Below are 60,948 nucleotides of genomic sequence, written 5' to 3' on the forward strand. Positions count from 1 at the left end.
ACCTATGTGGGGAAGGAAGTTGCCTAGACATCCAGCTTGGCAGAGAAGGGGAACAAGACAGAGCATGCTCAGTCACACAATTTTCAGCATGTATGTACATTTCTGGTGTCTCCAGTGCTGTCCACACATGTTCTAACCAGTGCTTTAAAGAAAATAGTTTTCTGCCTGAAGCAGCTTAATCTTACAGCACTGGTGCTACAACAAATCATTCCTGGGTGGGCAGCTCCTTTGGCTTTACTAGGGATGTGCAGGGGCAGATTGAGATTGCCGTCAATCTGCTAACTAGTGACAGCAAAGGTTCTTGTTACACCAGAAGGATGGATGTGAGGAGGTATACAGATGTGTAATTAAGTGAGTAGTAAGTTAGGATTGTACATCATTGGTCAAGATGGTTTTGTATAAAAATAAAAAAAACAACATTAGACAAAAATAGGTCCAGCTTGATGGAAACTCCTGGAACAGACACAGAATTTACCACAATATTTAACCTAACGCAAAAAAATCGCCTGCTTTTATGAAAACACCTTTCAACCTGACTTTCAAATATCCTGGGATTATACTCTTTATTAGAGTTAGACTTTCTGTTTATGTACAAATACAGACCTTTTATTAGCCTGCAAGAAAACTGTTGTTAACCAGAGGGACTGAGACATACCAAATAATAATATATCTAAAGTCAGGCCCAGAAAGGATAAAGTTGCTTCTGATAAATAGATTTTGTCATTGTGTCCTCCAAGGCCACACCTTAAGGTATCTTATTTAATAATGCACTGTGTTAAGCAGTAGTGAAACCCACATACAAAAAAAGACACTGAAAAGGCTGACGGGAGGAATGCCATGAACCATGTAAATATAGAACTTCATATGCTCCTGAAAAGCACTTGTTATGTATCTCCACCTCCTCTCTGGCTGAGCTGTCTTTGCCTCGCTACTTTTATGCTGATGCATAGAAGGTTGGTTCCAAGCAGTGAATGAGCTTACAGCTCAGCCCAAGGACAGCATGGGAGAAGGCATATTTCTTTCACTGGATATGATTCAGGGGGGAGAGGGTGTTTCTGCCTATAAAATTTGTGCAGGGAGTACTTTGAAAATTCTAGCTACTTATTCAGTATTCACTGAAGCTGTCAGCTCAGCTGAGTTACATGAATTCCGGTGAAATGACGCTGGGTTGCATCAAAAAGGGCATCACCAGCAGAGAGAAAGAAGTCATCATCCCACTCTACTCAGTACTTGTCAGGCCACACCTGGAGTACTGTGTACAGTTCTGGTCCCCGCTATACAAAAAGGATGTGGACAGGCTGGAAGGGGTCCAGAGAAGGGCCACCAAGATGATCAAAGGACTGGGAAGCTGCCATATGAGGATAGGCTGGGAGAGCTGGGTTTGTTCAGCCTTGAGAAAAGGAGGCTCAGAGGGGATCTCATCACCGTGTACCAGTACTTAAGGGGTAGCTACAAAGAAGATGGAGAGTCCCTTTTTACACGGAGTCCCACAGAGAGGACAAGGGGGAATGGACACAAGTTGCTCTTGGGGAGATTCCGATTGGACACCAGAGGGAAATTTTTCACAGTGAGAACAGTCAACCATTGGAATAATCTCCCCAGGGAACTGGTTGCCTCGGCCACGTTGGACATCTTTAAGATTTGGCTGGACAGGGTGCTGGGCCATTTTGTCTAGACTGTGCTCTTCCTAGAAAGGTTGGGCTAGACGATCCCTGAGGTCCCTTCCAACCTGGGATTCTGTGATTCTGGAATTCTGTGATTCAGCTGATGTAAAGATCAGGTCTGTAGTGCATGTAAATTTCATAACAGCTTAGGGTGCTTCATATTCATCCAACATTCATCTGACATGTTCAGGCCATGGACTGAAACACAGGAAATCTGAAGCATCAACTTACTAAGCTTTGTAGTACAGGGGACATTTCTTTGTGAGATTTCATAGAAATAGAGAAAGCATGGCAATATCTAGCTGATAAACTGGTGAGCAGAAAGGTACAACTGATGGGAATGGCACTGCATGGGAAACAGCCAACACCACAGTGACAAGAATTGCTAAATAAGGAGCATTTTTGAAAGTTGCACAGAGCAAGGCAGTATGTTTGAATTCGATACACTGATGTTGGGGAATCAGAGGAGGGCCTTGCAATATTAAGAATATATGAATGTCCTAGATGTTCTCAGTATCTTTTATTTGCAGGTTTCCTTGCTTCTCTGGCTATTACAAATCTAAATTAGCTTCTTACTGTCATAAATCCTCTTTTCATGATGTAATTAGGCCCTTCTGCTACTGTGCAAAGTAGGCTTCTTCAATTTCATATTCATAAATCAGACTTAGTTCTAAGATTGGTTCAACCAGCCCTTCCACAGTTAGTAAAATGCTTACCATTTGTTGGTGTTTCTTTAGAAATTTGTATTTAGCTTTGTTTCTTTCCAAGAACTATGTTGTTCTTATTTCACTGACCTGAATACTGACCTCTCATGTTACTCTATGGGACTTAGCAATGGGATGCATCCACCATGATGATTAAGCATGTGCTGAACTTTACGCTGCCAGTATAATCAACTTCAGGATGGCACAAATGCTTCGATCAGGAAGCAGACCTACAACTGTTACTCAGTTTACAGCGTGTAGGTTGTTTTAGCAGAGGGACTTCAGCAGTAGGTCCTTCTCAGGCATTAGTTCACTCTAACCACTGTAATCATTTGTAACTGAAGTATTAAGACTCATCTGAATGAAGTACAAATGGAAATGTACAAATGCCTGCATGTGGAAGCATCAGAAGATGCACTAGGGGAAGGGTGGAAAGAATGAATATTAATGGGCATGATGGACGTGAATGACAGCAGTCAAATCAAGAAATGGTGAGGCACAAGTTGTTTACATCAAGACCACAACACAAAACCAGAATTCCAGTCCCCTTGCTCTGATAATGCCATAGCGTAGGCAACTCGTCACTCCTAAAACCATGCCCTGATAACTTGGGCTCAGATAACATCTTCCCAAGAGGAAGACATACAGTAGTTGTAAAGATGGCAAAATGAGAGAATCAGACAATGTGCAGAAACTTTTGCAAAGGTTCCTGGAGGATAAGACAAGCAAGGGTCTGAGGCAAAATCATTGCATAACAACTGCTTGATTCAGGAAGATATAAAAGGCCTGTTCAAAAAAATTTTTTGTTGTTGCCAGTCAAGACAGACCCAACATACTTAGTGAAGACTCAGCAGTAGGTGCCCCTTGTCCTCTGTTCTACGCACAAATTACCGTAGTTGACCACTTGGACACAAAGATCTTGATGTTTGGCAGTGTGTGGCCATGAGATCCACCTGCTAGTATCTCTGTACCGCGTGGGAGAAGCTTTACCTTCACTGCTGACCATAAGGGTCTTATTACTGGTAGTGAATCCAGTACTTCCATACACCATGCGTATTTAAGGCATCTGAGGAAGAATTTTTTCCAGTGAAAGGAATGCAAGTATTTAATTGTTTTTGGCAAGTAATGTTTTTCTTTCTATTTCTTTTTACATTCATGGCACTACCTAAGTTAGTGCAGGTCAGTAGATCAAAGTCCCCCATTGCTTCTCCCTGCAAACACAAACACCACAATAGAGCATATGGTTTCCCTGCAGATGGGGAAGACCAGGGAATTGTTTGAAGCCCTTTAGCAATATGTTGCCAACATGTCACTAGATTAACAAGCATAGGTCCCTAATGATAAAGAAAATTCTCTGTATTTGAAAAATATTAATTACTAAGAGTTTATTTCTCTGGGGTCAGTGTACGCATTTCCAAGAATAGCTCTGCGCCAGCATGACAACTCAGGGATGCTTCCACTGAGACCTCATAGGAAAGAGCTGTTGCTTTGTGAGCGCACCAAAACACATGCACTATCCACAGTACTTGAGGTTATTCTTGGCATGAACAGGGGCTACTCCTGCTCTTATCACAGCCAGTGTGAGTTTTGTTATTGGCTTTCCTGAATACATTCAGTCAGACCCAACTTTGCCTTCTTGGTTGTATTATATAATCCTCTTTTTTGTTTGTTTTAAAGAAAACTGGAATAGATAGTCAATAAAAAGAATAATTGGCAGACCTTTGCTGGCAATATTATATATTTACAATCTCTGGTGTTTGTAAGTGCTGGTAGAAGTACTACCTGTCACATTTCTGGTTAAACTGTACAGTTTGTAAAATGTGCACACAACTTCTCAGCAAAGGAAGTTCTTTAATATTCTTTATTGGCTGGAGTAAAGTGGGTGCCAAATACAACTGTGAAATGGGAAACAATGCACAAAGGAAAAGTTCCAGAACATCAACACATCCGTTCTTTTTCTCTGCCATAAATAACCAACACACCCTTAAATACAAGACTAAATGGCTCCAGGAAACTCTAATTAATGAAAAAGTCCTAGCTGGGCTTCTCACTTTCATCCGGAATTTACATGCCCCAAGAAGTTTTTTCTGACCTAGGCAGCAGATATGTTGTTCTCTAAGTAATACTAAGCACTGAGATAAACCGAGATAAAATAAAACTACCCTACTATCTGGAGAGACTCAAACCTTCCTCTCTCACTGTCCAAAATATTAATGCTGAAAGCACAGCCCTGCTGCTGTTAAAATCAATGACAAAATCCTACACTGCCTATATAAAGACACAGTGTGCGTTCCAGCATCTGTCCTTCAGTTTTCTGGAAACCAGAGATAAGGCAGGAAACAAAGTAAATGGCCTGCATATATGTATTATATGCAAATAAGTTTCATTATAAAATATAGCAGCTATGATATTTCACAGCGAACATCTCAAGAGGAGATGAGATGCATAGATAGAATATTTTTCTGCAGATCAGAACAGTATGGTAATTAGACCAGTCACTTGTATAGGGGATATTTATATTACAATTAGCATATTTCACTGTATAAAAGAGATAACTGATATGAACCATCTGTAGCTTTATCACCTTGAAACTTTTACTATACAGACTTGTCTTAAATAGCATCAGATCTAGAAAGTTTCTTAACTTCCAACAGAGTCATTAAAAATCAAGTAATTAATAAAATATCAAAACCTTAAAATAACTTCAGGAACTACCCCTAGCTCTGATTTCTCCTGGCATCTTCTTCTAATTTCACAATCACATTTTTCAGCTTAAAAAAGAAAATGCCACACATCTTTCCCCTGTTCTTTTATGGAATGTCTGTGAATAACAGGGAAGTTGCCTTGCTAATTCAAAAGCAAAAATAGTAAAAATTACTATTGCTTGATTTCATCATGTAGAAAATGAGCCAGATCTCCAATTACTCATGGTACACATGGTACCACGTACATGGTACAAGGCTTCCTGACAAGTAAGATGCCTGTGAGTCTCTACTAAAGGTGAAATAACATGAGCTGCAGAAAAGAAAGGTAGTACAATTTCATTTAGCTTTTTCAATGCCTTTGAAAGAAAGTTCTTGTGTCACTTTTGTGCATGGAAACTTGCATACGTATGTCTGTCACCCATGGCACAGGAGCAAGCTGCATCCTTCTGAGCCTTGGATGCAGACTCCAGAGAGGGCACCAGGCTCCAATGAATGAGAGCTGGATCAGAGAAAGGCTGAGGCAGTCCTCCCTTGGATGGGTCATGTTCATTGAAATGACCACCTTCTCCCAAAGCCTTCTGGTGCTATGGAATTTCCCGGTTTCATTGTGATTTGGCTGCTCTTGCATGGGAAGAGGGCAGGAGGGCTTCTGGGCTAGAATGGAAACAGGATGCTCAACACAAAAACGGCCTTAGGCAGCTGACATACTAAACCTCTTGGTACCTGAAGTGAAGTCTAGATCACAGAATTAGCCATCCAGCAGACCTTCCCAGTGGGCAGAGATCTGGGACTGCGAACAGCCGACTGATGTACTGGAAATGTGACTGCCTAGACCTACTAGATAGAAGACCCCTAAGAGAACTCTTAAAGTCTGTCCATCCTTGGTTACGAATGTTTTAATGTGCATCAGGAGAAGACATCATCTTCTGCTTGGGATTCACAGCCCAGGGCTTCTCTGCAAATGCTGTTCAAAAATACCTCCTTCTTTTCCAAGAATGGTATGTGTATAAGGAGAGTCAATTATAACTTATATATTATAAGGAGACTCACCTTGAGAAGGTGACACAGGTCAACAGATAGACAGCTGTCTCAGGATACAAGGCCTGAAGTCAAGTATGCTGTTGATTCAGAAGAGATCTGAACTCATATTCAGCTGTATGACCTAACCATGAGGTTTATGTGTCTCTTGCCGGCCTGCTGAAGCTTCAGTTCTCTTTCCACAAGTAAATACACTGGAAAGGGGAGGAAACTGTGGAAGATTTCTTCTCTACAAAATAGCCTGTGTTCACTTAGCCTGAGCGAGGAATGTGCAGGATGGCAGGAGACCCTGTCTCCGGGGATCTGAAATCATCTTCTTAGCCAAGATGGGACACAAGTCTGGCCTAGGACATCCATAGAAGTATTTGTAGTTCTTTATCATCTAGGTTCTGAGAAAAGCATTCTACAACAACTTGGAAAACCTCTGTAGGAAGATGTGGGCAGAAAAACGCAAGGAAAACCAAGCAGTTACTTTTTCTCCCCCTTCTGCTGTGGTTTACTGGGGAACAAGAGAGGAGCCACAGGCTTGCCAACTCTTCTGACTTTATAGGCCTTGTTGTATATATTTTTTAAATTGCCTGACTCTTGAGACTGTGGGATTGTGAGGATTTCAAGTTTAATCTAAAAGAGAGGCTGGCACGTAGCTGTTCTGGCTTCAAGGAAATGTTGGAGGTCAAGTCCCAGACCTCAGAAACTAGAGGCAAATACAGAGATAAAATGAATCAAGAATCTTCTGGGTTTGGAGGGCCAGGCCCACCGCTTCAGAACCTGGAGGGCTGGCAGCATTGGAGGTATTCAAGATACTTTTCTAAGAAGGATATTTGACCGTGTCACGGAGAAAACCTGAAAGGATCCGACCGGACCCGTGACTTATCCACCCCCGCGGCACGCTCGCAGCAGCCCGCTGGGGACCCAGCGAAACCACCGGCCACGGCAGTGTAACAGCTTAGTCCGGACTATAGCCCGGCCACACGACTAAAGGCGGGTGTCAGCCGGAAAGCCTGGACAGCTTCTGCCCGAGAAAGCCAGGACTACCGGCAGCGGCCCTCCGACCGAGCCCTGCCCCCGCTGCGGTGCCGGGGCGGGCGGCGGTGGGCGGTGGGGGAAGGCGGTGCCCCGGAGGCAGGGCCGGGGGAGGTGGTGGCGCCGGGCGGTGCGCGGCGGAGGCTCCTCCCGCAGGCAGCCCGCCAGCCCCTCTCTTCCATCCTTCCCTCCCTCCCTCCCGCCCCGGCTCCATCCCTCCTTCCTGTCGGCGCTGCGCAGTGCAGCCGCCGGAGCTGGGCCGCCGGGAGCGCGCCGCGGGCAGCCCCCCGCACCCCCCGCGGCATGAGGCTGCCCCAGGGCACGGCGAGGCGGCGGCGGGTGAGTGCCGGGCCCCGGGACGGCCGGCTTCTCCCGGCGGCGGCTGCGGCCCCGCGGCGGGGGGCTCCGCTCGTACCTGGGAGGGGGCGGCCAGAGGGGCGCGGTGGCAGATGTCCCCCCGTCCCTCCCTCCGTCCCTCCGCCCGCCCCGGGGAGGCGCCGGCGAGAGGGGCCGAGGCGGGGGTTGGCAGCCCGGGCGGGACCCGGCGGGGCGGCGGGGGCTTTCCGAGCCCCGCGCCTGCCTCCCGACATTGCTGCTGGCGCGGGGCTGGGCCGGGGGCGGCGGACAGGTGGCGGCGGGGGCGGCGGGCGGTGCGGGCGCAGACCGCAGCAGCCTCCCCCGGGGCGCGGGGGGAGAGATCGGCGGCTCCGCTCTGCCGCTGCCCGGAGACTGCGGCTTAAATAGAGGCTGTGTTTTGTCAACAGCTCATTTTGCTGGCCGGCAGGTTGGTTGGTTCAAGGACTAAACAGCGGGTAAATAATATTTATGCCTCTTTTTGTGCCTTTTTTGTTTGCTTGTTTGTTTCTTTTTAGCTAAGTAGCACCCTTCCAAAGCGGGGGAGCTCGGGAGGGGAATCCAGAGCCCTTTCTGCGGTTGGGGAGCATCCAGCCATGCTGCGCGCCTCGCCGCACGCTGGCTGTGCAGGCACACCGGCGCAGTGGCAGCTCGCTGTGTCTGTTCTCAGTGATTGAATTTATAATGTGTTCAGAGATTGTGTTTAAAAAAGATCTTTCTAAGCCCCTGAGGTAGTTCTGGAAGGAACGTCATCCCCTTGTTAAAATTCAGTGTGTGTAGGTAAATTTGAACTGGGCATATTGTGCCGGCATGCCGTGTGTTGCTTTGGTAGGAATTGGTGATATACGTGGTGTATTTGGTTTTTAATTGTCATCGGTGGTGGATGCCTGGGAGCTTTGGTATAATTTTTGCTGGGAAATTTGCTGTAATTGGAGGAAATGTTATAGTCATCTAGTGCTAGGGAGACTTAAACTGTGAGCTGTTATGTAGGAATTGTCACTTTGATTCTTTTCCACAGACTTTCACACTTAAGATCTCCGTTGCAAAAATAGCCAAATATTCATATTCCATAATCAAGCTGTTCATGTTGTCAAATTCCCTTCAGGGAAGCACAGGCATTGGGTAGCTTTCTGCTGTATACGAACCCAGCTTGTTACCTACGTAAGCCAATGTGACTTGCCTTTGACATATTACCTGGAAGTCCATTCTGCCTTTTTTCCTTACTGTTAAAGAATTCTTTAAATTCTTAAACCCATATGTTGATTCCAGAGCATGAAACCAGACTGTTAATCAGACTTAGCAGGTTTAGTAGCTGTGGGGAAGATTAAAGTCCATGTCATTCCATGTTCCCTCTTAAATCAGCATGTGGCAATGCCAGCTGAGACACTATATCGTCATATTCAGTTTAACGTAGATCCATCAGTGCACATGTGCTTTATATATAAAGCTTTGCACATCCTGTAGGGAAGAATGCATGAATGCCTAGATCTGCAAAAGGTCTGTGATTGTCCTTAACTTCTCAACCATTGTATGCTGTATGGTTTTGGTGATAAGGATAAGCTTTGATTTCTGTATGTTTTTCATGATAAAGGTAAGCATGTGCATAGAAGTCTCCTGGATTTGGCCCCAATATGAATCAAGATCAAAACAAAAATTATGTTTGATGAGGGGAAGGATTAGGATGTGGAAGAGACAGAAGCAAATGCGGGGAGTGGATCCACATAATGAGTAGTGCCCTATCTGCAGTTGGTTGGTATTTCTTGGCATGGGTTGCCTGTCATTAGATGGATGGGGGTCTGCCGGTTACTTCTGAGAGGTCTGCTGAGGCTACTAAGAAAAGACAGTCTAGTGTTGGTAGGCTACAGGGCTATGCATCTAAACGGGAAAATCTTGCAGAAGTCAACAACTGGAAAGCTTAAAAATAACTGACTTGTACTTGGTTTGAAGTATAGATAGCTTTTAGGCAGTCAGTAGGTCACCTGATTTTGTTTGATTTTGCTTTCTGTTTACTTAGTCTTGGCATCCTTTCATCTTATCACTGTTTCACCTATTCAAACTTTTATCAGTGTTATTAAGTGATAACAGTTTCCATTGTGCACTCTCCAGACATACCACTTCAGTCACTTACAGCAACCAGTGGCAACCACTATCTATGAGTTAGATTGTGCTAAACCCCTTTACAGGTGTGCTGAGGAAAGGGAGAGACTTAACCTTTAGGTGAGGGCATTCTTGCAGACTTACCGAAGGCAAGTCAGGAATATGTGGGAATAGCCATATGGGTGGAGATGTTTCCAAGAAAGAGAGAGAAACTTATTTTCACAGGTGGCAAAGCTGCTGCTGCTAGTTTAGCAGGGAAATCATGGGGCTTTAATTTTCAAGTGCTGGATGAGTTACAATCTATGGCTATATGGTCACATCTGTTTCAACATTGTGCAGCTCAGGGCGTTAGGAAACATTCAAAAATATAATATCCATAGGTAATGCTAGAACAGAGTCTGTAAATCTATTAGAAATAGCTCTCTTAGTGCATGAGCATTAAATTGTTTAATCCAGTGGGTGACTGACAGCAAGTTTTGTGCCTCATGAAAAGATGTATTTAAACTCGGTGTGTTAGTGAGAATTCCACCTGAAAGATGGAACGGTACTTCAGGAAGAAAGTGTCCAGCAGTCTTAAACAATCTGTATGTTTATAACTACTGACTGTCTTGCAGAGTGCAGTCCATCACAAGGCTGATGCAGGTGGATTATGTTTTTCTCAAATGACCCAAGAGATGATGTGACCAGGTAAATGAGATTCTGTATCACTTAGGCTGTGTGCTAGTGTTCAGAGGAATGAGGAGGATGCTAAATTCAGCAGTTCCTGTTGCGTTGATACATTTGTTGGATGAAAGCAAAAATGATCTGATGCAGTTTTAAATTATAGTTTATATTATCTTGTAATTAGCTTATTTGAGTTGTTGAAAGGCAGTTTCTGGATAATGGAAGGGAAAACAGAAAAAAAGAAATCAGGAAACTTCTTGGAGTTAGTTTTGTTCCATTTTCAATAACACATATTGATCTAGGACACAGTTAGAAAGACTGGGATCTTGGATTCAGACTGATGTTGAAATGCAGAGATGGTTCAAGTGAAGGGATGTAATTAGCAGTAGAAGAAAAGGTCTGATATGGGAGGTTTAAAGATACTCGCATAGGTGGAAGGATTGAGAACTCAGATGAGATACTGGTGGCTTTTTGAGAGGGGATGCTGCTGCTCTGAGTTAGATTTGCAGGGAGACACGGAAAACAGGTACGAAAGTCAGTTTTACTCCTGTTACCATAACTACCTAGAATTAGTTGAAATTATTTGTGTTTTGGTGCGTCTTTTCCCCTGAGGTTTAGTTATGACTCTTTTTTGACTGTTAGGCATCCAATTTCTGTCTAAAACAAGAAAAATAAATTACTTCTGGATAAAGCTTGAGAGGTGATTTTGCTCTATGCCCCAAAACTGGTTGATGTATTTCATTCCATAAACTGTTTAATGTAAAAGATTTAAATAATCCTTGGGAGTGGGACCTGGAGCCCGTAGTCCCTTGCTTCCAGTGAGTGCCCACTCACAAGGACAGGGAGTCCTGCTCCGAGTTGGTGGTTATGTAAGCTGCGGAGAGAAATGCCACCTACAGAAAGGCTGAAGTCTCCATCCTGACTCATCTGTTACTTCAAGTAGTCTCTGGGTGGTCGGAGGTGTTGCACTTGCCCCATTGAGTGCTGCAGTGGCTGGGCTGGCTGCCTGAGAAAAGGGAGCACCACTGCTGCTTTCTTATTCTGACTATGTCTTTAAACAAAAGTGGTGACTTCGGCTTTTTCTGGGGAACCTGATCCTGTGGTTCTCCGCACATTTCATCAGCAGACCCAGGCAAGGAATAATTACTTTTGGAACAAGTTTCTTTTAGGTTTAAGCATCAAAAGTTCAGTTTTTATAGGTGCTTAAATGTCTCCAGGGATCATTTTCCAGAAGCTTATGGATCTCTTCCAGAGTCATTAGGACAGCAATGATGGGGGCCATATAAATTCCTAGATGGCCAGAGCTGTTTTCTTACCTGCTTTTGGGGGTGAAGGGGTAGCTAGGATGCCGATCACCAGGAAACGCAGAGGTTCCTGTGCCTTTACCTGCCTTTCTTACGGGCTTATAAACTAGCAGATAGTAACTGGAATGAATGATATCTGGGGGTTCTGATCTGACACTGAGAAGCATATTCAGGGATTGTTTTTCATAAGCACCATCAGGTTTTTGCTGATCGTTGCTGTCCGCCCTCCCCTGGCAACTTGCAATCCCTAAATTTGCGGACTGTGGGAGCCCTCCTGCTGCACATCTGTAAGGTCCATGCACTTCCTGCAAGACCAGAAATTCTGGGGCTTTTGCCACTTTGCTGCTGTCTGCCTTTCCCTGCTGCCGTCTCTTGGAATCACTCCTAGAAGCAGGTTTCACTGCAAGCAGGAAGTGCTTAAACTAAAAATAACTCCTAACCCATTGGTATGAATGTTGGTCAGGGTGTAAGGTTTTGAAGGGCATATGTCTCCCCTCCTTTCCATGCATGGTCTGGAGCTGGCACTGGAGTGAGGTCAAAGACTGTTGCTATAACAGAAGCAGCTTTCCCTTATCCCATAGGCAGAGAACTGCTGAGTTGTCAGCTGTTGAGTCCAAATTATGCCTTTTACCTCAGGGAGCACAAGTTACAAAAGCATGTGTCATGGAAACAAGGACAGCACTGTAGCAATTCCCTGCTCCTTCTGCCTCACGTCCTACCCTGCCAAAAATCAGACCCGCAGCACAGCCCACCTCAGAGGATGGACAGCCTGTGTTGCTGGCATGGCGTTACAGGAGCACCCGGGAGCGGGATGGCTTCCACCTTTCTTGGGCTGTGTGTTGGCAGGGAGCAGAGTCTCCTTTCTCACCTCTAAACCCAGCATTTTAGGGTCAGCTTCCTGCAAAATCAAAAAGCACAGCCTTTCAGCCAGCCTTGGCCTCCTGAAATTTCCTGAAGTCTTAAGCAGATAAAGTAGTGCTTTCTTTGGGTTGCTTTTATGCTGCAGCATTTTCCTTGCCAGCCAAATAGTTTCACTGATACAGTACACTGGTTACAGCATAACTGTAGGGTTTTGATTGTTTGGAAAGGGCATGCTTATATATTGATGAGCAACATTATACTGGTGTTCTCTGCCAGTGTAGCTTATTGCATTTTGGTCATCAGTCAAAAGCACTTTCTTTTGGAATATACATATATTTCTAAAATAGAGGTATATATTTGTGCTTGCTGTGTACCTATAGCTGCACTGGTAATAGCTTTGCCGTGTTGAATGAACCTAGATAGCTTTGTATCAAGGTGGCCTGGTAGTTTGTAGTGCATAATCATGAAATTTAAATAAAGCAATGTATTTGTATTATTTCCTTAGGTGACGAACACTGTCTGAAAAGTATGCTGGAATGCTTCTTAGGCTTGCATAATTTTGTCATTATTGCACAAGTTGCTTAAAGGTATAATGAAAGTACAAGTAACGGGGTAGTTGAAGGTGGTTTACACTGTCAGTTTGGCTCAGAAATGGTCCATGTTTACTTCCGGGCCTCGGGCTTCAGCCATCCATCTAAACTATTTTTGCTCCCTGAATAAATCAAATACTTCCCTTCAAGAGGAAGTGCAGACTCAGTTGACTAGCTAGCATGGTTAAACAATTATTGTGGATAGTATGGATATGGCCTATGGCAAGCTTAGCTAGCATGGTGAGCAGAGCAAGCCAGCACTACCCCAGCTGGCTTTATGCCCTCGAATGGCCCCCAGGTTGTGCCCTTGTGCATGTCACATGTTTCAGCCTAAAGTTTTAAAAACTACTCTGTCTTCATTTCAAGCACTTTGAACACAAAAGCACAGAAGAAGCTGTTTTGGAGCTAGATGGTGACCTGGTAGCTTGGTGCAAAGTGGCCTGGTCCAGACTTGGACACATTGGTCCCAAGCAGTGTGAAGGCGAGCCTGTCTGCAGCATTTAGGCTGGACATAAAAATTGCACGCTGCAGTCTGCCGGAGTGGTTTGAGCATCTCTGATATTCCTACTTTCTGTAACTTTACAAACTGCATTTCGAATTACCTGCGTGTTTGAGAGTTGCACAGCAGATCCCACATATCTTGGAAAGCCCAGATGAGAGGGAGAGTTGGACAAGTGGGAGGCGAGGCATACATCTGCTCATCATGGAGCTAGATTGGGCAGCCAGTTGCCTTTTGTGACTGTCTGATGGTATGTCCCTTAATCTGGCAGCCCTTCTCCCTTCCAAAAAGGACTTTACGTGGTCACCCAGAAGCTCTTGTGCCAAGACAGCAATGCTGCTCATCATGTGATGTAACCCTGTTTGTATGGCTGACCACGGATTTGCCCTTCTTGAACTGGGTGATCTAATGGCCTCTCTTAACTATAAAATCAGTGAGGATAGAGCTTCAAAATATTTTTCTCAAATAATTGGTCTTAATATTACTGCAGGGCAGAAATGCTGCTTAAATCAAATGAACTTCAGAAGAAAATTATAGTGGTCAGTATTAGAGGTGGGGCTTCTGCAGATTTTGAAGCCCAAAGGTGAATATAGGTTATAAGTGTTCTAACTACAACTGATTTTCACAGTATTTCATGTTTTGGATCAAGTTTAGTACTTGTGGCAAAAGAGGTGTTTGACCTCTGAGGTTTTACAGCTGCTCTGGAGCTAAAACCGAGGAGAAAAGCTTTTAATGTTTAATCCTAGGCGCAGAGAGAGAGAGGAGGAGAGAGAGGGGAAGAAAAACTGAAAATGTGATTTATTTAGATTGTAGACTTCAGTGTTGTCTTATTTACTTACTGAAGTACTGTGTGTGTGAGGTGGACATAACGTCAAACTCTTTTACTTCTGCTAGGGTTTCTGCTGGTCCTGAGGACAATATCTGTTCCCTAGAGTTTACCTGTTCCCCTTCCTTTTCCCCTGCTTCCCCCTGCTCCATACTCTTTCAAAGGTCATGGCTATGAGAAGACTTTAGTGTACAGGTCTCCAGACACGTAACTTATAATTCATCTTCTAGAACAGCGTTGTCACGATTCCTAATATAGAACAGCCTTCTCCTCCAAATTAAATGTGATTGGCCTGTTGCTTTTTCAAAATATTAGGAAATTTTTGAAAGAAGGTATTTTTGACCAAATATTCCCTAATGTTTCAAATGACAGGATCAGTCTGGATGACATTCAGCAAGCTATCAGGTGACCCTTATTTTTAAATCTTACCCCAAAAACTGTAGCTTGTCCCTGTGTATTGTTTTCCTTCATCACTCAAACGCTTATTAATGTGAGATCTAAGCAAGATTTATGCTAATCTGGTCTGACGTTGGTGTAATGTGAACTGAAGACTTTAAACTGGGAAGACTTGTATTGAGACCATATTTAGATTTTTTTTTTTTTTTAGGAGTGCATCCAATCTTATTTTTTATTTCAGTCAGTTCGCCCCATCCTTGAAGAGCTTTGCCAATAAATACTTAATTAGCTTTACTTTTCACAATGTGCACTTTTCAGTGGAGTTCTACTACATGGCATTGACTCTCATACTGTGGGTTATGTTTAAATCCCTTCTCTGTGTAGGTAATTGAGAACTGTGATCAAGTAACCTCATTGAACTAAATAGTTGCATTGTTTTAGGCTTTGCATCAACAGAAAATCTCTCAGACCCAAACTTCTCTAAGTGATCATTTGGTACAGTGTATAAATGAACTTTGTACTGGATTAAACCATTTCCACTGCTAATGAACAGCTAGCTTTTCTCTTGTGCTGTTTGATCAAGTGCTTTTGTAAGGTAGCCTCATCCATACGGAATAAGTTGCAAGGACTTTTATTTTCAGCAATTTTTATGTATTTATTTGCTTGGCCTGTGATAACTGATACTTAGAAAATTGAATGTTTTCTGGTTGCTTCCCCGTATTTCAACTAATAAGTGCTGTGGCTGGTGTTAATATGCAAAGAATATATCCTGAAAATGTTAGATTCTTGTCTGTTATCCTTTTGCCATGCTGTATTCATGCTTGCTAATCAGTAGGTAACTCTGAGTTGGAGTTTGGACAGTGATTACTGCAGACAGAAATGGGAGCAAGCACTCATTGTCACAATAGCTGCCTGTAGAATTAGGTCACTAACAGGCTTTCAGCAAAATAGTGTTAATTTTCCTCTCTACACACTTAAACACAGAGGGTATGTTTATAATTCCACATCTTTTCTGAGTGATTCTGTAGTGTAGCATTCCTCCTGATGGATTATATATGAATCTTTTAACTTCAGGTACCTAATGTGACAGCCCAGTTCAGCATTCGGCTCCCCCATACTGAATGAAGACTAAGGAGCCAAGCCTGTCACAGGTTCCTGCAGCTGGGCTCCTGCCGACAGTGCCAATGTAAGTTTATGCATACCTTTATTCATAAGGCAGAATTAGTCATATACTTATGTGTTTTCAAATTCAGGAGCAATATGTGTATATATGTGGTTAATGAGGCTTATTATCTTGCATAAATCAGCAGTTAGTCACGATCAGCACTCCATGGCTTTCACATACTTTCTCGTCAGAGGGCACAGGTGATCTCTGATAGCATTTAGTTGCTTGTTTCATGGGACTTGAGAATTAAGATGAATAAGATGCTGCAATCTAAACCCAGATATTTGATGAACTTATCTCTTTAATTAGAGAATTTAATAAATGTTGGTAATAATTGCCTCTTGATCTCTTGATCTCATCTTTTCAAGTAATGTGCGTTAATTTTTACCATCTTTAATGATAGTTGAGTGTTTGGGGTTTTTAAAAATCTTCTTATTTGATAAAAAAACATACTTGTCATTTGCATTCCTAACACCTATATGTACCTCTGATCTTTTTAATCTTTTCTACGGTAGCTCACAAAAAGTTTCTGTATATATTATCCTAAAGTAAAATATTTGTCCGTGAAGCATATGTATTGTCATCTAAACATGTTTTGCAAATACGATCCTTGTACAGATCCAGTGTATAGGTCTTCAATATGAAAAATTGCAGAAATGGGAAAAGCATAGCACTCTACAAAAATGTTTGAGATGGTGTTGTTTTTAAATGCTATATGGGTTCTAATGGCTTGCTTTGTGGTGAGATTGGCACAAGCTCTTGTAGAAGAGGATTTTGCAAAAGGAAGAAAAAGTAAGGCCTTGGCATTTCATACCATGAAATTTACTTTAGGGGTTTTGCCAGTCTCTGGATTTAGACAGGTGATCTTATAGGAATGTGCTTGGCCTTGTGAGTCGTGCACTGTGTATCTGGATGGACCTCATTAGATGCATAAAGAGCAGACATTTTCCTAAGGAATGAAATACTGGAATAGAAACTAAAAATAAGCAGAAGTAGAACATGTCATTTATAAAACTACACCAAAAGGTTAGTTGTCCAATTATGTCTCTCTTCTCTGCAGTTAGGTTTCCCCTCAGCCCTGCCTTCTCCCCCCACCCTGCTCCCCCCCCATGCCTGGGCACCTTAATCTGCAGCCACTAGAGAGACCATTGAGAATTGTTGCACATGTCTCGCTCCCACAGTCAGACTTGCTCAGCAGTTTGGAAACAATAGCTGCTTCATTTCTGAGTTGTGAAACAAAAAAGTTAAACATATCAGCAACAATGCATGAAAAATGTGATGAACAGCTTTTCACAGGAAGAGGTTTTTCCATTCCAATGTGTAGGTATACAAGATTTATTGGTGACAGAAGCTAATAAGTAAGAAATCCTTCTTCTTTTGTATATCACCTGCCAGCTCAATACTGAGAGAAGTAAACCATGAGATTTGCTAATAATAGCAGGAAGGAAGAACCCTGTTAAACCGAGATAGCAAAGTTGGAATGACTTGTGTGTGTAAAACCCAGGGTTGTTTTTCCGTCTTCACAGCCCTTTTTTACAGTCACCCGTGAGAAGCGAAAGAGTAAAAAAAAAAGAAAAAGATCTTCAGGAGGAGAATCTTGCTTTCAAGGGAGGAGTGAGGGAAGAGAGGCAGATGTAAGTTACAGATGATGTAGTGATGGTCATGTGAAAAGGATGTGAAGATGTGAGATGAACTGCAGTTGTGGCTTTGAAGCCTTCTGGTTTGTATTCTTATTCTAAAGTGTGAATCAGGTCAGGAGAGACTTGTGGAACTGACCCACTCTATGTCCTAGTAGAAGCAGTCTCAATTTTCTATGAGCTGCTTTCAGTTTTAAATGAGGTGTGGCATCATTAGCCTTACAGACACTGCTGTCTCAGCACTTGCTGGTGGTTTATATACAGGAACTCAATTCGTTGCTTTTGCTAAGTTCTAAATTGAATGACAGAAAAGCATTGCTTTATTTTAAAGCAGTAAAAATGATACATATGGGTCCCAGCCACCTTGCATGTTATTTTACAACATTCAGCTCTTCATTGCTTTGTTCTTTTTGGTGAGCATTATTTTAATGGTGCAGACTTTGCTCAAGTGTTTTATCCTCCTGCAGAGTACTTCATAGCAGTATTTTCCATTCTGAGATCCCCCGTGAAACAGCTAAAGGGTTTATTAGATTATTTACATCAAGCAAAATCAATAAACTTTCTAAGACAGATAAATCCAACCACCAGACAAGATGTAAACTTCTCGTTTGGATTATTCTGAATGAACATAGGAAAGTTTTAGCATCTTTATCGCTCTTGTGGACTGAGATATCTTGGTCTATGTTTGAATCAGATTTGAAATAATTTAACAGAAATTGGAAACAAAATTTGAACTTTTTAGTATATTTTGTTTTAAAACAATGATCTGCCTAAACTGAATATTCAGCCTATACTATTCAAAATGGAAATCCAGGTGTTAATTTAATAGTAAAATAACGACATCTTGTGCCTTTGACATTGCAGTAGGTGATTTATTTCAGTTAGGGCAATACAGTTAAGGAAGTGCCGCTTGTTTGTAGACCTGGGAGTAATGTGGAGGAGCACACTAAAACTGAGGTGAGGCTGTCTGTATTTTGCAGGTGTCAAAGTCTACTAGAGGGGTAGGAAGGATAGCATGAATGAATCAGTTTATGCTGAGGCACTAGGCTGCTAGCTGTGCTGCTACGAGAGCTGATCCACAAATGGTCCGTAAGTCCATTGCAGGGACCTGGAGACCTTTGTGAGAGGAGCAGAGCGGGCAAGGAGGAGTAGTATTAACTTCAGATAGCTGGATTTGTGTGCCTGCATGCCTTTTGGGTCCATGGCTCCAATGAAGGCTGTGAACAGCAAGAGAATAAGAGGGTACTAGTATAATGAGCAGGTGTGTGTGTGTAAGAGTGAGTGAATCTCTGTTTCCAGTAGCTGTGTTCTTATACATGCATGCATAAGTGCCTAAGTTCATATGTATTCTTTATAGCCTGGCAGTGGTCTCTCCTGGGTCTGGGTGTCCAGAGACGGGCAACAAGACTGGTGAAGGGTCTAGAGCACAGGTGTTACGAGGAGCTGCTGAGGGACCTGGGGTTGTTCAGTCTGGAGAAAAGGAGGCCAAGGGAGACCTTATCACTCTCTACAACCACCTGAAAGGATGTTGTAGTGAGGTGGGTGTTGGTTTCTTCTCCCAGATTACTAGTGATAGGACGAGAGGAAATGGCCTCAAGTTGTACCAGGGGAGGTTTAGATTAGATATTAGAAAGAATTTCTTCACTGAGAGAGTGGTCAGACGTTGGAACAGGCTGCCCAGAGAGGTGGTAGAGTCGCCATCCCTGGAGGTATCTAAAAGATGTGTAGATGTGGCACTTCAGGGCATGGTTTAGGAGACATGGTAGTGTTGGTTGATGGTTGGACTTGATGATCCTAGAGGTCTTTTCCAACCTTGGTGATTTTGTGATTCTATGAAAGCTAATTAAGAAAGAGACCGCTCTGATGCATACCAATTGTAGAGTCAATATTTGTAGTTCTTCTGAGTACGTAAGGTTAATTCCTACGCTTTGCCTCCCTAAAAGAAGGTTATACATGTATATGAATAAATGGAAAGCTAGAGGGGAATAAGGCACAACTAAAGCAGTAAGGTTAAGAAGTAAATGCCAGCTTCTATATAATTATGCAGGGAAAGACTTGTTCTGATAGTATCATACTATATTGTAGACCTTCCTTCCTTGGAGAAGTCGAAAGGGGAATGGCAGCACTTGAGTGCCCACTTGGGAGTGGAGCAGAGAGGAAAGCATTTGCTCTCCCCAGTAGAAGGGTAGCCTACACATGATAACATGCTACAGTATGTCATCATGTGACATGTCTGGTACTTACTAAAAGTGGAAATTCAGCAGGGCATGAAAGCTTTTAAAGTCTCAAGAAAGATTAATAGAGTGGGAATTTATCAGAAAATATAGATCTATAGTTTCAGGAATTGTCCATTCCCTCGATTACTAAAAAATCAATTTATTTCTCGTAAGTGACTCTCATTCCTTACATTCACTCTAGGATATTGCATAACTGTTGCTTGTTATTCTCAATATATTATTTAATGTGAAAGCTGCATTTTAGCATTTGATCTATTTATATGTTGTTTGTACACATGAAGACAGACCTTCTGTGGATTTGGTTCATTGTACCTTAAAAACAATTTGAATACCACAGGTTTCATTGCAGACAATGAAGGATTCCAACCCTCAGGTCATTGCCGGTTGTTTAAAAAAAACACACTTGGAATTGCTTCAGTAATTACCAGTGTTCTCTTATAAAACTAAATAGGCTTTTCCTGCAATGGAAAGAAGATTAAAGGTCATATAGTTCAAAATAAGTTTTTTGGACATTGCCAGATTAAGGAAAATAAACTCTTTCATTAATAAGGTCAACTTCTTTAATGTTTATTAATTCATAAGGACAGATGAGCTGAAGAGAACTGGCAGGGACAGAATTATGTAGATAACATGACTCTTCTGAGGAACAGCAATTTTTTTTCTGCAGATCTCTCTGTGAAGTGTGAGAGACATGGTCTGGCCCTTGAACCTCACATTGAGTAAAGCGCAATTGACAATGTGGGCAAGTGACGTTTTCCTCTGAACATATGCTGTCTTGAGAACTACACAGAGACTAACAGTACCCACAAAAAGTGAAACATGCTTTGGAATATTTGGTTTGTGTTTTATTTCAGTTATGTATCAGTAAAATGCAGCAAGTACTGGAGAAGTAGGAAACCTTCTCTGCATATTTTCATTTGATTCTAGGTTTATGCACTGCAAAAAATGTGGGTACATTTGTTTCTATGGTTTGTACCTGTATTAAGTATTGAAAAGGCATAGTATTCATGCCATAATAGCATTCGTGCTAAGAGGTATTTTTTGTATATGCAAAGTAATCAGACTTGTGTGTCTTTGCTCAGCGTACTTGTTCCTTGCTGTGTGGCGAAGCTCAAGAATTCAAGGAAGTGTGTCAACCATGAGGTCACCAAATTAAAGCATATCAGGAAGTGTGTGTAGCTGTATCAGATTTATGCAAATACATAAGTTTATTCCTTCACTTTAATGAAGTATTAATTTTCCAGTTGTAGTAAGTATCAAAATTTTTTTTGAATGGGTTAAAATGCTAGTGTGTAAATGACTCTGAGCTGTTTCCTTCTTCTGCACAGCACAATAGCCTAGAAGATCAAAATTTCTCTTTTGGCCTTAACCTTTACCCCTTTGCTTTGTTCTTTGTTCAGATGATTAGGTGTTTTCCATCTGCACCACTATGGGAGAAGAATCTGTGCTTGTTAATTTGAACTGACTTCCTAAGGAAGTCAGGCTTATCTGATAATGCTTTGCCTGTCCTCTTACCCCCACAGTAACCTTTGAACACCCTGCCCAGGTTCAGTTCACTCAGAACAAGGAGGTGATGTATTAGCATACTGTGTCCTTACAAGCTTGATGAAACTCTTCAGCTGGATGGAGAGACCATACTGGGAGAATAGCTGCAGAGTGAAGTCAACCTTTACTTGAATGCAATCCCTGTCTCTCTGGTGTGCCTTCTCTGATGTCTAATAAGGCTTAGGGGGTAATCTATAACAACATTTGCCTAATATGTAACAACAATAAATTGTGAACAAGCTTGCAGATATCCCAAAACATATTTAGTCTATTTTTGGTAGTATTAGGATCCACTGTGTTTGTCAGAAGTTTGTTTTCCGTTGTTACCATCTGGAGAGCAGTGCTGTGTGGTGAAGGATATGCTTGTATTTAACCACATGCCCAATGGCTAATTGATATGGGGAAGGACTTCCAAACTCAGCAGTTGGACACCCAATTTTCTTTTTAAAGTGTCTTTGTTCTTCTGAAAATCTCACACTCAGAGCATCAAATGCAATGTCTGGCTTGGGGACCACTCTTGCATGGTGTATGCTGGGCAAGGCATGGCAAACGACTTCTGTAGGACTAACAGTTTCTGAATTAGCGTACAGTTTAATTTAAAACAGACATAATTCAGCAGAATGTATATTTAGCTTGAAAAACCAAAAAAAAGTAATCTAACAAGTTCAGTTTTAATTGTGGTAAAATAAATTATCTATTCCTACAGCATCTCTTTACTTTATTCTGTGATTTCCATCCACTGCTCTGCCTGACTAGTCTGTATCTTCAATATCACTGCTCTTCTTTTTTCTCTCCAGCCCAGCAGGGGTATTCTTCACAATTCTCTCTGTAAGCCACCTGGCTTGTTCTTGTTTGGTGTTTTTATTTGGTTGACTAAGTAACCTGAAGGAGTCTTCCGATGTACTTTCCAAATCCTTCTCAAAGTTGTATCCATTGCTATGACTAAACTATTTGACACCTGCTTCTTCTGTATATTTTCCTTTCTTTCTAAAGACAAGTCCTAAGGGTCTCAGTTTCTGTATGTGTATTTCTGTGTTGTGCTGTCCAGTGAGTACTAAATGCTTTCAGAAAATCACCTTTGAATTGTGGTCCTTTTTCATGGATTTCTTAAGCAAATGACTTCAAACATTTCTGATCCAGGTCCTGTATGTAATCTTCATGCATCACCCTTCCCAAGTCAGAAGACCTCTTGCAAAGAGTTTTCTCTTGTCTTCTTGCCAGGTGAGAGTGCTTGTCATGCTAATTGCTACCTGGAGGTATCCACGAGCTCTCCCAGACTGCAGCATGCTTATTTGTATTTCCATAGTGCTTAACAGTCCTGGGATCCGAAGAAAGGAAGAACTGGAAATACTGGAAAGCAGGTGCAGCTGCGTATTGGCCTTAAACTCTGAGCCAGGTGAAATATTGACTCCAACTGGGTTGCATCTCTACTCTTGTTGGTAAAATTTCTTGCCAAAAATTGTCTTTGTAGGTGGTGCTTATGACCAGGAGCATTGCAAATGAATTTGTGTCCGTGTGTTGAGCTTGTGTGTTGCATCTCGACATCTCACTTCAGTTTGCAGAGCAGAAGCAGCCTGGGGTGGCCATGAGGTAACTGCAGTGGCTTTCCAGCATTTCAGAGGTGATGCTGCTGTTTGGTAGCTAGAGAAGACTGGGAGGAGGGAGTTTTTCTCCTCGTGCTTGACAGGGAAAAAAACAGCAAAACAAAGTTTGTCTCAAAGGACTGAAAATGTGCCTATGTGCACTCCTGCACATTTACTGTATAACATCTTAGCACCCTGTCTTTGTTTTCTTTTCCTCTGCTGCAGATCAGGAGGGTGCACTTGGTGCAGATAGGCAACTTGAATTATTTTATCATCTTTTGGAAAGAGAAATAGCAGATTCTTAAATTAATTCCTCAGAACTGGGGAAAGCCAGATTCCCAAATGGGATTCGGCCCTTCCTTTATAAACAAGTTTTAGTGATTCATGTCCTGTGGATCTTTTATAATGTGGAATGCTGCCATGTTATAAAACAGAGAGGGAAAGCCTGCATTTAGATTACTAAAGAGAGATTTTGGTCTCAACTTTGGGAATTTTTTTAAGGAGGTGGAAGAATGTACTCTATTGAAAAACAGCCAAACCCCCTCAAATAAATCCTACTGATTCTACTTCCATTTTTTTTTATTACTCAGCTAGCTTTAAAGTCAAAGACTGAAGGCTGTGGGATCAGCAAAGCTGTTCTAAAGAAAGCCAGTTCATCTTCTGTTTCTGTATTCATTGTCTTTACTGTCAGCTGTATTGGCAATTTGCTTGGTTTCCCAGAAATGTGTACTTCTGGCATGGCTTTTCAGATAGGGGAATTTTTTTGGAAGCTTTCTGTTGGCAATAGTAGGATGGGTAATTTGATATATGCATTTTTATCTAGATATAGGTGTGGTTTTTTTCACTTTGAAGGTTAAATTAGTATCTTTGGGCAGAGACAAGTAAAATGAGCATTCTCCACCTGCTAAGCAGAATAATTTTTCTTCTAGCAATAAGGTTTTAATTTAGGCACGTACTTAGCACCTGCATTTCTGCCTGGCTGTAGCTGGGATGACTGCTCTTCAGTATTGCCAAAAACGCAGCCTGCCATCAGTCCTTACAATTTTTTGGTGGTGCGGTATATAATAATTTTCCTTGAGAGCCTTTAAAGTTCCATTTGGTGGTAAATTATTATGATGATACCTTTAACTGTGAAGAAAAAACAAATTATTTGTAACTTGAGAGAATTTATTGACAACAGATTTTTTTCTGTTAATATGTATGTTTTTACTGGTTTCAGGGTTTCACCTACTACTGTCCACTTACAGTTTCCCTAAACCTTTGGTATAAGCTGACTTTTTAACCATTTCTTTTTAGGTGTGTGCTTGTGGAGCACAAAAATAGTCATAAAAAGTATGGCAACTGATCCTCAATTCATAGTTTTTTTTTTTTTAAAACCAAATCTGGAGGGTTGTGACTGGCAGATCAGACTGCAGGCAGAAAGCAATCCAGAAAGATTTTTTATTTTTTTATCTGTTTTGTTTGGTTGGTTTCAGAGTGGTTTCTAAGCACTTGACAATGAAATACGTTCAGAGACCAGAAAACTCAGAAGTAGAACAGAGCTTTGGAGAACTTCTGTACTTGGAGAATTGAGCTGTTGCAACTGACCAAGAAAATACCTTTTTTTCCTTTAAAGAGAATTGAGCACTTGGTCAGCTGTTCTTTAAAAAAAAGGTACACAGAACAGTTAAGCCAGGAAATACATAATATGAAACACAGTTGTAGGAGAGATACCAGTTATCTTCTGGTTTTCCCTTTGAGAGGTTAAGTCTAAAGAGGCTGGCAATGTCTTTGGCGTGGCACTGTCAAACAGCTGGTGCTGCCCTCATTTTCTCAGCTTGTCACAGAACCTTTAACCTTCTTTACAGCTGACAAGGTTTTGAAGGAAAGCTGTCCTCAGGTATTTTCCCAGGCACACATTATTGACTTGCAGTACTTTTCCTTTCTTATCTATCTGATCACCAGTAGGTGCACTGTATGCATCAGAACATCTTTAAGAGTCATTTAAAAGTCCACAGTTGGTATTGAGGTGTTTTAAATAAGGGCCACCATCCGTTGGCTTCAGTGATTAAGAATCTGAGACTAATTGTTCCTTTTCTAGCTTATCTGCATAAAAAGCAATTTAAAATTACTTCTTTCTGACCACAGGCACAAGAGCAGTTCCTCCGCACAACACAAAGCCCTGAGCAGAAGTCAGGACGTCTCCATGTACTGTAGCTTCCAGCAGTTATTGTGGAATCCTGCTTTTAGCAGCTGCACTTAAATATGGGCAATTATATACTCAAGCCTGACATGCCTTTGCAGTTGATATGGCATGAATCTTCACGTGAATACTTTTTGGATACACACACCATGTTGTTTCTTAGCATAGATTTATGGGAGGCTTTTTGCTTATTTTAAAATTTCAAAAGTGAAAGACTTTTTCAGGTAAGGCCTTTAAGATTAATTTGCTGTGCAAATATACTCATGCTAAGTCAGGAGGTTTGCAGTCCATTTAAGGATGAGATTGGAGCCTGAAGTACTAGATAAATAGCTATGTGGCAGCTTTATACAGTAGTATCTGGGGCTGGATCATACACTGAAACTGAGTCAACAAGGTCTGAATGTTGGGAGAAAAGTAAATACAGCATGGGCAGTGTAAACACATACTATGCGTAGGTTTACCTTAGAAAAGTTCCTTCATTGTGCTTGATAATGCTCGTGCCTCATGGGGAAGAAATATTTCAAAGCTGAGGATACCGAACATTTGGGCCACAGAGAAATATTTGTTCCAGGAATGATCAGAAAACTAGAAACTGAGACTGGGAAATGGTGAGAAAAATTGGAGTTTTTAAGGGATGATCTATCAGAGACCTGGTGTCAGTCATCCCTGGGAGTGCTGGTGGACAAGCACCTGACCATGAGTCAAGAATGTGCCCTTGTGGCCAAGAAGGCCAATGGTGTCCTGGGGTGTGTTAAAAGGAGCGTGGCCAGCAGGCTGAGGGAAGTTATCCTCCCGCTCTACTCTGCCCTAGCGAGGCCACATTTGGAGGACTGTGTCCAGTTCTGGGCCCGCCAGTTTAAGAAGGACAGGGAACTGCTTAAGCAAGTCCAGCAGAGAGCTGCCAAGATGATCAGGGACTGGAGCATCTCCCATATGAAGAAAGGCTGAGAGGCTTGGGTTTGTTCAGCATGGAGAAGAGAAGACTATGGGGGGATTTCATCAATACCTATAAATAGCTGAAGAGGGGGTGTCAGGACGATGGGACTAGGCTCTTTTCATTAGTGCCCAACGACAGGCCAAGGGGCAACGGGCACCAGTTGGAACACAGGAAGTTCCAGCTAAACATGAGAAAAAAACTTCTTTCCTGTGCGAGTGCCAGAGCAGTGGCACAGGCTGCCCAGGGAGGCTGTGGAGTCCCTTCCCTGGAGACATTCAAAATCCACCTGGTCGCTGTCCTGTGCCCCCTGGTCTGGGTGTGCCTGCTCAAGCAGGGGGTTGGACAAGATTATCTCCAGGGGTTCCTTCCAACCCCTGCCATTCTGTGATTCTGTGATCTTGTATGTAAAAGTTTGCTGCAAGGCAGACAATAAACTGTTCTTTGTCTGCTGGAGATAGGACAAAGTTATGTGCTTAATATGGAGCAAGGGATAGTTGTGCTATCACACATATTGGGACCACTAATGATGGTGCCAGTGAAGTGACATGAATAGATTGCCTAAGGAAATAAGATTGCAGATGTTTTTTAAGATGGGTGTCTGTTAAAAATGGTTTAGTTGCAGTTGCTCTTTCTGGGGGGAATGGGCTGACACCCCTTCATCTCATTTTTTTAAATTAAAGATTTACAATGTAAAGACATTTTGCACTTAGTAGCAACTGCTCCTGTTGCGCTCCAGCCAGCCATGGTCAGTGTTTTGCTTTCTTCTGACAATGTTGAGCTCCTTGTCCTAAATAAATACCTCTTTCTCTTATGTTGTTCTATCCATTTTAAGAGTGCATAGTAACCTCCATGCCTTGTTGGAATTAGTCTTGAACTGATGGAAGGCAGCTTTCATCCAAAGAAAGGGACCTCCTTATTTTTAAATTACTTCAATTATTTTGTAACTTTATAATTAAAACAAGCCTATAAATGGGAATCTTTTCTCCTGACTAATGGCATTTAATTATGTGACATCAGCCTTTGAATTGCCAACTTTTCAGCAAGCTGTAAAATGTGTATGAGAAGACAAAAGCCAGGGAGTATACGCTTCTTATGAAAGACTGTGGTTTACAAGACACTCATCGTGCTCTGCATGGAAGTACACAGGTTCCCTTTGGTGCCTGACTCTGAAACAGAAATTAAAACTGTGCTTGAGTTAGGAGAATTTGGTATGACTCAAATTTCTTGTAATTCACTGCTATGATGTCACTCTTTAAAATTCTGCAGTAGGGGGGTACTCAGTAAGCTATGTATTGAAAGTGCGTGCAGAAACCCAGAAGATTTTCTTGAACCACACACACACACGTGTAGTTGCTGAATCTGCCTTGTAAAACTGGCATGACCAAACAGGTTTTGCACAATCCTGTATGTATGTGTTTAGAAAGTGAGAGGCTTGGGATTTAATTAACTTCACAATGCAGTTTTCTCTCCTTCAGGTGGCATCAGTGCTTTCCCTTTTTGTTTTTGTTCTTTCCTTGGCTTCTGCTAGCTGATAGGGCACTGTCAACTTTACATCAAAATTAGCTTGAAATTTTGACTTTGGTCTTTTCTGCAAACCAGAAATGGCTTTTGAAGTACTTACGAACAAGCAGGTATAATTTACATGTACATCGCAAATAGAAGTCAGTCATTTTATTCCTGTAACTGCCAGGTCTGTCTGAGTGGTCGTCACATTTTTGATTAAGTTAGAGGTTTGTGAGCAAAGAATAAACCTGGAGATAACATCCTATATTTTCATTAGTAACATGGACAAATATGATATGAAGACCGTGAGAGACACCAAAATGCAATGGGGGTCTTCTGGCAAAGAGATGATTACATTTTATTTGCTGGCAGGTTCTTAATTCATCTTTGCCTGAACATGGATTTGTCAAATTTCACTCTTGATTTGGCCTTTAACAAGTTACACAGCATGGATGTTACAGTTTAGGAATATATAAAAAGAACTGAATGAGTGTGTGAGTAGTAAAGCTTAAATTAGTATGTTTTTAGCGAGGTCTTCTGGTGGCTTGAGAACATAGTGAAAATAAAATAATTGTTAAGTTTTAAGGGTGTTTTTTCCCTCCAGCTGTAACACTAACCTTTACCATAGCATCTCTCATCTCCTGTGCTGCCTGGGCCTTTCCCCCAGTCTGGTTATTGCAGGTCAAGAGAAAGAGGTGGTCCCTTGGGAACAACTCTGGATTATTTGACGTAGTGCTGATAGGTTTCTCCTCACACAGTGCTGCTTGGTGAGGGACAGAAGAGCATTTTGGGCATTCCCAGCTGTCCCCTGAGGGAGAATTCCTTTTAAAAACAGTAACAAAATATACATGCTTGTATTGCAGGGATGAGGGAGCGCACTCCTGGTGGTGCAGAGGACTTCAGTGAAAAGAAGTCTCTTTAAAAATCACAGAGGCTTTTAGGCAAAAATGAATGTTTTAAGGGTGTCATTCTGACAATGATGTACATCTAGCTTTGGAAGAGACTTCTAGTACAAGGTCAGGAGCCGTTCCACTTGAGTCTTAAAAAGAAGCAGCCTGGACAAAATAAGAGGTTTACAAAACTGCTCTGTAGGAAAGGCTGGGTCAGCGACATTCTTACATGAAAATGTCCCTCCTGCTGTTGGTCAGTGGGAGAAGGCCCCTTGCTACATGGAAGTTATGGTCTGTGGGAGGATGCTCAAGTCTTCAGAGCTCTCAGGTGGCAGGGAGACAATGCACCAGGGATTTGCTGGGCTTTAGGATAACCTCTCCTGCAGTTTTCTTTTTGAGAACAAACACTGATGGTGACCAATGTGTGGGTGGAACTGCCTGTGTTCCCCAGATCCTGCTGAATAGTTGAACTTATCTTTGGAAAACATGCAACCCATTAATCTTCAAAGAACACATTAAACATAATATTCTAGATAATTTTTACCTTAAGATCAATATTTATACTAATAAGTATTGTGCAGTAGAGAAATGGCTCTCACTTTTTTTCCTTTTTTCCCTCCAGAAATTATTACTTAACACTGGATTGAACCAGTGATCCTGGGTGATCAGATCAGGTCTTGGGCATCCCATAGCTTTGAGTAGCAGCAATATGAAAAGTGAGCAGAGGGGAGAGGAAAACAGATGGACTGTCCAGCCTCCTTAAACCCGTATCTAAAGCAGGGGACATTTCCATTCACAGGATACAGGGCCCTTTGTGAATGTGACATTTCATCTAAGTTGAAGAGACCTGTTCTAGGGGAATATCCTGCCATATCTATTCTGTTCTGGCCTCAGGTAGTCCTGAAAGAGGCCTGTGGACAGTTGAGTTTTACCTGTCTGTGATTGTTGAGGTTATCTTTGAAATGTCTCGCTGAAAACATGTTCATCGAGTTGTGAATGGGACAGTGAAAATGTTTGCTTGCCAGAAGGGTAAGGAGTTGCTATGCCTGGGAGCAGCACTGAAGAAGAAAAGTAGATGGAACAAGAACTGGTGTTTGCTGGTATCAGACTGGTATCAGGTCTGGAATTTCAAAACTATTTTTTGTTTTGTTTTTAATTTTAGAACTGACCACCTTGTTGGAAGATGACGTTTATTTCTGCTTGAAGCTGCTGTTCTGAAAACAAACAGTAGAATAATGTGGAAGTATTCAAGCCTCCGCTGCCTTTTAGCACTAGCTATTTTATGTTTAAGAAGCTTAATAAATAGCCAAGAGATAGGTGAGTTTATTGCAATGTAATTCACTAATTACTTTTTCTTTATAGCTTCCGTACTGACACCATTCAATTACATTGCTTTTTTACCATGTGTATGTTCGAAAACTGTCACCTTTGCAGTTCCACACCATCCTAGCGACAGACGTACTACCAGGCCTGATCTCTGCTTTCCAGCAACCAGTGGCATCTTGTAAACCAGTGCAAAATTGGATGTTAAATTCTCCATAATGCAAGTGTGATAGTCTGCATATATAGTTGGTGTAAATGTCCACACTGAGACCTCTTGCTGTGTATGTCAGCTGTCTGCAGCAATTTCACAAATTATCATTAATTACCTTTCTGTCATTAATTGCCCTCCATGTGGGACAATGGAGGAGAGCAAAAACCTCATTAAGTTTATCATCAAAGCTTGTGGTTTTGCCATTGGCCCAAAGCCTACTTATTAGGCTAGGCTAGGAATGGGTATTGTGGAAAGAGACAGCTGCCTGTCTCATTGCATACAAGTATAAATCCAGATTTTAAGTTCTTCTAGAAATCTGGCAGTCTGTGGCTGTCTGTAATCAGGCACACATATCATTCAACAGTTCTAAAATACTGGCCAGGCATGCACACAATAAAAATGTAAAAAGAATGGCTATAGAAGTGAACAAGAGCAGTTGTTTTACAGTTGGTCATTTTTGACCTGCAGTGTGTGACTGTATTTCTTATATGATTTCAGGTTCTCTGGGGCACCCCCAGAATTTGAAATGCATAACACATAATTTACACAAAATGATCTGTACTTGGGATCTCTCTTCTAAAGGAAGACATGGACAAACTGACTTTTGCTACGCTACCAAGTAAGTCTCTTGTATACCTGTTCAAAAACTACCAAATTAGTATAGTTATTCCTTAGTCACTGCCCATGGAATTTGTGATGCTCTTATTTCCCAGCATCTCCCCATCAGTTTTCTTTGGGTGGTTCTCCCTCCAGGCACTGTTAACTCAGGCAATGGTGGGGTTTCTGGCAAAGTCTTGTCTCATGCTAACAATTCTCCTGCCAAAATCTCCTGCTTGCTCTCTTCAAAGGGCTGGAAGATGCTCTCTTTTACTCAGATTCCTCTATGTGTCTGCCTAGCCCTTGCTCAGAGTTTTCATGAGGGACATCTTTATATCAGGTTCAATCCAAAAGGAAATGATAGTTGGAAGAAGTGAATCCTGATGTTATGGGCCAAAGCAGTAGAATATATGACATAAGTGTTGAGATTCACATGTGGAAAAACATAAAAAAATCACTTGGTGGCTGTGTTATAACCTTTATAAATTTTAAGCTGTCTGGGGAACATCACGTTAGAGGAAATATAAAATTATTCCACAATTACAATAGCTTTTCTGAAGTGAATGCATGTTGAAAATTTTGAGAAATGTTAAAAATGTTTTAAAAATTTAAGCCTTCAGTGTGTTTTTCACTAATGAGAGCTACATGTGCAATTCCCCATGCTGTGGGTCTGCCAAATACTTATCATATGCTAGGGATGAGTTAAAATCCTTTTTGCATCTTGATCCTGCCCCCAGTCCAGATATTTGTACTGTCTTTTTTCCTGTAAATTCTGCAGGCAGCCCAGACTTGTCCTTGGGGTCCCAGGGCTTGGCTGCATTTCTTCCACCTACATGTTTGATTTTCTGTGTCTAGTTACTCCTCCTGCATTACCAGCTATTGTTTCTATACAAAAAAGACACACATATGTGACACTGTGGCCAGAGTTCAGGAGTGTAGAGTTCATGAGGTACTGAACTCCCTATAAACAAGAACAGTCATATAGCTGTTGCTCTTTCTCCTTAGCAAAGCAAAACAGGCTTGGGTTCCTGAAGCAGAGAAGCTGAGGGCTGATCTTAGTACAGACCTCACTGAGGGAAGTAGATTTTGTTTTTAACTTGCCCATACAACCTCTAATAATATCTCAGTACAGAGGAGGAATAGCCTTTCTGAGCACTCAAGTCTCAGGTGGCTTTCACTAGCCCAGAGTCTTGCGTGAATCTTAAAAGTTCAACCCAAGCTCTTGACTCTGGCTGATGGGAGCTCCAGGCTTCTGTTCCAGTTCATAAGTGAGTAACGGTCCCTCGGCAGGAAGTCTGGCATTGTTCTCTTTGCTTTCCTTCCTCCCATCATTCCCCCAAGAGGAAGGTCTGGATTTTTCTGAACTTTTTGCCTTTCTAGTTGCATATCAATGATAATGAGCAAAGGGACTTGACCCATCCTCTGTTGTTTCCCGTATGTATCTACGACCTCCAGACAAAAGGCCAGATCATGTGTTGCTGAGCACTGCACAAACATTGTGAGCAGACTGTATCTCCGTCTGAGATCTTAGCACTTCTCTCCCCTGCCCTCTGCTCTTGCCCTACTAGCTGAGCAGCAGAAGGGAGCTAAAAGATTTGTTCTGAGATGGGGACACAGATGGGTGAACCTGCTCTTTGCACCCATGTGCCATCACTTTGAGAAGAAATGGAGGGAGAGGGAGTCAGGGAGCATAGAAGCAGGGGAGGTACTGTTGAGTTTTGGGGGGTTTTATTTTGCTTATTTTGAAGTATTGACTTATGGTGCCTATATATTTCAGAAGTGTGTCATTTGCTTAAAAAGTCAGTTTTTCACTTTGAAGTGTTCTCTTAACAACTAGGTAGCTGCATTATACAACTAGTGCACACGGAATGCCTGTCAATCTGATGTTAACCAAAGCACTTGCAAGTCTTACTCCTTCCCAGACTTGATATGGAGCTCTCTGTTATATTACAGTGAATTTGTAGTTTATTAGTGTCCTAGGAATAGGACTTAACTTGCCTTAGCTTCCTATCAGTTGAAATACCTGCTTAATCCTCTCTGTCTTTTTCAGTGACCTCTCCTCTCCAGTGTGTTTTAAAACTAAGGAGAAAAAGGTTGAGATTCCAGTCCCAGGGAGCTCCACCACAGTGACAATAACCACAAACAGTTCTTCTGGAACTGCTTTTGCTACCAAAGAATTTGAAATTCACAAGAAAGACATCTGTAAGTATCGGGTTTTATGTGTGTACATACAATGATTAATAATGCTCCAGAAAACTGATAGTTTTCTTTGGCAGTGTTCATGTATATACAATGTTGATGTGCTGAGTCCATATGAATCTACCATACATAACAGGTTGTTTTCTCTCTCCCTTCAGGGGAAAGAAAACCCCTTTTACCCATAGATCATAGCACAGAAGTGAAAGGCAGAATGTGAGCAGGAAAATGAAGTACAGCACTGTTACATGTCCCTAATGACTCTTTGATTCCCCCCCCCCCCCCCCCCCCCCGACTATAAATTAGGAAGGATTTGTAAATAAGTTCCTAATCTACATACTGAAGTACCTGCATGCAGCATAAAGTGCATTTGCTCAGATTTGAATTGGGAAAGGGAGAATAAACAGCCTAGTGCCTCTTCTCCCATTTAAATGCTGAACTGCTACAGAATTAAGTAGTTTGTTCACGCAATTTCACAACATTTTTATTATATCGCATCTCACTCTTGACAGGATTATATTTTCTCAATATATGCCTAATTTACCCATTCTGTTCAAATGTATATAAAACTAGGCAAATACATTTATGCGTGTGTGAGAGACTGTATCATACTGGAGTCATAGATAAATGAGGCTTTTTTCCACCTCCTTTCTCTCAAAGGAGAATCACAGAATCACAGGCTGGAAGGGACCTCAGGGATCGTCTAGTCCAACCTTTCTAGGAAGAGCACAGTCTAGACAAGATGGCCCAGCACCCTGTCCAGACGAATCTTGAAGGTGTCCAACGTGGCCGAGTCAACCACTTCCCTGGGGAGATTATTCCAGTGGTGACTGTCCTCACTGTGAAAAATTTTCCTCTCGTGTCCTATTGGAATCTCCCCAAGAGCAACTTGTGTCCATTCCCCCTTGTGACTCCCTCTCCATCTTCTTTGTAGCTACCCCTTAAGTACTGGTACACGGTGATGAGGTCCCCTCTAAGCCTCCTTTTCTCAAGGCTGAACAAACCCAGCTCTCCCAGCCTATCCTCATATGGCAGCTTCCCAGTCCTTTGATCATCTTGGTGGCCCTTCTCTGGACCCCTTCCAGCCTGTCCACATCCTTTTTGTATAGGGGGACCAGAACTGTACACAGTACTCCAGGTGTGGCCTGACAAGCGCTGAGTAGAGTGGGATAATGACTTCTTTCTCTCTGCTGGTGATGCCCTTTTTGATGCAACCCAGCATCCTGTTGGCCGCCTTGGCTGCAGCAGCACACTGTTCGCTCATGTTGAGCTTTCTGTCCACCAGGACAGCAGGATCCCGAACTCCACAATATTATGATCACTGTAGCCAAGGCTATCACTGACCGAGATATTACAAAGCAGGTTTTCTCAGTTTGTGAATAGCAAGTACAACAGTGCCTCATTCCTGGTTGGCACATCTAACATTTGTATCAGGAAGCAGTCCTCTATATATTCCAGGAACTTGGTGGATGATATGCGAGCTGCCGTATTGTTCTTCCAGAAGATGTCTATATAGTTGAAGTCCCCCATCAGGACCAGGTTCTGTTGGCCAGAAGCTTGCTCGAGTGCCCCAAGTATCGCTTCGTCAGCATTGTCATCATGATTAGGAGGTCGGTAGCAGATGCCCACTGTGAGGTCCTGCTTGGAGACGACCCCTTTGACTTTAACCCAGAGGCATTCGATAGAGCAGTTGCAATCACCATAGTTGACTTTGATACATTCAAGGTTTTCCTTAATGTAGAGTGCGACTGCTCCACCTCTTCTACCTTGCCTGTCTTTACGAAAGAGCCTATAACCGTCCATTGCGATCCCCCAGTCATTTGAGGTGTCCCACCATGTTTCAGTTACTCCTATGATGTCTTACCCTTCTGAATGGGCACAGAGCTCCAGGTCTTCCTGTTTGTTACCTAGACTGCGTGCATTCTAGGTAATACACTTGAGGTGATTGCTCTTCTGTTTCACCTCTTGGGAGACAGATAAGGAAGGACAGCTAAGGAGGAAGTTGTAAGCTGAAGATGGCATTGACACCATCTGCCACACTTGCTCATAATTTTGTCTCTAGTTTAGGCTTGCCTGCTTATTTGTTTAGTGCAGTCAAAATCTAAAGTCAGTAGCATTTCTAATGCCTAGCTGAGTTTTCTCTTCAGTTGAGAGCAGTTCAAGAATTTAAGAAAACACAACTCCAGAATATGTGGGCACCATGCTGGGTTCTCCAGCATCTTGCTGAACCCAGGCAGGATAGGTCTGTCAGGTTCACAGAACCTGGAAATCATCTCATAAAACTCCCCTGCTTGAGCAAGCACACCTAGAGCAGGGGACACAGGACCATGCCCAGGCATGTTTTGAATGTCTCCAGGAAAGGGACTCCACAGCCTCCCTGGGCAGCCTGTTCCACTGCTCTGGCACCCTCACAGAGAATTTTTTTCTTGTGTTTAAGTGGAACTTCCTGTGTTCCAACTTGTGCCCGTTGCCCCTTGGCCTGTCATTGGGCACTAATGAAAAGAGTCCAGTCCCATCTTCTTGTCACCCACCCTTCAGATATTTATAGGTTTTGATGAAATCCCCCCATAGTCTTCTCTTCTCCATGCTGAACAAACCCAAGCCTCTCAGCCTTTCTTCATATGGGAGATGCTTCAGTCCCTGATCATCTTGGCAGCTCTCTGCTAGACTTGCTTAAGCAGTTCCCTGTCCTTCTTAAACTGGCGGGCCCAGAACTGGACACAGTCCTCCAAATGTTGCCTCACTAGGGCAGAGTAGAGCGGGAGGATAACTTCCCTCGGCCTGCTGGCCACACTCCTTTTAATGCCGCCTAGTTCATCACAGGTTATCCAAGGTAGCACGTTGACTGCGTTGAACACTTTGCAGGCTCTCAGAGCCTTTGCCAAGACTGAAGTTGGATAAATTACACATTTTAAAAACAGGATTTATCATATACCAGGCCCAGTGAGCAGCCGTAATGCTTGAACAGCCATAACCCTTGCATGCTTCTCAGCCTCTTGCTTCACCACCACTCATTCATAGAAGAGATGCTTCTGTTTAATCTCCTTGTCCTGCCCCATTACTATGTTATGCCTTCAATACCTCTTGTAGCTTAAAGTCACACTGCCCATGATCCTCTTCAGAGCCTCATGTGAGCTTCTTGCACCCTGTGCTTCTGCTCTCCTTTCTCCCTACTCTAGCTTTTGTTGCAAGTCCCCTTTTCCCTGCTGATCTCCAAAACCCAGTTCTTTCTTTGGGGAATTTTCCATCAGCCTCCCTAGATGCGTTCTCATGTACACTTCAAGTCTGTTGCCATGTTTGCTTTATTTCTACAGCATTGAATGAAGGTTGTGAAAGATACAATGTCTTCTCACTATACATTATGAAGAGTCACATTCATGATCAGTTACTCACACATCTGCATGTTGAGATGTTAGAAGAAAATGCTACCTGGTGACTCATTAGCACCTGTGCTTTTCTGGGAACTTTCATGCTCAAGTAATGACAGAGCCCATCTTGTTCTAATTACAGAGGTTGAGTTATATGTTTGTATGGCTACTAGCCAGTTGAGAGCAGAGACCATGGCTGTTAAACACCTGTAGGGCTGGTATTGCTGACTAATGACTTGAATATGGCTTTTTCTCCCTCTCTCTTTTTCAAGCATTTGTTCCTCTCACTCCACGCATTTTTAGTTTAACACCTGACTTTTCAACTTCCACATTAAATCTGAAGTGGAGTGATAATGGATCAGTCTTTCCATATGGATTGGATGCCTTATGGCAGATTCAGATACTCCGTAAAGAAGCAATGGAAAAAGTCACACAGGTAAGTCCTTTACTTCCTTTATGAAAAACATAGGTACAGTTTTTGCTGTCGGTAATGTTCTGGGAGGTCATCTGAAGAACGCTGAGGATACTGACAGTTGCAGAGCTTTGCAGAATCTGAGTGTAGTCATGCTTCTGGTAGGTAACTTCTTGTTAAGTTTCGAAGTTATGAGACACTGACTACTATACTGTCAGTACTTACAGTCACAGCTTTTTTTTTTATTCTAATACAATTTTTTTGATTAGAACTTATGAATTTGGCAAATATTTTACACCCTTTTCTCTGCTTTACTTCTCCAACAGTGTCTCAAGTCTTGGTGGTCTTTGAATGTTCAGTTTGCCTTTTTTTTTCCAACCACAGTTATTCCAGGCCAATTTATAGCTCTGTTCTGTAAGTTTTAGGAATGGAGAAAAGATACAATGTGCAGCCTGGGAATAGTATTAGAAGAGTTTCATTTTGGAAAAGTTGGAACCTTTCCCTGCCTGGGAGAAGCCCAGGATATTGGGATGCAATATATACCTTTTGAAATGCTTGGCAAGCTTCCTGCTGTCTCTCAAATGTCTGCCCTCTGATATTTCTGGCTGGCAGTCTACCTGGCTGGTGGGCTGTTTAGCATCTTAGGCTTTTGTCCAAGTATATTCACAAGACAACTGAAAGTTAGATGGCGCACTCAAACCATTTTGTGATTTACTTCACTTCATTTGCCATTCTGTTGACACCTTGGAGATTATAGGTCATTGCTAGAAGGTGTTCATAAACTCTCTCTTGGTTGTTTTTTGTGGGGGAAAACTTTGTAGGTAACTTACTATTCAAAACTGACTCATGAAGACATCATTCTTTCTTGGAACTGGACATCAGATATGCCTTTGGAGTGTACATCGCATTATGTGAAGATTCGCTGTTATATTAATGTAACACAGTTTGCTGGCCCCAAGGATTGGAGTGACTGGAGCCCAGTACAAGTCATCCCTGGTAGGTTTGTTGTATCGTCACTGCGTGGACTTTGGTTGTTTTCTGAAAAACAAGCCAGAATCAGAGGAAAAGCCTTAGGCAGTGATGGGCTGTTGCTTTTAGGGGTGTTCTGGTGAGAGAAATAATGCTTCCATTAGTTAATGAAACCTGGTAAACATTGATTTTGTATGCATTTAGAGGGCTTCTGGGTCATTTCAGCTGATTGGCACCATGTTTACAGTAAATTCTACATGTAAGGTTTTTTGTGTTTTTGTTTTCTGTTCTTCCTTCTCTGCCAGGAAAAGATAGCGAGCCAAACGGGCGTGGAGTGTTTCCTCAGGACACCGTGGTGGCAGTAGGTTCAGATGTGACAATTTGTTGTGTCCATGAAGAAGGACGGCAGATACAACGGATGACTTATGGACCAGAAATATACCCAATGATACATCTGAGCCGTCGGAGCAGTGCAATCAGAGTGCTAAATGCCAGTGCTTCAGTTACCAGTGGAACAAATGCAGTGTGCATACTGTCCGAAGATGATATGGAGGGAACTGTCTTGTTTGTAGGATGTATGTATCATTATGTTTACTGACTTTAGGAAAATCAAAATAATTTTGAGACCCTTAGAGTTCTGCTAGGAAACAAATACTATTGTGGCTTTTTTAACCTGGCCTTTGGTTTCTGAGGATGAACTGGGATTGTATGTGTTTGATTTCACTGTGGAAACTCCAGCCCGTGGAGAAGACACCAAGACTGGGAGGATGAGGAGGTACTCATGTAAACCATCTCTTAGAACCTGGCCCAGTGCTTCTCTCCTTGATCTCTTTTTTAAGGCTTTTCTTCATGATCTGGAATACTTAGTAGTTTATTACCATATGAAGATTCTTCCTCAGTCTCTATCACTTTAGGCTTACATCTGTTCTAGTTTGGTCTTTGACAAGGCAAAGATAAGGAAGAATTTTAAGTGAAAACATTCATTTACCAACCAGTCAAATGAAGGCAATAAAACAGACTTTGCAACAACAACAGGTGCTCATCCAGGGCAGTAGCTCCCTGGAGCTAATTACAGCAAAGGAACCCACCTGACAGTTCCTCTTTCCTGGAAAATCTCTTAAACATTCTCTTAGTATTCTCTTTAAAGATACCAAATGACTATGTATCTTCCCTTTGTAACCATGCCAGCCTCAGGAATCTCTTCCAGATACAGATACCTCTTAAACTACTGAAAGTATCAGGTTCTTCTTTCCCATTACTGGTCACTTCAGAGCTTTCTGTGTCTTCCTTACAGGTGTTTTGAGAGTTATCATCTTCCAATAGCTGCCCATTAGAGTCCTGTTTCCCATTACAAATGCCTGCCTTTGAACTTAGGGTCCTTGGGGTTGAGGGTAAGGAGAGGAGAGACTGGGCTTATTTTGAAAGCGTGTTCCCAGCTCCAGCCTGTGCCTCCTGTCATTGACTTTGTGTGCTAAGTATCTGACAGCAAATGGAAAACGGAATTCAACTTCTTATGACTTCTCAGTGAGATGCCATTTTTACATTATTTGTGTAGTATTTGCTTTTGTGGGAGAATCTTCCAGGTAAATAAGTCAGTTATTCATGAACAAAGGCTGTGATAATCCCATAGGTTTTTCCCATACAGTGGATTTTGAAGGGCTGGGATATGGTGAAGTCTTTTTCATGCCAGTGTTTCTTCTGTGGTACCTACTTAGTGGGAGTGGAGAGGACTTGTCATGATGCTCTTGCTGATGAGAGACATTTGGGGAAGAAAACATAGAGGAAGTAAATGTGCATGCAAACCACCTGGGTTAATCCTAGGCCTAGCAAAGTAAGTGTTCTTTTTGTCCCTCTGCTCACAGTCTGAAATAAGCCTGCCACTGTTGCCTCTTGTGTTGGTGCCCCTTCTCTAGGGCAGCTACATGGATATTATTGTGCTATCTTCTGGAGGAAAGTGTACGAGACTTGAAATAAGTGCTCTGCTTAGTCTCACGTTAGCATGGTTTCCCTTTCTTTTGGCGGCACTGCCTATCTTCTCCAGGAAGGCGCTCAACAATATTCTAGTATGGGAGCAAGGAGCAAGCTTTGAAAGAAAAAGATGGGCACTGCCAAAGCAAAGGTGAAGAGGACGAGCCATTCAGGGCTTGCTTGAACTTTAAAATTCAGTTTGGAATTCATGTTAAAATTCATGTCTCCTTGACATGACTTGCTTGAGGAATTCAAAGCAGCAGTGGGGCTGGCATGTAAGAAAATATGACACACCGCCGACACCTTTCCTGCATTGCTCAGTGGCTAAACTGATGCTCAGAATTTTGGAAGAGTCTTGGCAGAGCTTCAGTGAAACATTTCCAGGTCAGAGCCTGGAGCTTGTGAATGTATTTGCATGTGATTTACCAGATTACCCACCCACTTAGAAGCCTAGAGTCAAGTGTTAGTCAGATGGGGCTGATAATAATTATCCATCTGTTTTATTGTTGGTTTTTTTTAAAACATATTATTTGTATGGTTCGAGTGTAACTGTTACCATATTTTTAAGGCATGCAATCTAGACCCAGCAAAAAGGAATCATAATGCTTTCAGGAAGCTAGCAGCCCAACTGTCACACTAGGATGGCAAAACATTGGCTGACTGTTTTGGTTTCCTTTCATACTACAGATGCCCCTGATATCCCCCAAAACCTCAGTTGTGAAACATCCAACTTCCTGATAATAAAATGCACCTGGAAGCCAGGCAGACCCAGTGGACTATATGGAAAACGAAGAACAAAGTACAGTTTATTTGAAAGGTAAAACAATTCACCACTAAAAGGAGCAAAAGGGTAGAACTGGAATATATACTTTGGTGCCTGAGACTTACTGCACCATGACTATTTAAATGAGATAGTCTTCATTGTTTAGAGCCTAAAATACTTTTCAAGGGTTTGTGAAAGCTGAAACTAAACTAAACTGGGAGAACCCTTGTCTAACTCTGCAAAATTCCAGTGGTAATTAAGGATGGCTTTTCCTAACGATTTATGCCATTATGAACTCATGAGAAAATAAAGGGCTTAGTGTGTCAGGATGCTGCCAACATGTAGACAAGACCAATATGAAAATGCCGGGGGATAGTAGGAGTCATTCACTAATTTAAAAAAATTTTTTTATATGCAACCTGTGTCAGATCATCTGTCAGACATTCACTGAGCTTCTGCTATGCAGGATGACAGAAACTCACTGAGGAACAATTCTAAGACAGGCTGTGGGTCATTTCCCAAATGCTACTAGGGAAAATAGCAATAAGACTACACCTATTCTCCTCCCAGCATTAAGAACTAGATAGTGTAGAGCAGGCAAAGTGCATGTTACCTGGAAAACATTGAAAGGGACCAATAACACTTGTATCATCCACAGAAAGAAGTGAACACTGGTGTCCCACTAGTTTGTCTTACATCATAGGCCATGTAAAGCCTTAAAAGTAAAGAATCATTGTTTTGGAATAGTACTTGCAAATAGGATTCCTTGGTGGTTGTGATTAGAAGTCAGTGAGGAGTTAACAAAATTCCCGTGGCAAGGAGGCTCCCCTGTAATGCCAAAGGAGCAGTCAGGGAAAGGAGCCAGGAGAGGCCTGAGTCACAAAAACTCATGGGAAATGGAGTCTTATGGTGGCTTTGATGCAAGTCAGAGGCAATGAGGATTGAGTTACAGTCACAGATGATGTCCAGAATGCTAGTGCTAAAAAAATGATTGGGTAGGATGCAAAGAGGTGGACAAAGCAGAGCTCCAGTCACTGGCTGCCCATATTCAGCTCATAAACAAGGATGTAGTTCAGACTTGTTTCACTCAGCCCAAACGCTGTGAGGAGATTATGTGGTGCATTTCAGGGTAAATAGTCTCATCCTTGTTCTCAGCCCACACTGAGGTATTGAAATAGAGAGTATGGTGTGGAGAAAGCTCAGAGCTCAGCTACAACACAATAAAAATGCCCAGAGGAAGAATTAAACTTGTGCTACTGAATGAGAGGTTCAGACAGATTGTAATTAAAGCAACTTCTATATACATACATACAGATATACACTTCAGATTTTACCTATGATGTAACTCTTGGCTGTTACCAGACTGCCTTTCCTGCTTTTGATTTAAAAATTATGTTTCCCAGGTAACAAACCTTGGTTTAGATTTGGCAGGGCTGATGGAAAGAGGTAATGTGTGTCGCATCTCCCTAGTTCAGAAAGCAATTAAGAACATTATTTAAATGCAAACATACACTGATCTGAACAAAGGTACTTTAAATCAGAATCTTGGTTGTGACTTGTGAGGTGGTTTTACAGGACCTACCTGTTTTCCAGGCTTTTGAGAAGTGAGAGGATGGAAATGTTATGCTAGTGGAAGAGGAGAGTTTCACGTGAGAACAGGGCAAGTCATGACTGATGCCACTTTAACCTGCATTGTGGTGTTAGATATGCCTCTGCAATCAAATCATTCTGTAAGCCATGTGTCAGTGAACCCATCGTTCTTTACTGTGTTTTCAGTCTAGACTTCTGACTGTTGCTAGAAATGATCTTATTCAAAAATTAAGTTGTTCCCCCCTGTTTTTTAACTTTGTAGAATATCTGGGAAAAATGTTTCATGTGAAGTCAATGAAATGAACAGTGAACGTGTCTGTGGCTTCCCAGTAGTGGCTGATCAAAAAACCTATGACTTCATATTAGGCGTCTCCAATCCTATTGGGCAAACAGAGTCATCGCTTTTGGTTGATTTAACTGAAAGAGGTAAGACTTAAGAACTGCAAAGGCAAAAATATAAGTTTTCTGCATGCTAACGATTTGTTTGTTGGGTTTGAAGAACTCTGACATGGTATACTTGTCATTATTTTGCTTTATTGTCACCAGTATTTTGCCATGTTTGATAATTTGAACTTGAAAAGAAAATAGTTTAGGGTATGTCCTGAGGCAATAATTAGGTGTACAGAGAGATGCCAGTTCTCAACAGCAGTGCTACCAGATTGGATACACTGCTGTATGGATAAATGCTGCTAGTGATCTAATAATTAGCCAGCCGCTGTTCATGTATTATTTAGTATTTCATTACACATCAGTAATTAAAATGTAGGTGTAACTTTATGAACTGTGAAGTGCCTGCTTATAGGGCAAAATATTGTGTGGGTTTACAATATCAGGATTTGGAGCATTAAAAATGTAGCACTGAAAGGTAAAAGGTAATAGCAGGAGTATTACTGCTATTAGTAGTAAACATGAACTGCTGTCGTAGTTTGTAGAAAGAAATTACTCTTTCACTGCACCTTCGGTTTAAGCAAGGAAGGTGAGAAGATGACCACCTTTCTAGTACTGTCTTGCACATCCTTTTCCATCTGCCTCCACAACCATAGTTGAGGATTCGGGGGTTTCTAATGGTTACAGAATTCTTCCATTCTCTCTGAAAAACTGAATTTGAAATTGAAGATGGTGCAGGAGGTTTTGTCCATTTCCCAGTTCAACTAGCCTGAGATTGGAATTGTCAGAGTACTAAATTGGCAGGTCCTAGAAAAGCATGATTTGTTTTTGCTAATTATAAACTGGGCCGTTTTGCACCCAGTCAATAGGACTACTATTTCCTATTCGTTTCCTTTCCTTTCTTTCCCTCACTGTCCAGTTAATTCCCAATATAGAGTACATATTTCCTTAAGGGTTACTGGACCAATTCCACAGTAAAGATTTTTTTTTCTCTGACAGCTATGAATAGTAGTACAGAATATTATTGAAAAATTCCATGAAGGGAGTTTTGGGGAGGGAGAGGTCATTCAGGAGTCCTGTCCTCTCCTAGTCTGCAGATGTTATGTTACAGAATTCCCAGAAGATGCACAAAGTTGAGTGAGTTTTATCTGTCACTCTGGTCCTCTGAAATAGCTCATGTTTCGCTTTTTTATAAAGTCAGTAGGAGGGGAAATGTTTTTCTGTATCTCCAACTCCTTACCACACATGCTAGTATGCTCAGCCTTAAGTAAATCTGTTCTGATGTTTGATAGCTGAGAAAAGCATCAGGAAAAACACTGCTTGCAGGTGCCTTCCCAGCACCATCTTAGTTGCTGATTGGATCACTTATATATGCTTCTGATGCTCTTTGATCTTTTAAAATCAAATTTTTTTGAACTAAAGTGAATGTTTTTTTTCTTAGAACTGAGGGGTTTCTCTTTATTTTTTAAGTTCATCCAAAAACTCCAGAAAAGCTAACTGTTTTTGGGAACAGCTCCACAAGTGTCCGTCTGCATTGGTTTATAAATGGCAGCTTTGCTGAGATCAGGCTTCTGTGTCAGATTGAAATTAGCAGTGGTCACTCTGAGCGAAAACTGGTAAGTGTTGCTTTTAATGGCTGTTTTTTTCTCAGATGTTGATCATCTTCTCTGAACTAATTACATTTCAAACTCTTTTCTCACTAAGAGCTTCATTCTGATCATCTTACTAAATGATTAATGTGGTGATGACTAGAAGTTCACCTACTAACATCAGAAAAAGTTCTGCTCGTCTCCACTGTTGCCTGCTTGCTCTTCTTTGGTTGGTTTTAAAGAACTTAGAGGAAAGTCAAATTACCCATCATGTTATTTGGCACTTGGAGAGAGTGAATAGTGCTTTATGCTAACCCTTTAGGTAACAGTCCTTGTGCTTTGTCCTTCATCGTGCAAACTGTATTAACACATGCTTGTTCCAGGATGTGCTGCTGCCCTGCAGACTTCCACAGTGGTTTTTCCAGATTGCCTCTTGCAGTATGTATTTTAATTTCTTTTTTTTTTTTCCCCCCTCAAAGAGCAGTTCATTGGCTTGCTGTCAGCAATTGACATGCATGGGGCTGTAATACAGAGCCGCTAAACCTGCTCGTATGTCAGTGGTGTAGGGACAGGATAGGGAAGGATTCTCCCACTGGGTGTATCAGTAGGTAATCCTCAGTGAAGAGCTCTGCAGTGGGAGAGAAGGTAGTATTTCTGGGTGGGGTTCAGATTTTCCAGCACTCAGGCTTCCATCTGCTGCCTGGCTTTGGTGCTCTGTGTCATCGGAGCTGCATATTTACTCTGCTGACTGTCAGAGGAGCTTAGGGTACTAATTTAGACACCAGCATCAGATACTGAGTGTAGGTGGTGGGAATATGTCTTCTTCTTCCATATTGCCTAACTTAATATGGGGTGATATATGTCACTGGGGAAACCTAATGGCCGCACTGCATGTCAGTTGGCCTGAGGTTTACCCCCAAATTCTGTGTTTATGCATTCACATGGAGTATCTCTGACCAGACTGGGTAGGCACATACTGAATTTCCAGGTCTTGGTGTACAGAGCCTGAATTTGTAATCTGAGCACATTAACTTCCGAGTCTGCTTTTTACAATGCTTGTTTGATTTTCAGCAGCAGTATTCCATTACCCACTGCATTTAGTTGCCTGGTGGGCACACCTATTGTGCACAGCCTTGAAAAAGTCACTCAAGCCGCAGAATTGGTGCAGCTAAGCCTGAAGACAATCATTATATACATTGCCTCTAAAATAATACAGTAGTAGTTAATGCATGCTCTGTAAGAGTATTTTTAAAATACTTTGAAAGCACTTAATGAGCATGGAAGCCTTAAGCTTTTATATTTTCCCTGTGATGACATGTGTTAAGTAGTACCCAGAGATTAGGTACTGCAAAGAAAATCATAGATGTCTTTGGAATTAACAGCAGAAGGAACTGGCTTTTAGATGTATGTAACAGTTCTGACAGACGAGCTGTGATGAATTTGGGTGTGTAGTCTGAGATACCATCACCCACAGCTGCCTGCATTTCTCTGCTCCCAACACTTACTGCTTCTGGAGCAGTCAGCAGGGGAAACAAACACCCAAGTGTTGCCCACCCCCAGCTCAGTTAGCTTAAACTGTTTAAAAAGTACGTTTGCACAGTTCTGCCTAGCCACAGTTAAGCTGCTTGAAGCCTGGGGCACAGGCTTGCTTGTGAACTCTCCTACCGGCTTAGTAATCTGGGGCAGTGGGAGATGGCAGGGTCTTGCACTGTTACAGCAGTTTGATTCACTGCACCTGCAGCTACAGATATTTTGAAACACAGCTAACAGCTTGGTAGAAGCTTTTACAGCCTTTTTATTTTGCCTCTGGTTGCTTAATAAAAAACCTCCACGAGTTCCTTGTAATAAACAAAAGTAGCTGTGAAATTGTTATGGGGTTTTACATGGCATTTTGAGGATGTTTTCAGAAGCTTTTCCATCCTTACGAGAGAGTGTTGTCTTTTTTTATGTTTTTCAAGTTGTTATTTGGCTTTAGAAATACTCAATTAGTTGCAGCTTAAAGTCACTTGGAGTCCAGTTTTTGGCAGCTGTGATGCATATGTGTTATAATTAGATTCAGTAAAAAATATTCCCAGGCTTAGAGTTCATTTAAGTAGTCATGAAAATTAAATACTCCCTAGACTCACACCATTTTAAGAATAACAGGAATGACTAGTCCTTCCATAAGAGCTGTGAACAGACTTGGTAAGACTTGGGTACTATCTTTTGAAGGAAAAAGGACTGCCTAGGAAGAGGACTGCACGATAAGCATCTTTCTCAGACAGTCTTTAGCATGCTTCTAGCCGTGTGTCTTAGAAAAAAGGCCTTTGTCGACCCAGTTTCACGTCCACATGCGCAGTGGAAGTGCAGGTTCTAAACACCAGAGGTGAAATCCTGGCCTGCCTCATGGGAGCAGAAGTTCTGCTGCATACAGGAGAGGGGGACTGGATGGGATAGATGGGAAGCAGCAGCCTGCTACTGTGTGCAAAGCTCATCCTGTTGGAGGCTCATCAGTGTTACCTCTCCTTTTTGTGCTTTACATCTCAAAGGTGCTACCTACTGTCATATTTCAAAATCTGTGCTGTATATGGCTGTATTTTCACAGATCTCTGAAAAATTTTCCTTTGTTCAGGGTGACTACACTGGAAATCTTTTTCATTAATTTCTTTGTAGGCCTTCACTGCAGCTTTTTTTTTTTTCACAGTGTTGATATTTTGGGGGAGAAATATAACTTTTTTAGGTGTTAACTTCCAGCATAATCTAGGGAGCAAAAAGTATATATCTAACGTGTCAATTTCTGTAAATTTTTAACAGCACAATGTCTCCATGCCTGGTGGAAAAATCTCAACTTACACAGCTCAGCTGAACACATTGCACCCATATACCAAATACCAGTTCAGGGTGCGCTGTTCAGCTGCTGACCACTTCTGGAAGTGGAGTGGGTGGAGCAGGATAGAGGAGCACACGACTTTGGAAGCCCGTGAGTTTATTTAATTCTTTGATGATAAAATGTTGAACGTGTGAAGCCATATATTTTAAAAATAGCCGACTAAAAAGCTAACTTTTTGATAGATGGTAAATTGTCTACTCTGCAACTTGGGAAAAAACAACAACTTTTGTTTTTTCCTTAGCTCCTGCGAAAGGACCAGATATATGGAGAGAGAGAAGTCCTTCTGGAAAAAGTCTAAAAATCTTCTGGAAGGTAGATAGGACACTTAAAGTTTTAAAATATTATGTAATGTAACTCCATGAAAAACTATTTCCTTACACATTCATAAATGAGTGAAGTTTATAGTAAATAAATCAGGCTGCTTTTCTTAAGTTTTTATAGAACCATATATTAGACAAATATTTTTTCACTAAATAAGAATATTATTAAATTTTTATAATGTAAACATTGCATTGAGATGCATGTAGAATTACATTTTTAATACATCCCAGCTGAAAATTAAAAACTTACAAACTCGTGTTAATTCTCAAAGTCACACTTAAGTAACTATCTTATCTGCCTTGTAGTCCTATACAGTCATCAGATTAGATCAGGACATTAAACCCATAGCATCCTATGTCTTCCTTTGTTTACTCCATTTTGGTTCTAATGCACTCTTTGTCCATTCATAGCCTTTATCCCTTTCTGAAGCCAACGGAAAAATAGTGTCTCATGAAGTGTCCTGCTACCTGCTAGAGACACCACTGGAGTATAAAGAAGTCACCGAACCCTCAAACAGTACTGAGATAAAACTTGGCAAAAAGGACTGTGTAATTAGCGTTGTAGCCAAAAACCATGCAGGCTCGTCTCCTCCTTCGAGGATAACGAGTGTGGAACTTCCAAGCGGTGAGTGCTCCCAGCAGAGAGCTAAACACCTTCAAAGCTTGGGGAATATCTGGACAAGTTTGTTTATTGAAAAATAAGATACCTGCTTTGTTTGTTTGTGTTTGTTTTCTGGGTTATTTCCCCATGCAAATCTACTGGGTGGGGGAAGAAAAAAATTGCTGCTTTGCTTCTAGGGCAGTGTCTTGCCAGTTAATTGTGCTCTCTGCATAAAAGGAGGGTGATAGCGTACAGTCTCTGCAGCTATTTGCACTTTTCTGGAGGCCTCCCAGGAACAACAAGGATGAGGCTTCAAAGCCCTAATGTTGATCTCTGACATTCAGGGTGCTTAGCTGATTTCTGTGTGTTCTTGTTGAGATGCTGAAAACTGTTACATGCTAAAGAGAATCAGAATAAAGTTTTGGGGGTGTTGTGTGGCTTTTTAGGGGAAGAATTGTCAGTTCAGTGCCTGTAAGCTCTGCAGGAGAATATTAATTGGGCTGGTTGGTAAAATGTTGGCACCCTTGTGCTAGGAGCTGCGGTTTGAAAACGAGGTAGGACTTGAGCTTCCCAATTAAAACACTGCCGCTCTTGCTGTGGGCTTTTGTAAAGGGAAATAGCTGAGCCAGATAATGTTTTTCTGCTCCTAACACTGAGCCTGGGGAGAAGTTAATATTGCATGTGGCTATTGAGAGACCATGCTTCCTTGCACACCAGCAAAAGTGTATCTCGCAAACCCTGAACCTTTAGCTTGAGATCTGCCTGGTGCTTGGCAGGGAGGACAGATTTGCACAGTGTCCCTTCTCTGCTTGTTTGCCAGGAGCATGTATAATGCCGCTTCTCCCTCCCCACCCTGTTCTCTAACAGGTATCACAGTTGCCTGTCTTGCAGCTTAGGTTCTGATAAGGCAGTGCCACCTCTCACAGGAAGAAACATGCTTTGACTGAGATTCACAGTGGGAGAAATATGAATTTGTTTCTATGCAAAGGAAAACCATTGCTCATAATGTTTCTTGTGCTTCTCCAAAACACCAATACCTAAAAGTATATTCTTAGTCTGCTTCTTCGAGGGAAAAGTAGTTGTATGGGACAGTTGAAAGAATGAAAATGCTTTTATAGCACCCCTTCAGCAGTGAGACAAGACTCTGGGAGTCAGGGAGGTCTCTGTGATAGGTCTCTGGTGTGGGACAGCTGATGGCAGCTGGAGCTTTGCGTTCATTTATAGCTTTCTCTCAAATGTCTGAGGTTCCCTTTGGTGTTACCCAACTTGTACTCGTTGAAGATTTGCTCCCAAGTTGGTATAGGAGTTATCTGAGTCACTGACTGGAGTCATGAAAGATGACTCATTCACTGAACTGGATGACATTTCTGCCCAAAGATCTCTTCTGGCTGCTTCCTGTGTACAGTCTGTAAGTGCTTTTAATGTCCATAAGAGAGCAGTGGCTCTGAAGCTTGAGATCTGCTGAGGTTTTGTGAAAACCAAAAACACAAACAAAGGGTACTCTGCCTTAATTAATTTATCACTGTCTCTGAAAAGTGCTCTGTAGGGAGTTGGGGCATATAATCTGGCTGTTACAGGCTCCCCTACCAGAGTAGTACTGTAGTGCTAGTAGTTATTTCTGCTAGTCTAGGTTGCAGCTATAAATACACCAAAATGAGCAGTACTGCCCTGGGTGAATTTCTAGTCATGTGGCTCAGGAAATAAAATCGAGTATGGTGTATTTAAGCATTTTTTTGAGAGAGTATGTGCTTACTGTCAGTAAAAGGTCTTTCCTGTAAACAGGAAAATTAAAGCAGTCTAATTAGAAATATGATCTCTTCCAGCACTGTAGAAGTGCAGTTTCACTGGATGCATGGTAGTTTTTTAGGGAAAAGTATTGAGTGTCTTCTGGAGTTGACTTGTCTTTTTTTAATCATGTGTGTCTTTCTTGCCATAAGCAAGCTAGAAAAGGACTGTACACTTAGCTGTATGTTAAGATTATTTAGAAATAGTCCTTCAACATTCACAGCATGTCTGGGAGAGTAAAATTTTTACAGCACTGCTTCTTAAAAACTACCCTTGCCCTTCAGCCTTCCACAGTTTATGGCTTTAATAACATGAACTAATAGACTCAATAGGGAGCATAAATGATAACACTGAAAAAGGAAAAACTGAAACCCTGAGACTGTTTTTGCAGATCTGTTGTGGGGCCACAGCTGTTGTGGTGGACTTTGGAAAACTTCTCTTAGCTCGGCGGGGTCCCATCTGACAGACAGCCGTGGAGTGAAGCTGCAGGAATCAGAAGTCATTCCTGGATCTGATCACTTCAAGGGCAGCTAAACCCTTCATAATCAGAAACAAGAAAAATAGACTAAAGGCAAACTTTTCTTTTTCTTTAGTTTACCCTTGGTAGACTGGAGCCTCCATAAAGTTCACCAGGGACATGAGTTTTGTTGTTGGTTCTTTTGAACAATGGTTGTCTGTGGTCAGGCGAGTGACAGCACGACACTTTGAAAGAAACACAAATCAAACTGTTTGATGAAATGGCAGCAGGAATTTATAGCTGGAGGCTCCTGCCAAATTGATGTCAAGTCAGATTTGAACCTGACATCTGCTGTAAACCCTTACCTTTAAAAAGTGGTTTTTAAGCTGGTCAGGAGCAACAGCACTTCTCGTCATCATTCTTCAGGCTGGCTGAGGGATTTGCTGCAGGCTACGTCTGATTTCCAGCACTTCAGAAAGCATAGCTGAGTGCACAGCTTCAAATTTCACAGTACCAGGAGCACACCTCTCATTCTTATAAAGACTGCAGTTTATAAAACCTTCGTGCTGTGCCTGGAAGGCTTTCTTCCAGCTTGGACGACAGAGAAGTGTCTGCTCTCTGATGGATTTTTGTGTCGTCTCTGTTGCAGACAATGTCAAAACAGATCGGGCCGTGGCAATGGGGAATGGAATTTATATTTCTTGGAATTCTTACCCCAACATGACCTGTGGCTACATAGTAAAATGGTGTCATTCATCTGGGTCTGAACCATGTAGTGTGGACTGGCAGAAATTTCCTTCAAATACAACAGATGCAGTGATAAAGTCTGGTAAGGCAAATAATTTTTTGTGACTATTTCTGGTTGAGAGCCTGAGCAACGAGTGGAATGAGAGCAGCACCAGTGCTATAGGTTGAAGATTGTTGCATTGCTGTGTGCTTGTGTACAAAAATGAACCCCTTCTTGGTATTGTGTTTATTGTAATTTCTTACACAGCCTTGCCAAATCCAAATATCAGTCTTGGCTTAACTGTTACCATCCTATGTTTATTAACCCTTTTGAAATTACCTCTTCTAGCTACACCCAACAACTTCCTAATTCAGAGTAACACATATTGGTTAATCTAGGGTTTGGGGCTTTGTTTGGGTTCTAAACATAAACAGTGCTGCTCGGGATGGGGGAAGACTAATCCGTTGTTTTCACATGAGGCAGATTTTTTTAAGTGTGACCTCCATGTGTTGGCTTGCTGTCAGCAATTGAAATTTCCTGGAACAGGGCACATTCCAGGTCTCTAGATACTGGTGGGCAGATCAGGGAAATGAAACTCAGCTGTGGTGGGACTAGTAGAAGCAGAAGAGGAAAGAGGGGAGTGAAGAAAGATGTAGGATTTTTCTCTGCTGTCTAAAAGAGTATATAGAAGAGTTTAGTACATAAAGTGTCCATTTAACAAAACAACTTGGAGCTGTGTACATAGGAAAGTTGGGGGACAGTGGGACCTGGAAGGGGGGGCAATATGCTTTCCTGCCTGTAATTGCAACACTGTGACCATGTTGTTTTTGTTTGTGCTGGCGAGAGTTTGCTTTTTTTAAGCAGACAGTACTATGTCCGTCCAATGATGCACTGCTCTAGTCCTGGGCTCTTTCCTGGAATGCTTCTTGCAGCACATTGCGGGAGTTACCAGGCTGCTAGGGCTGGGCTCAAGCTGGAAAATTCACCTCTGCACTTACTCCTGCCAGGACCATCTCTCAGGCTGGACCTGAACTCTTGCAAAACCCACTTGACTTCTGCAGAGTTTCACAGTGACACCTTCTTTAGAAAAAAATCTTGAAAGTAGTGTACACCCCTGACTTGGGGAAATCCCAGGAAGTGGTAAATTATTTACACATTGTATTATCAAACACCTATGCCTCCACCAAAGACATGTGAAGCAAAAATTTGATGACTATCTGTGTTTTCTAGAGTCAGTTCAGGCCTGGACTTTATTACTAAAGTGCTTCACTATCACTTTTGATAGTTCTCTGAATTTCTTTTGTGCTGTTGCTGTAATTAGCCTGAGTATTTCAAAATGCATTTGTACTTCTGAGGAGAAGGCAGGATCTACATGGCTGCCGTGGGAGGAAAGGAAGGGGATTGTTTCTGGTAACTTCAGTTTGTGTTTCCTGTGGAAAGAGCAATTTATGCAATTTGAGTAGCTTGTTTTGAATCCTATTTGTTTAGAAACAAAATTTGTCTGGGAGCTAGATTTGCTTACTGCTTGTAAACCGCATCTGATGGTATAGCTTTTGTAGGAATTACAAGCCGGTATAGTATTTATGCCTAACATTGTGGTCTAAGACTTTGCAATTTTTTAATACGTATTTATATAAGTCTGCGTCACGTGAAAGCTAAAAGCATCACTCTTCGTAAGTGAAATATTCTTACAGAGATTTTCTCTTGCAGCTCTGTTTAGACCTGGTGTGAGATACAACTTTTCACTATATGGCTGCAAATCCAGTGGATATCAGTTATTGAAAAACATAACTGGGTATATGAAAGAGCTGCGTAAGTGCACTTTAATGTTCAGGATCTTTACAAAGTGAATTTAAACTGTGTCTATTTATAGCTTAGTGTTGGCAGATGAAGATTGAGACCAGAATCCCCATACAGTACTATTGACTTCTGCTTGTTCTCTGTATATAATGGTTACACATTTCTCTAGCCACTTCCAGTTCCCAGCATGCAATAACCCTGTATTCTCCAGCTTGTGTGGTGGCACAAGGTGTCACAGAATTTTGCTCTGAAGACAGTGGTCTTTGGAGTTGAAGGCACAGGCATAATTTGCACCGCAGGTCACTTCTGCAGGAGAGGAAGCAACTTTTTTTTGGTTTGTCAAGTCAAAGTAAACTTTTGAACACATTTGGTACAGCTCAGCAAATACAAAAAGTGTCCACAACATTTCTGTTTAAAAGCACTTCTTAGACCAGAACTAGATCCTAGCGTACAAGCCACTTAGAGAGTTGCACTCGTATTCCCTCCTGCACCAACCCCATCTGGATAACCGCGGTTTGATCCGGGGCTGACCTTTGCTTGCCTGGAGATGCATTAGTGTTGGAATGCTTTCTGTTCCCAGAAATCTGAATATGGCTTTACCTTTTAACATCACAACTGTATTGTATTGTAAATAGGGTACCCATTTCACTTTGAAGTTTACTGTTTTCTGTTAAAATAATTTGTTTGGAAAATTGAGCTGCTGACGTAATCTGAACATTGGAAATGCTGTGCTTATTTCATTGCTAAGGTTGAAGGTGAGGTTAAGGCAGTTTTACCAGAAACCAATTTACAATCATTTGTATCTCTGTTAAAAAATCCTGAACAGTACCCCAGAAGGATTTTTCATGTTTTCTTAACAGATTGGAAGCTTTCAAGGCAAAAAGGTAAAGACTTTGGGGGACTACAAATGCATCGAACGTGCAGACAAAACTTATTATGAACTGAGAAATCTGTTCACTTTGCACAAGAGCATAGATTCCTTCTAAAACTTCAGATTTGCCTTCTGACAGATAAACATCAAGACAGAAATAGATACATTCTTAAACATGAGTTCAGCACTGATAGATGCCAAGTATCAGACTAAGTCCTGATGTGCGTGACCTTACACAATATCTGCTGTAACGCTTTCAGTGGGGTCCAGGTATTGGAATAAGGACTCGATGCCTGCTAAGAGTAGTTCTTTTAACCTGAGATAGATTTCCGTGATAGGAATGTGGAGTTTGTTTAATTTGAAGGCAACCTATGAAGTCACAGAGGTAAAGGCTTCAAAAGCTAAGTAATTTATATGCTCTGAATATTTATGCAATCTTTTAGGGTTGTTGAAGGCAGAAGGGTTTTTACATGTATGAATCTGTAAGAATGCTGCCCAAGGAGAGATGTTCCTTTCAACTTCTGCTAGTAGATAATACTGCAGTAATTAATAACAATGAGACTGACATACTTGTATTTTTGTAGTATCACCTGCAACACCTTTTCACATGTTCTTGAGAATGAGGGAAAAGTATTCAGGAAACAGTTGAAAATGGTAGCCCTGAAATAAAATTGATGGAACACTTGTGTGGATTTAACATGTAATGAGAAGGTGGTTTTTCACTAGCTTTTCCCTTCTTAATTCTCCCCACAGCTCCAAAACGTGCACCAAATTTTACTGTAGAAGAAACTTCTTCGGATTCTATATTGGTAAAATGGGAAGACATTCCTATTGAAGATTGTCAGGGGTTTTTAGAGGGATATCGGCTTTCCTTTGCAAAAGGTGAAAAAGATGCTTTAAAGCCTAGGCTTTCGGAATCAGGTAAATGAAATCTATATATTGCAACTTCTTTGTTCAAGATTTTTTCTTTATTTCTAATAATTTAATTTCACTTTAAAAAAAGAGATGCTTTAAGCATAATTCAGTTGCATTACTCACCGGCATAATTGGCCCCTGATATGTGACAAAAGCATTTGAAATAATCAGTTCCTTGTGTGGTTAGTACAGTTGTTTTTTAATATAAGGCAAAAGTCAGAGAAAATCCTGGCTGTCTGAAGCCATAAAGCTATGCAGTGACGAAGTGGCAATGTGACACACTGCCCTGTGTACAGATATCCCGGGTGGGTGAGGCATGGTGGAGGTTTTGTGGTTATATTTAATTGGGTATATTCTTCTAGCACCCATCTTGTAAGGACATCTCTGTACAGAACTGACACATGTTAACATAAGAGGGCAAGCAGGAGTGTAAGAAACTGAAGTCAATCTGCAGCAACAAAACACTCCTGTGCCATTCAGTGCTGTGTAAGCCAGCAGCATTGCTAGCATTCTTTACTGCAGTTTTGCTTTACACAGACTGTTCTTCAGGTTTCATATGCTAAAGCTGAGGCTGTCTTTGGAAATCCTTTCTTACAAGGTTATGCTTTTTTTACTGCTTCCAAACAAACAGGGAATCCAGAACTTAAAGTTAAGAATATCACTGACTTAACAAAGAAGTCTCTGAAAATACTTGATCTTCAAGGGAAAACAAGTTACCAACTGGACCTACAAGCCTATACTGCTGGTGGGTTGAGCCCTCCAAACAGCCTCTATGTGGTGACGAAGGAGGATTGTAAGTTGAATATTGCTGTTCATTAATAGTCTTCAGCACAGGGGCTGTACAATTTATATAAAGCAGAGCTCATTTTTGGTTTTTTTTCTGGTCCCCTTAGGTAGTTTGGGCCTACAGTGTAATTTTTAATTTATTTAGTTGGTTATTTTTAAATACAAAAATTGGTACAGTTCAGGGTGAGGAAAAGTTCCTTTCCTATTACAGTGACCCTGCAGTTCATAGTAATGCATGCAAGAAAAATAACTTCTAAACTACTACTAAATATGGTGGAGTCTGAACTCAGTCTTGTCAAGCAGCTGGTTGTTTTTGTCAAGTTTCCCATGATGAATATCTGCTAATACATGGTGGGAAGAAAGACATTGTGGAAATATTTACCAGTTTCAGAATTATAAACAGATGCCTCTCTGCTTTGAATTCAGTTTTATCGATCCCCTGACAGAAACAAACTCAGAAAGAGGAAAAAAAAAAAAAAAAAGAGATTGACTTGGGGAATGAGGAAAAAAAAAAAGTGTTTTTTCATATAAAAGACTAGACACTAGGCTGCAACTAAAAAACATGAAAAATCAAACTCAATGCATTTAACATCAATGGAGGATGGCAATGGGAATGTATCGGAGCTAGACCCTAGGGATTAGAAGCATTGGAAAGCATGTGAAAGGCAGCGCAGTTTGTGCAATGGGTTGTTGGCCTATAAGAGCCATTACCAGAGATTTGGCCAGTTCAAGTAACCTGAAAGTGCAGTTCCAGTGCTTACTGAGAACAGAAGTTACAGTGGCAATCAGTCTTGTGTTGCACATGAAGCCTTTTGCAATTAAGCAATCAGAGAGAAGTATCTGCTGATTCCTGTAGTCACAACTGAATCAGCTCTGTTTATGGATGGAATTTCGCCCTTCCAGCAAAGAGGAAGTGTACGGTATACATAGACTTCACTGTCACTGTGGACCACAGTTAGATGAGTTTGACAAAACAGCCTCTAATCTCTGGGAGTGTTAGAAAAGGCATAAAACTTGCTCGTAACTTTGAATATGTATTTACTCTCTTTCCTTTTTTTCGTCCCCAGCTGTAGGATTAATCATTGCAATTCTCATCCCTGTGGCAGTGGTTGTGCTGCTTGGAGTGGTGGCCAGCATCTTCTGCTATCGAAAGAGGGAATGGTAAATGCATTCAGTTCTGATATTTTCCTGGATGTGTTTGCTTCAATGCTAGAGTTTTCCATTAGTTACTCTTTGTTTTCTCCAAGTACCCAAAGATGTCAGTGGTCTTTGTTTAAAGGTGAGTGGCAAAAGCACATCGTAGAAGGTGAGGGAGAAGTTGAGTTGGAGAGAGGTCAGAGTGAGGAGTGTAAAAAGGTTTTGCAGGACCCTGTTTCCCAGTAAGCACCACTTGTAAATAGTTCCCAAGTGGAAATAAGCTGGTGACATCCACAAACAGTCAGGTAGACTTCAGTTTTTCATAAATGTGGCATATCAAGCCCCAGTCTAAATACTTTTTAAAAAAAATGGTTTGCTGGTTTTTCCATTAAATACTTGGTGTAAGTGTAACGCAATAAATCTTTGTGCAAGTTGTCTTCAGTATTCTGAATTAAAGGGAAATGTCCTGGCTCCTTTTATGTATTCACAATCTGTTTCAGGGCTTGCTTGATAACTTTTAAAAGTTTGTTATTCCCTCTTCAAAGGATTAAAGAAACATTTTATCCAGAGATCCCGAATCCTGAGAACAGTAAGGCACTGCAGTTTCAGAAGAACATCTGTGAGGTAACCCTCATTTTAAATCTAATATTTTAAACTTCTAAAGGTACTGCGAGTAAAGAATTCTTTTGCAAACTTTGAGTTATCTGCTCCAGTTGTAGAAAAGAACTCTGTGGCAGGGGGGAACAGGACAAGTTAGTAAGTTTCATCAGGTGCCGTCTAGAGCTTTCTTGTAGTTAATGTAGTTACTTGCAAAGTTTGATCTAGGAAAGGACTGCTGCATTTCTCTCCTCCTGCACTAATGGGAAGTGTCAGCACATGGTAACAATGTGGGAGTAACGTACCCATCTTTGTCATAGTGTTAGGAGAAGTACAAAGTGTGGAGAAGTGTACATGCCATATCCCCAGCCCCCTGGTAGACATAGTAGCTGGAACTGGGTGTAACATTTAAATAACCTTCTGGAAGGAATGGCTTTGTATACAAAGCCAAGATATGGGGAAAGAGATCTCAAACACCTACTGCAAGATCTGGAGTCTCTTTAAGTTGGTTAAAATCTTTTAACATTAACAGGAATATATGATGAGCTGGAAAATGAGAACTAAACCGCTTTTCAAAATATTGTACTATTTTAAAATAGGGGATGAGTGCAAGCCACAAGTCAACACACTGGTTTATTTTGGGCAAGTTTTTGCTTTCAGGAATTCCAGGTCCTTGGCTTAGTCTCCCCCCCTTCTCCTTTGTCTTGCTTCAGGGGAACAAGACACTTAAAACACTGGAAATGAACCCCTGCACCCCCAATAGTGTTGAAGTGGTGGAAGCACGGTCTGCAGCTCCCAAGTTTGAAGACACAGAGATGTCTGCTGCTGGGGACATCACCACTGTGCCTGAAGATGGCTCTGACTCAGAAACAGAGAACCATGTAGTTGTGTCCTACTGCCCACCTATCATTGAAGAAGAGATCTCAAATCCTGCTATGGATGAACCTGTAGGGTCATCTCAGGTGGTTTACATTGACATCCAGTCAATGTATCAGCCTCAAATTAAACCAGAAGAGGAGCCAGAAATAGACTTAGTGACTACAGCAGGCTATAAGCCACAAATGCAGCTGCCTATAAGTGCTCTGAAAATAGAGAGTCACTCACCTGCAGAGGAAGAATTGGATAAAACTGCAGGTTACAGACCTCAAGCAAACACAAATGCCTGGAACATGGACACTCCAGACTCTCCTGGATCAGTTGAAAGCAACAATGAAAATGCATCTTTTGGGAGCCCATGCTCCATTAATTCTCGACAGTTTCTGCTTCCCCCAAAAGATGATGAAGACTCTCCCAAACTCAGTAACATGGGGTGGTCCTTCACACACTTTTTTCAGAACAAGCCAAATGATTAACAGTGAGTCCTCGTTGCACCTGAACCTGCCTTCTAAATAAGCTGTTATTCCTGATGTTGTAAAGAAAGGAGGAAGAAAAGTGCAAAAGGCATGAATTATTCTTGGAGACAGTCAGCAGAGGTTCTAGTGAGCTGAATGTCATGTTTAAGTTAGCAGAAGTGTTAATGTTCCATTTTAATAGAGGCCGAGAGGCCAAAGTTATAGCAATTTAGTTATTACTCTAGTAAAATATATTGGATATAAGGGGTATTGAGTTTAGAGCTCCTGATAATCATAGTCAAAGAACTCTGCCTATCTTCACATAGCACTCCAAGATTAATATGGTCTTATGCATTTATAACTTGGAAAGATTGCTTTGCTTCATTGTAGTTGTTCTCAACTGTGCATACTCAAATGATGCAGCCCCAGCAGGCTTCCTTACTGAAGGTTTCATTTACCAGAAACCTCAGCCTAACACATGGAAATTATGTGGTTGGAAACTGTTGAGATCTTTTACCTAGTTATAAACTAAGAACACATGAGAGTGCTAATTTTTTTTCTTCTCCTATACAGGAGGATATTGTCACTGTTTAACACTTCTGAAGCAATGTCCATTCAAATCTGTTGCTTTCTAACTAGACACTAGTTTCTGTACCTACTGTACAATGTTTATTCAATGTTTGACTCAGGGGTACAAACTTGGAGAAAAAAGTGTAACACTGATTTAAACCTCAACAAGAACTGCATAAAGTTTAAAACTTAGAATGCTCTATATTTTTTCTATCCTTTGGTTAAGGAGTTAATCTTTCTTAATGTATCTCACTAATGCATTTTGTATTTCATAGCTTCAGCTCCAGATTTCCTGCTTCAAAGTGGTACAGTACTCCATTCACGTCCCCAGTGTTCAGCAGTCTTTGCACTAATTAATGTAAGCCATGGGGAAAACTCTGTCTACTAATATTAGCTGTCCAAGTTGGCAGGTGAAATTAGAGGTAGTAATACTAGCAACTTGAGAACAAATTGCTCTTTGGATAGTCTTTATTTTATTAGCTTTGCCACCTGCTGCCTGGCTGTTCTCCAGTGTCTACCTGACAGGACCTTCTCTACAAATCCTACCTGGGAGTACAATGTGGGATTTCTCTAGTGGCAGGGAGAACCCCAAGGGGGTTTTAGTGCCACTAATTCTACCTCTCCTTTACCAGATATGTGATGCAAAGAAAGCTTAAACGATGTACGTTTGTGTGCTTAAAGGAGTGTTCAGAACAATTGTCTTTGAAAATGTTTGTTTTCATATATGCATCTCCAGGCAGTTGTAATTGTATCATTTCACTGTGTAAACTTCAGACTGGCACACATGAATTTCAGTGGCTTACAGGAGAAAGTACATTCTAACTTACCTGTTCCTTACTGTAAAACACAGTGGTGAGAGGTCAAATGTTAGAGTTTGATCAGAAATATTCTCTGTCAAGTCCTAAACAAATCATTTTTTTGTTTAGATTTCTATTTCCTTAGATACTTTGTGGGGTTTTTTGAATAAATAAGATGGCGGAGTACTTTTCTAAACAGATCCCGAGACAGGTACGGAGACTGAGTTGGCTGAGCTGCTAGTTATAAAGGCGTGAGAGCAGACCAGGAGAATGATTGGCAGATGTTTGGTCTCCAGACCCCTTGATCTGGCTGTCAAAATAAAACCAAACCTTAGGTTAAACTTTATCGCAGCAATGGATGGTGCAGTTTCAGATGTTGGTATGTTTCTGCCATCTGTGTAGAATGCAAATACAGAGGAATTTCAAAACTTACAAAAAGGCAAAACACTAAATAGCATCCAAATCATCAGTAACAGCTGCTTCTATGTCCCTCCTGGAGGAGTGAAAAGTGAAGACAGGAAAAATAGATCCGTCTGCAGACCTGACAAAGTGCAAGGTGTGTCTGAAAGAGGAGAAAGTGAAGATAGGGTTCTGCTTTTGAGGTTGAATCTCAGAATTAGCAGAGCCGCGAGTGAAAAGACATAGGTTTTGAGTGCCTAGATAGTGCAAAGAGCTGGTGCCCATCTGTCACCAGGCATCACCACAACAGAAAGTTTCATATCTAATCTATTACTGCCTATTATTCAGAACACTAATGTATAAAACGAAGCAGTTCTGCCCTTTGTGCTTGATAGCTGGGAGGTGGCTATATCCCAGTAGTAACAACCCTTTCTCACAATATCTCTTTTAGAGCAGATTTGGCTTAATGTGTTTATCTCCTAAGATGAACTTTAGATTGTGCTGCCATATGCTTTTAATTGAAAGCAGATGTCAAGGACAGAGCGTATGGGTAGTGGTTTGCATTTTTATGGAGCAGTTTCTCAGTGCAGAGGAGCAATCACCATTGAATGGTGATCCAAACAAAAAACCCCTTCTGTAGATCATGAAGAAAAACTGTGCTTTAATATGGCTGTGCATTGCAAGAAACATAACCAAACCAAAGTTTGAGAGTACTAGCAATTTTTAATTTGGCGGACTGGAAGACAGGGCTGCTGCAGAGGACATACAGAGGTTGCAGGGAGCAGCCTAACACCCTTCACAGTGAATCACTTAAACACAACCATCATATACTCAGGTTTTCCTTTGTGCTGCTCTTCCTACTCAGTAAGGGCAACAGCATTTTGAATTGCTTCATTTCTTAGAGATTAGGTAGGGAAAGGTCCACAAATACAGGGCCTGCCTTGATGTTACCGAAGCACTCTCATCTAATTATCCATCACTTTTTTTTTCTTATTTAAAGTTTTGCTATATGTTTTATTCGAATGGTGTTCTGACTTCCAGGGTGTAGGGCAGAAGAGTCCTGTTAATCGCAACGCTTACCATATGCCTCATCTTGTATCAGTAGCAGAAGAGTGGGGCAAATGCAGCAGAGACACAGGCTTGTGCAGGGCATGTAGCATTGTTAACTGTTCTGTAATGGTTATGAACCAGTAAGGAGTTTTCATTCCAG

At 41.6% G+C, this 60,948-nt stretch overlaps 1 protein-coding gene across 5 annotated transcripts; it reads left to right on the plus strand.

Moving 5' to 3' along the window:
• The first annotated feature begins 7,334 nt into the window (after nucleotides 1-7,334).
• LIFR (LIF receptor subunit alpha) lies at nucleotides 7,335-59,520 on the plus strand. Of its 5 annotated transcripts, XM_075079878.1 has the most exons (23): nucleotides 7,335-7,473; nucleotides 15,799-15,910; nucleotides 22,449-22,529; nucleotides 22,615-22,704; nucleotides 29,566-29,720; nucleotides 30,436-30,556; nucleotides 32,585-32,736; nucleotides 36,371-36,534; nucleotides 37,332-37,506; nucleotides 37,785-38,054; nucleotides 40,135-40,264; nucleotides 42,063-42,226; nucleotides 43,658-43,803; nucleotides 46,570-46,735; nucleotides 46,887-46,957; nucleotides 47,377-47,590; nucleotides 50,458-50,637; nucleotides 52,246-52,347; nucleotides 53,960-54,127; nucleotides 54,753-54,914; nucleotides 55,975-56,068; nucleotides 56,590-56,668; nucleotides 57,355-59,520. In XM_075079878.1, exons 5-23 carry the CDS (start codon nucleotides 29,639-29,641, stop codon nucleotides 57,991-57,993), a joined length of 3,279 nt encoding a protein of 1,092 aa, XP_074935979.1. In that variant the 5' UTR covers nucleotides 7,335-7,473; nucleotides 15,799-15,910; nucleotides 22,449-22,529; nucleotides 22,615-22,704; nucleotides 29,566-29,638; the 3' UTR covers nucleotides 57,994-59,520. The 5 variants fall into 5 exon arrangements, with proteins under 5 accessions (XP_074935979.1, XP_074935980.1, XP_074935982.1 ...); XM_075079880.1 differs by lacking the exons at nucleotides 22,449-22,529; nucleotides 22,615-22,704 and adding an exon at nucleotides 7,899-7,946 and having other exon boundaries at nucleotides 7,458-7,473; XM_075079879.1 differs by lacking the exons at nucleotides 22,449-22,529; nucleotides 22,615-22,704.
• The last annotated feature ends 1,428 nt before the right edge of the window (nucleotides 59,521-60,948 follow it).

Source organism: Phalacrocorax aristotelis, chromosome Z, assembly GCF_949628215.1.
Source record: "Phalacrocorax aristotelis chromosome Z, bGulAri2.1, whole genome shotgun sequence".
Classification (NCBI taxonomy): Eukaryota; Metazoa; Chordata; class Aves; order Suliformes; family Phalacrocoracidae; genus Phalacrocorax; species Phalacrocorax aristotelis.

What these genes read in the sequence shown, in the direction of transcription:
- LIFR (XM_075079878.1), top strand. Translation starts at nt 29,639, where the DNA reads ATGTGGAAGTATTCAAGCCTCCGCTGCCTTTTAGCACTAGCTATTTTA. An exon ending in GTCACTCTGAGCGAAAACTG is followed by an intron (nt 43,804 to 46,569) that starts GTAAGTGTTGCT and finishes AATTTTTAACAG; the next exon opens with CACAATGTCTCCATGCCTGG. An exon ending in TGGGTATATGAAAGAGCTGC is followed by an intron (nt 52,348 to 53,959) that starts GTAAGTGCACTT and finishes TTCTCCCCACAG; the next exon opens with CTCCAAAACGTGCACCAAAT.